The sequence below is a fragment of the Lagenorhynchus albirostris genome, chromosome 9 (genome assembly GCF_949774975.1).
Source record: "Lagenorhynchus albirostris chromosome 9, mLagAlb1.1, whole genome shotgun sequence".
NCBI lineage: Eukaryota > Metazoa > Chordata > Mammalia > Artiodactyla > Delphinidae > Lagenorhynchus > Lagenorhynchus albirostris.
In genome coordinates, this window is record NC_083103.1 from 6238505 (window position 1) to 6298297 (window position 59793).

Genomic DNA, 59793 nt, shown 5'->3' on the forward strand with positions numbered 1-59793 from the left:
ACGGACAGCGCTCCAAAGCCGACCGAGCGTTCAGCACCGCGGGCAGCGCTCCACCGGCTGCAGAAGAGCCCTTCCAGTATCGTGAACAGCATCTGTGCTTCCCCAGGCTTTGGCGGCTCCGTCCCTGTAACTTCCCGGGTTTCCCTTCGCTGGCTCCCCGGAGCGCCTCTACGCTGGTGGGGACTGGGGCCATTCCGTCCTGGCTCTCCCCCTCCCATAAGTCTGGCACCAGGGACACTATCCAGGCTCTCTAATCCTCATTCAGAACTAAGGTGAGGTTTGGACAGAACTCAGGAGGAAAAGTGGGAATTCCTGAGTTCTCCTAGTTCCTTCTCACCCCAGCTCGCCGACACGCTGCCCTAGACCTGCGGCAGTCCCAGTGGGTTCCCTCTGCTTCACTCTCCCCGGTGCGCGCCAGCTCGTGTCTCCGCCCCAGTTTGCTCACCTCCAGCGAAGAAGACGCCCTTGCGAGTGTAGATGCAGGCAAGACTCATAATGTGCAGGTAGGACAGCCGGACCTTGTCCGCTTCGGCCAGCGGCAGCAGCTCCTTGAGGTTCCGGATCTCAGCGTTGATCTGGTCGCGGCGCGCCTTGGAGGCGCCCTTGGTGGAGCGATACATGACTAGCGGCTGCGGAGCTCCAGCTCGGGCGCTCCGAACACCTGCGTTCCTGTCCCGACGCACCGGTGGCTTCCTCCTTGCTTCCCCGTCTCTCGCTCAGGCTCTTTCTCTCTCTGTCTCCTCTCCTGGGCTCCGCTCGGCTGCGCTGCCCCCCTTGCCTGCCTTGTTCCGCCTTATATAGCTCCTGTCAGGCGTGGGGGGCTCGCTTTAGAGAAAGGGGGGGCGGGAGGCTGGGCTAAGCAAGCTGCAGCGGGAGCTGCTGGCTGGGGTTGGGGGGGCGCGCTCCTCCTCCCTCCCAGGCTTCCGACGTCATCCCATGACGTAGAACGAGAGCGGGAGGGGTGCCGGGAGGAGGGGGAGAACGCAGGCTGCGGAGGGGGCCGCGGCTGGCGGCAGCTGCGCCGAGAGGCAGGCGCTGCTTTAGGAAGGCCTGAAAGGGGGTGCAGGGACCCAGGTATCCTAATGTATTCAGCTGAGGGAAGGGACAGGGCAAGGGTTGGGGCGGTCTGAAGCCCCTGGCAGGAGAGTCTGTAGAGGGGCTCGCTCTGACAATGATTTTTCTGAAGAGATAAGGGAAAGGGGAGGAGCAGGGTCGTACACAAATCCCCCCTCCCTATCTGCCAAAGGTCAAGTTCGTCTGGGGCGGGGCGATGGGGGTGGGGAGAAGGACCTTCCTTGGCCTCTGTGGGATAGGTCACAGCTGGGGTTTCTCTCTAGGGATTACTCAATCCGGGATTCCCTTAGTCACTTTCAAAGAACATATCTCCTCCTCCCCCCTTTCCAAAGCCGGGCCTTGCTGATTTAGCAGGGGGAGGCCGGTGGGGCTCTATGTCCCTAGGATGGGTGGGAAAAGGGTCCTGAGGGAGAGGAACCAGCTGAATCTGGCCTTGGTTCTACTTTCCCACAGCCAAGAATAGGAACACTTGCACCAACGCCGCAGTCGGCAGTGACTCTTCGTTTCTCTGTCAACTAATTAACCTCAGCCACTGACGGGGGAAACTGAGGCAGGGTCCCAGGGCCTGGTGAGGATCTGGGTCTACACCAAGGTATCCCTTCCCCCATTGCCAGCCCTCAGAGCCAGCGGCTCCCCCCGCCACCACCCCCATATCCCTCCACCCCCCCGCTCGAGTGCAAGCCTCGTCTCCCCGCGGGCCGGGGGCGGGGGCGGGGCCGGGGGAATCCCAGCTCCATATTAGGACAGGAATCCTCCGGCGGCTGCTGCGGCGGCGGCAGCGGCGGGCGGGGCCTGGCTGCCTCCGCCACGCTCCGGAGGGCTCCCCCCTGCCTCCAGCGGGGAGGATGGGGACGCAGCAGAGAAGCGAGGGGGCCGTGCTGGACCCTCTGCACGATCCAGGCACCTACCAGAGACCCCTTAACTCCGTCGGGCTGTCCACACTCCCCTCCAACCCCCTCCCCGTCATCAGCGGTAGGATTCCTCGCTGTCTCTCCATCTTCAACTCTCCACATACCCCCCACCGCCCCGCACCAGCTAGTTTCTTTATCTCATTGCCGGCTTGGTGGTCTATCTCAACTTTGTGCGCCCTCTGCGCCCCCCCCCCAACGTCCCCCTTCTGCTCTCTGTCGTCTCTCTTCTTTGTCAATTTTGTCTCCACATCATATCACTTTGCCCTATCATTTCCCTCTTTCTTCTTGCTCTTTTCTGCACGGATGGTCACTCTCTACTGGGGTTGAAGGGTGCCTTTGTTTCCCCCAAACAAAGGGGAAAGAAATGGGCTAGGGGACATTTTATCTGAAATCGAATTCTGTGGGGTAAGGGTGTGTGTGAAGTCACGTGAGGGGCTGGGGATGGGACCACTTAAAATTTAGGGGAAAGGGATTGGCCTGATTGTAGAAAGCCACGTAGGAGGGGTGGAGATAAACTTTGACACCAAGAAGCAAAATTTGGGGTCTTCACTCCTCGTGGAAAAGGGTGGAAGCAAGAGAGGTAGAGTGGGAGGAGGAGAGACAGCTGAGAAGAAGGCTGTCTAAGAAGGGGGTCTCTGAGGGCCCAATCCTGACCTCTTGTGTATTTTGGGAGAGGTTGGGTCCATCCACATCAACCTTCCCGTATTCAGTGGCACAGCTGAGATGGAGGGAAGGGGTATGTCTGTCTGCCACTATCTCTAACCCTATTTACCTAGGTGACAGAAAAATGGTTCCTTCAGAAAGCGTATCTCTGTTCCACTTTCATCTCTGTCTGACCCCCGACGTACTCACCCACCCCTCGCTCAAGCTTCTGTTTGGACAAGCCCTTAATCTTTGGACCCCTTTCCTGTAGGAAAATCCAGGGCAGTGTTCCTGTTTTATTCACTTATTGGTTCTTTATCCCTGACTGAGAGGCATTCTTAGTGTTCCTCTCCATGACCAGAGGTGCCTGTTGGTTTGGTCCCGCAACCTGAGCAGAGCCGCGGTGAAAGAATGGGGCACTCGCCGCTGTCCGTGGTCCTGAACTATCCCAAGGAATGTCATATGGAACATGGGACGTTAAAGTAGAGCTTGAATCCATACAGGTCTCACAGTGAGGCCCCAGCTGGCTGTGCCCTTGTCCTCTGAGAATGAATAAGGGGGTGGATTGTAGGGGGGCAGGATATCTGAACTCTAGGAGTGAAGTAAATGCGGAGGGGGGGGGAACTGGGCTCAAGGGAAGAGCCCTTGGATTTTTCCAGAATGGACTGGGGGGGAAGGCACTCTGGAAGAGAAGAAGGGTCTAGAAAGGGACAAGGGAGGGGGCACAGAAGAGCTCATCCTAGCTCGCCCACTCTGATTCAAGTTGAGAAGCGCTGTATGCCCCAATGTCTTCTCTCCCCAGGCCAACTCCCACACCCCTTGCATCCCACCTCCTTAAAGCTATTTTTAACTGTGGAGAACCAAAAATAGCTTGGCAGCAGCTTCAGTATGTGGGAGAGGAGCTATTTATATCACCAGTGATGGTTCCAAAATAGCAAGCAGGAGGAGGGGGGCGGCTGGCACGCTAGAGAGCTCCTGGCCGCTGCTAAAAATACTGGCAGTGTGAGTCATCCTGGCCTGGCTGAGTCACCCCACACACACCTCCCTCCCCCTCCCAAGCAGCAGGCGGCAGCAGCAGAACAGGCTAAGAATTGGAAGTCTGAGATGAGGGAGGTATTAGAGCCCATTGACTATAAGAAAGTGGGCAAGGGAATGAATTCAGAGGGGGGCCTTGGGGTGAGTTTGTAGAAGAAATGGGGGGAGCAGAAGCCACCCACCCAAACTCTCTGTGTGAGCCTGCAGCATTTCCAGCTATGCACTGCTGCTTGGGGATGCTTGGGCAATTGAAGGGAGGGGGCCAGACTCTGAGAATGTGCGTGTGTGTCTGTCTGTCCATCTGACCATGACTGTATTTGTAGGCCTCTGTATGTCTGTTCGCATGTGTCTTCATAGCTGTGTGTCTGTATCCCTTTATATCTATGCATTTCCTTATGCCTGCGTCTATGCCTGTCTTTATTAAGAATGTCTATGATTTCCTGTGTTGTGTGTAGTTCTATGTTTGTGCTGGTATGTATTTATATGTTTGCAGCTTTCTGTGTGCCTCCCTGTACATGTGTGTGTTTGTGTCCACGTCTGAGTTGGCTCTGTGCCTTTCTCTCCCAGCACCTGATGGTGTGTGCGGATTTGCTTGCATCCCTAGCCTCAATGCACCTTCTGTTGCTCTCTCAGATGTCACTTGTTGGGCTCTTGCACCATTTATGCCTTAATCATCTCTCTCCACCCAACATCTTCCCTTCTCTCCAGCTCTTGGACCCCAACGATTTGTGAAGGTCTCTCTGCATGCAATCTCTAGCTAAAAGATGGAGGAAAGGAGCCCCGTATGACCTCTTCCTTTTCTCTTGAACCATCCTGAATTGTCCCTGGCCTGCAGGAGTAAATGGTTTTCCATCACTCCATATTTGGGGAGCTGAGGAAAGAGAAGGGCTTTCTTTAGTTCTAAAAAAAAAAAAAAAAATTCCTGGTGTGGGCACAAGCATGCGCAGCGCACACACACACACGCACACACATACACAACTGAAAGAGAGAATGAGAGAGAGAAAAAATATCAAGGTCCCTTCTTTACCGAGACAAGCTCGCATCTGTTGCCATGGCAACCCCGCCCACTCCTTCCCCGAAAAATCACCAAGAAGAGGTGATGGCATCGAGGAGGGATTGGCTGATTTATTTCTTTATTATTTTTTCCGAAAAAGGGATTTTTATAGCAAGAACAGGCCGTGAGATCCCTTGCCCCTGTCTTACATGGCTTTACTGGGGACCTGGAGGGACATCACCCCTCAGCCTCTATCAGAGAAGAGAAGGTATATCTTTTCCAGAGATTTCAGGGAGGATGACCTGCTGGGAGGGAGCTGGAGGGTGAATGGGGAGTCTGTTTCTTTAAAACAGCATGGAGATTCCTGATTAAGGCTAATTTTCTGGAGACTTGGGGCAAGGATCTAGACAGAGAGCTGTCAAGGTGTATCCTGTATGGCTCTGGACAAATGTGTCTATGAGAAGGATAAAGAGGGAGGGAGGGAGGGAGAGAGAGAGAGAAAGAGAGAGAGAGGGAAAATATGAATGAATGAATGAATGAATCACTTGATGGGTCTTCGGAACAGATGACAAGATGCCAAAGGATGCAAAATCTCAGTGGTTGTCAGGTCAGACAGACAGACAAGATGGCTCAAGACAGGTCCATTAAGGCAACTGGTGGTGCTGCAAGTCACCACCAGGTCACAGGTGCAGCTGCTTGACTTGGACCCCAGGGAAATTGGGGTCATAGGTGAACAATCTAGAAGAGCATTGAAGCTTACCTTTCCAAACTCTAGTCCCAGCCTGAGTCTCAAATGCCTCCTCTGAAGCCTGGCCACCAGCCACTGCAGCCACATCACTTTCTCAAGTGAACTGTAGCCTCCTGCCAAATGACTGCATGGTGGAAATGAAGGGATTCCTCATTTCTTCCTGTGTTTGGCTTGCTGCATAAATGGGGTCACTTGGGGCTGGAGACTGGAAAGCCAGACCAAGAATCTGATTCTAGAGGGAAACACCTCCTCCCTTCCAGCAGGCTCCTGCCCAACCTCAGCAGGCAAGGGCATGGCCTGAGGAGGGGGTTAGCTCTACCTGAAGTGATGGAACAGAGGGATGAAAAGACTTCAGATCTGTTCTGACCTGTTAGACCTATTCTCATGCCAAATCAGGTTGATAGTATTATGCTCATTTGATAAACAGTGAAACTGAGGCTCAGACACAATGACTTACTCAAAGTCACACAGCAAGTTATTGGCGATGCTGAGCCTTAAGCCGAGCTCTTGCTCCCAAGTCCAGGCTTTCTCTTGTACCTTGGAGTAGAGTTGAAGTCTGCAAACTCTGACTTGCATGCCAAATATAACCCACAAAGTGCTTTTGCAAATAAAGTTTTATTGGCACACAACCACATCCATTTGTTTATATATTGTCTATGGCTGTTTTCACCCTACAATGGCAGAGTTGAGCAGCTGCAACAGAGACCATATGGCCTGAAAGCCTAAAATATTTACAAACTGACACTTTACAGAAAAAGATTGTTTTCTTTTGGAGTAGAGGATGAGTTCACGCTAGGAATATCTTTGCTCATCTCTCTCTTTCTCAACCAGAAGCTCTCTGGACCCAGGGCATACCAAAATGTCATTTCATCTCCCTTTACTCTTCCAAATGCCATGGAGCAGTAGTGTCCCTGTACTCCTTAAGGGTGAAGAGATTGGGAAGCCCTATGGGCTAGGCTCCTTACTAGCTTCTAGCCACTCTGTAGCTGTGTGGATGTAGCCTCCCCATGCAGAACTGATGTTCCGCATCCTGTCCCCATGGCAACATGAGTTGGAGTTAGCAATTAAGAGTCAGGATACTCCATTCCATCCTACCCCAACCCCAGTCTCAAGACTGCATTTTGGGTGGTGATTAAGGTATTAAACAAGAAGACAAAATGTCCTGTTGGGAGGAAAATGACAGTACTGTGGGGTCTCAGGCCTCCTAGAGCCTCCAGTCTAACCCAGGGGAAGAATCTCTATCCACTTTCTCAGAGAAGTTTAGTAACTTGTCCAGGGTCACACAGCTAGAATGAGATAAATCCAGAATTAGAACCCAGGTCTCCTGATTTCTACTTCTTGCTACTCTTAACTAGGTTGTTCTTTTGAATCCATGAGTTTGAAACCATGTAAACGTTTTCTAACAGATTCCCAAGAACCTCCCCCATCCTGGGGCTAGGGTCCACCAGTCTGCAGTGAAAAGATAATCCTCATGTTGGTTTGTACAAAGGCGCACCCTAGCAGGCTGTTTTCTTTCTCTTAAGGTCTTTTCATTATGTTATCACTCCCCCAATTCTACTTGCATAGGGAAGTATTCAGAACATTTCATCTATTTATGGTTATGAAATCAACAAATCTCATGTGAAGAAGGTACACGCTGGCGCCCACACATTGAGACGGTCAGAGCCAGGTGGGTGGGCTGAGCAGAGAAGGTGAGGGGCACGGAACCATGGAGAGGGTGTGAGGGGGAGAGTGTAGCTCAGGTGGGAAAAGATGCAGCTTTTCTAGGGCAGGGTCTGAAGGCAGGGCTGAGAGAAGATGTGGCACAAGCAACGCAGTGAGGAGCGTGTCAGACCAGCCATGTTCCAAGGAGGGAAGGAAAATCAATCAACTGAAACCACTCTTTAAATGCAGTTCAGGGACCCAACACTTCCCCAAGCACTGTAGGGGAGAAAGGAGTGCAGGATGCCTGCCTTGCCCTCAGGGAGCTGGAGGTCTGGGGGAGGAGACAGACCTTCCGCATATTCAGTCATTAGTTCAGTCCAGTTTCAGGATCCTCTCCATCACCGCTCTCCAGCTGGCTAACTCCTTGTCCTCTGGTCCTCCGGTTGGGTCCAGGGCCCCTCCTCAATGCCCCCCGCGGCCGCCTGTGCTTCCTCATCAGTGCAGTTCTCATCCTACATTGTCACCGCCTGTTTGCTTGTCTGTCTCCCCCACCAGCGTCTATGCCTGGTCTCGTATTCTCAGCATCCAGCATAGGGTCCGGCCCAGAGCAGGGCCTCAGGTATGTCACTCATTCATTCATTCACGCACACACATCTGAGGGCTGAGTTTGTGCCAGCTTCTGTGCTAAACCACTGGTGATGCAGTGGTTTAGAAACACAGCCTTGGTCTTAACCTCAGGGAGCATCCAGGCTGGTGAGAAAGTGAGAACCCGATCAAGCCATTTAAGTGGAATGACTGCTGGGAGGAAGGCATACAGGGTGTTTGGGGACAGCAAAATGAGGGATGACAGAGCCTGGGAGCCTGGGTTGGCTTCCCGGAGGAGGTGTGATTGGGCTGAGTTGCCAGGTGTCAAGTGACTGGCTGACCATGTTCAGCTGTGCTGAGTAGGTGGGGTGGGGTAGGCGGAGTGCAGTATCATAAATCAGACAACACAGGACATGTAGCCACAAAAGGAGCCACCAAAGCCCGTAGCTGTGTTTACAGATGTACGGTGTGAAGGTGCAGAGGGGCAGCCACTGGTAAGGGAGGCCAATCTCCACTTCGACCAGGTTTGGCGCCTGTGGCAGGACTGAGATGAAGTGGCTCAGCCTTGAGCAGAGGGGTCCATGGGCAGAAAGCCAATAAGTTCTTTGTGGGAAGGCAGGTAGGTGGGAGGGAGCCTGAGGCTTGGAGAAGCAGGAGCAGGAGAGGGTGGAGGCCAGGAAGGAGGCTCTGGGGTGAGATGCCCACTCGGAGTCCTGGCTCCTTCACATTGGGCAAGTGACTTAACCTCTTGTGCCTAAGTTTACCTGTCTGTCAAATAGGGATGTAAGGAGAATAGTAGCACCTACATCAAAGGACTGATGAGAGGGCTTCCCTGGTGGCGCAGTGGTTGAGGGTCCGCCTGCCGATGCAGGGGACACGGGTTCGTGCCCCAGTCCGGGAAGATCCCACATGCCGCGGAGCGGCTGGGCCCGTGAGCCATGGCCGTTGAGCCTGCGCGTCCGGGAGCCTGTGCTCCGCAACGGGAGAGGCCACAACAGTGAGAGGCCCGCGTACCGCAAAAAAAAAAAAAAAAAAAAAAAAAAGGATTGATGAGGAAATTGAGTTAAATCATTAAAGTACTTGGAACAATGCCTGGCACACAAAAGGAGTACAATCAATGTTGAATGAAGGAGTGTCAGTCATTGTTAACTTTATGAAAATATGATTTTGAACAAGGCTCTGAAGAGATAGCATGGGCTGGTTTGGGAGGTAGCACACGCTCTGTCACTGTAAGTGTGGGAACAGGGCCTGGACACCCACTGGCTTTTTGCAGCCTTGGCGCAGCTTGGTCTGAGAGCACCAGCTGGGGTGGGGCAGGCTGGGGGCTGCAGCAGTTCCAAAGAGAAGGACAGAGATGACAGCTGGGGGCCTGGGGAGGTTGAGGGATGCACACAAAGTCATACTAGGGGCTCTGGCCTGGGTCCCCATGCGCTCCTTCCCTGGGCATCGGCTGGCGGCCGCACTGCTCAACATGTCCGGGGATGGAGCCCCTAGCAGTGCTCAGCGACAAAGCTCCCCCTGTTATTTTCCTAGAAGCCAACCTGGCCGTGTTCTTCCCCAGCTTAAAACCCTCCTGGCTCCCGTCACTCCCTGTTACCAAAGGTCCTCCTGGCCCTTTCGCCCCTTCTCCCCCCAGGTGCCTAGGCCATCATAGGCTCCAGGTTCAAGGGACTCCTTGTTACCACCTAATGCACCTCATAACATGAGAGTTTATGGATACTTACCTGTGCCTTATACGCCTAATCATGCATTAACTCATTCACAACTCACAGCAACCCATGACGCCTGGGTTGTTATTGTTATTTCCACTGGAACCTGGGCCCAGCAGAGAGGAAGTCTGCAGGGAATGACCCATGAAGTCCCAGAGGAGACTGATGGGATGCAAGGCTGGGGTGACCATGGAAGAGCAGCAGGCCTGGGCCCAGGCCAGTGACAGAAGGGAAGCCCTAGGAGCAACAAATAGACCCCCCAAGAGCTGGGAGAATGATGACCCCCCACCCCTGGGAATGATGGAACTGCAGGGAGTTGGTCAAACCGTGGCAAGAAGGGGCGTTAGCCGCAGTTATCATCTGTTGACAGAGAAGCTTCTGGAACCAGGAAAAGATGAACCCTAGACAAATGGAAAGGGGACACCAGGAAGCTTTAGGAGAAAGGACCACCGGTTGAGGGGAAAGCTCCTGAATCACCCAGTGCAGACAGGGGAGGGCTGGAGAAGCCGTCTGTCAAGGATTCGAAGGTCTGGAAAGACTCGGAGGTGGGCTCAGTCTAGATGTCAGCAGATTATGTTCGATGTGGGGGAGGAAAGAGTCCTGGACAGGAGGATCTAAAGACATGGGTTCTGGTCCTAGCTCTGCCACCAGCCTGCTGGGGTGTTATGTAAGCGCCTTCCACTCTTTGGGCCTCAGTTTCCCTATTTGCAAAATGGCAGGTGAGTGGGTTGGACCCCTTGGCTTGGAACGGCCCTCCCATCTCCGGCACCCTGAGCATCTCTGGGCCCAGGTACCCCCTGGCCAGTGCCTCTCAGGCTTTAGAAGTCAAACGCTGCTGCCCTGAGACCCACTTTCAGGTGGGGATGAGCCCATGTGACCAGTGCTAGGGTCTCAGTGGGCCTGAAGTCTCCCAGAGGACCAAGTCCTCAGCCCATATTGGGCCCTGCAGACCTGGCCTTGAGGGCATGGGGGCACAGGGCTGGTATGGTTTTCCTTCTTCAAACCCAACCCATCAGGGGCCATTTTCACAGGTCTGTGCTAAGAGCACCAGGGGACTCACTGCTGGGGGAATCTGATAGGTTCCAAGGTGTATAAAACAGACCCCAGGTCATCCTCGGGTGGTCTGCACAGCCTGTGGTTGAAGCGACTACTACTTCCAGTATTGTTTAGCTTCGGTCTGGTGGGAGGAAGAAAACACCCCCAGAAGTGTCCCACAGACCACCACAGAGAGAGTCCACAGCCTGGCAAGACACCCCATTCAGAGGATCCCAGACTCACAGGTGAAGTGGGGGCCCCTCAGAGATCATCCACCTGGAGTGACTGAGGCCTCATGCAGAGAATGGAGTGCCCCAAGTGACACAGCCAACACTTAGTAGAGGGGGACCCTGAACCAAGGACCTGGCTCACAGCACAATGACCTTTTGAGCACCTCTCAAAGGCTGGTCTCTGAGATCAAGGTGTAGAGGGAGAGAGCCTGGGCCAGGAGGCAGGGTTCTAGGGTCTTAGTCTCAACAATGCACTGACTTGTTGTGTGACCCTGGCAAATAACGTCTCTTGGAGGGCTGCCTCAGTTTCCCCTTCTGTGCATTGAAGTCTTGGCCCTAACAATGGATGCCCCTGGGAAGAGCCATTCAAGTCCAGGGCTAACTTCTCCAGAACATGAACCTCTCTCCTTTGCCAGACTTGGTGCCCACAGTTGGGCTGGATCATATCCACCTTTGGGGCCCAAGCCCTGGTCCAGAGTAGGGGCCCAGAGATGTCTGGAAACCTATGTATCGATAGCTCCTCGGGCATGGTCAAGTACTTCACAGCTGTCTTCAGTGAGTCCTGGTCAAACACCCCTGCAGGTGCTGCGGAGAGAGTACAGGCATCATCAGGATTGGGGGGGGGGGGCAGAGTCCAAAGAGCTGGGTCCACAGGGCCCTGGCGAGCCCTGCCAGAGCCTGAAGGCCACATCTCCAACCAGAAGCCAACTGGCATCTGCAAGCAGTATGGAGAAGGTTTGGCTCCAGAAAGTTCCAGAGAGCTGGTGGGCTGCCATAAGCTTTTGACGGAAGCAGATGTTTGTAAGCAGCAATCTGGTTTGTTGGTCATGGAGTCCATGGGATCCAGAAGCTTGCCCAAAGTGATCATCGATCCAGAAAGCCTACCTAGGTCTGGACTCTGCTGGGGAAAAAGAAGCAGCCGGTGCCACTGCTGCAAAAGTTATCCAGCCCCTCTACTGGGTACAAGGCAGGAGCCGGAGGCTGGCACAGCGTGCCAGGTATTCTCAATGTTAAGCACCGGGGGAATGATCTTTGGCTAGGAAGTCAGCATCCCTGAGCTCTGGCCCATGTTGTCCAGGAACGTGCCATGTGACCTTGGTCAAGTCACTACTCTTCTCTGGGCCTCAGTTTCTCTTTCAGTTTAATGAGAGGGTTGGAGAAACTGGTGAGGGTCCTTCCAGCTAAGATCCTAACCTGACCTCAGGATGTGCCCAAGGAGAAAAAGCCTAAGGCAGGAGGCTGGAGGGGCATGGGTCACCAGAGACCCAGGGTAGCCCGGCCAGCAGAGAAGTCCTCACCTGGTGTTTTCACTCTGTGGCCTTGTCCAGAGAGGATCCCCAAACGCGCTAGGCCTGGCATCTTGTTTCCTTCCAAGGCTTCTATGGAAGAAGAGTCTCCCGGTTGGAGAGAGATGGGGGGATGTGGTGGGGAGGGGGCAAGGGCAGGACCTCCTTTCTCCGAGGTTGAAATTTCCCCAAAGTGAGTGGAGGACGCTAAGATTGGGAGGCGGGGGCATGGCACCGGAGTCTTCCCGGGCCCAGGCCCCGCGCGGGGCTCGGGGGCGGGGGCAGCTCTCGGGCTCTGGCTGAGCCGCCACTCCGCCGGTTGCCTTTAAAAGGCGCCAGCGCGCGCGCATCAGCAGAAGGGCTGCGGCTCTCTTCCAAAATAGGCAAGAACTGGGAGGCCGCGAGAGACCAGCTGCTAGCAGCGCAGACGTCACCCGGGGCCTCCCTCCCCATAGCCTGCATCAGGTCTCCATGGCAACGGCGTGCCGCGGCCGCAGATGAATGAGCTACCGCGAAGGAAGGAGGAGCGCGCTCCCTCTTTCAGGCGTCCAGGCTTAGAGGCTGCCCCAGGAAAGGGGATGCAGACCCGGCACTGGGAAGGAGCGGGTGCCCTCGTATTCAAAAGGGCTCCAAGACCCATTCATCTCTACTGACTCTATTATGTCCTGGGAACTCGGGAGCTACTCAATTCCGGCAGGGATCCCTGATCTTTTGGTTCAAGCATCCTCAGTTCCCAGGGTTCCCCTTTACCTTCATCTACTCTCCCACTCCGTCACCTCTCTCTGCTCCCCAAACTCTGCGGAAAATGACATAATGTGGCTTAGCGCCACCGCGTGGCGGGTAATGTCGCTGCGTCTGGCGTGCTGTGGCTGGGGTCTCGCCGTCTATGTCGTCCTCTAGCGTTTGTGAGAGGGAAGAGCATAAAGGATCTCGACGGTCCTCACATTAAGACCCTAATGAACAAAGACATCATTATAACATCAGTAGTTAACGTTTAATGACTGCTCCCGATGTGTCGATCGCTGCTAAGGGCTTCCCCCATATCATTTCATTCTCACAGCAACCTTGCAATGCAGATGGTGATGAAGATGATGACGATGACCACAGCTACTACCATTTTACAGGTGAGAAAAACAGGCTTAGAGAAGTTGGGCTTGCCTAAGATCCTACGGCTGTACCGGGCAGAACCACCACCTGAACTCATGACTGTGCGAAAGGCGTTTGTGACCCCTTCACTTCCAAACCCATGGTCTCTTTTGATCCAGCTCATAGCCTCTTGAGATAAGCAGGACAGCACTCATTAAAATTATTCCCATTTTACCAATAACGAGACTGAGACCCAGAGAAGTGAAATGTTTTGCCCAAAGTTTGAGCAGCCATGGATGGAGCCCAGGCCTCTAGGTCCCTGATCTAGGCATTTTAGGATGAGGTGGCTGGATAACAGGGAGTCCAGCACATTCCTCTGAGACTCTACCTCTTTGACAAGAGAGACTGAGGGACTAGCTCATCCCGGGCTATTCCTCCGTGGACAATGGAGCAAATGGAGTAGCCCAAGGTCAGGAGAGGGGCAGGAACTCTCCCTCACCTCCTGAGGTTTTGAGAGTTCATAGGTCCTAGATGTTCCAGTTTGTCTTATATATATATAATATAGTATAAAAATATATTATATATAATATAATATATAATATACATATTATATATATAATATATATTTTTATATATATATATATATATTTTCAAATTGTATTGGTATCTTCTAATGCAGTCTTCCTGCTTATGCTGGGTCCCTTGCTATTATCTACTATTGGGGTGAAAATAATGCCTCCTGGTTTCAGCTTGCTGCTTTAAAACTGACCTGTGAATTTTCCAGAGAGTAACTGTTCTCAGGTCTATGGTTTTCTTGTTTTCCTGCAGAGGTGCTGACTCCATGAAGGTCTCTGGGGGCTGTTGGTGGTTTATTCTTACCAACTTGTATTTTGGGTTGAAGGACACACTTTATCACCTAGTTTTGGTGTAAAAATCCCCCACAGGATTTGGTTATATTATCTAGTTGCTCTGTTTTCAACTGGGAATTCGTGGAGATTCAAACCCTGTACCTCAGCTGCAGCTCCTGTCTTACCCATTATTCTTTGCTAAGCCACTTGAGGATCCCAAAGGATTGAGTGTTAACCATTAAAGGGAATCCAAGGGGCTGCTGGTCACAATTTCTAAAGCTAAAGGCACTGCAACCAGCATGGTTTAGGTTTTTCAGGAATTTACAGTGAACCATCAACTACAAGGCTTGTTGTCCCCACGTGGGTGACAATAATTCCACTTACCAGATCGTGGACTTCCAAGGCCTGTCAATGGCCATCTTGTCCCATTCAAGGGATACCAACTAAGTCAACCCCTTTCCTTCATCCTGGATGGCTCTGCTGTTTTCCCGTGAGCTTGTAAACAGGATTTGCTGCCAATATGGCAATTCTGAAAGGGCTGGAGAAATCCATCCAGAAGTGACCTTTATCTAGACTTTCCCAGATGTGTCCCCAAGTAGCTTCTCCTAAATGTTTTCCTACTGTTTCCTCCAGCTGCTGACTGATATTAGGGTGTCCTCTCTTTCTGACCCCAAAGTTTCTCTTACAAGGTGTGCTTATAGTTGCCCATATAGACCCTTTCTGCCTCCTGACATCAATGGTCTCTGGAACAGTTAGTAGCTCCAGAAAGTCTCTAGGGGTAGGACAGTTTGAGACCAGTTGGTAAATTCCTTATCCATTCACTATTCCACCATTAGGTTATGATCATACATGTGTAATTTCCCACCAATTCCTTATCTGTCCCTGAGTGGCTCCCAGGGATGGCCACAAGGATGTGCCCCTCAGCTGTGGTTTCCCATAGCTGTTCAGTTCTAATTTCCACCAGGCAGAGCTGTGAACTGTCTCATGAGCATTTTCAATTGGAGCCATATCTAGTAAATTCTTATAAGCCAACCATAATCCACGTGTTGCAGGTAGGCCACTGGTTGAAGATAAAAATTTCCGGGACTTCCCTGGTGATCCAGTGGTTAAGACTCTGTGCTCCCAATACAGGGCACCCGGGTTCGATCCCTGGTCAAGGAACTAGATCCCTCCTGCATGCCACAACAAAGATCCCGAGTGCCTCAACTAAGACCTGGTGCAGCCAAATAAGTAAATAAATAAATAATTTTTTTAAAAAGAGATTAAAAATTCCACATTATTCCTACACTCAGTGGGGTCAACCTTTGTGCACTTTATGTGAATCTTTGTGCATCATATCTGTTCAGATTTGTTAATCCTTGAGATTCTGTATCAGTTAGTTATCGCTTTGTAACAAACAACCCCAAAGCATGGTAGCTTAAAACATTACACATTTATTATTGCACACAAGTCTATGGATTATCTGGGCAGTTCTTCTGGTGTTGGATGTGTTCAGTTAATGCTTTGTGGTCAGCTGTGAGTTGGGTAGGCAATTCTGCTGATGTTGGTTGGGATCTCCCACATGTTTGGGGATCAGCTGAATGTAGGCTGGTCCAGTATAGTCTTGAAAGGGACAGCTGGGCTCTCTTCCATGTGGTCTCTCATCCTCTAGCACCCAAGCCTGTGCTTGTCCACACGGAGGTGACAGGGTTCCTAGAGAGAAGTGGCATACAAAGCCTTCTGAGGCCAAGGCATGACATTGTGTTACTTTCTCCACGTTCTATATGGCCAAATCAGTCACAAATTCAACCCTGCATCAGAGTGTGAGGAGACCACAGAGTTCCAGGGCAAATGGTGTGGATGCAGAGAGGCCAGAAACTGGGGCCACGAATGCAGTTAACTTACCACAGCCTCCATGAGTTTCCCTACGACAGCCAGTTATGGTGACAGTGAATTATGCCTGCTCACACCTTGATTTATAAGAGGTTCATTATTCTATATTGCATTCCTAGAATTGATGTTTACCCGGTTCTGAATTTGTATTATTAGGCGGTCCAGTGGTTAGGACTTGGCACTTTCACTGCCCTGGCCCAGGTTCAATCCCTGGTCAGGGAACTAAGATCCTGCAAGCTGCACAGCACAGCCAAAAAAAAAGATTGTGCTATTAGGTTTCACAATCACCACCCATAAATAGAAAATTTGAATCCACAGAACTTTATTTATTAGTAGCTAGAAGCCACTCAAGGCAGCTCACTATCATCCATGTATCAAGCGTTCAGCTGCAAGTAAAAGAAAATCAACTCAAAGTGGTTTAAAAATAATTAAATGTAATATCTCACAGATGGGGAAATCCAGAGGAAGGGTGGTTGATTTAAACTTCTGAGAATATCGTCAAGGACTCAGGATCATCCCATGTCTCTGTTCTGCCAGACTCAGGATGAGGTTCATCGTTTGAATGGGAGAAGCTGACGTCAGTGGTTAATATCCAGAGGAGAAAGAGAGCAGGTCTTTCTATTCCTGGATCTCTTTCTCAGAAGAGAGGAAGCTTCCTCCCCACCAAATCTCTGGTACTGGTTATTTTCCATTTGCACCTCCAGACCCACTTGCCACCTTCTCTAGCTTGCTCCAAGCCCTGGGAGGGCGACCTCTACAATAGCATCAGTGGGCTCCTTTGCCCATTTGTTGCCAGGCAATGTGGCCAACAGGAGTCCTTGGCAAGAGAATAGAAGGCAGGAGGAGAGTGAGTTCGAGGTATTCAAACCTCCCAGCTCCATTTCTGCTGGGCCACCATGGACTGGTGGCAGTTTCTGTATCAAAGACTAGAGCCCTCTCTCCATACAGCTCCCACTTTCTAAATTCAGGCTGAGGTGTGGTGATGGCCCTCTGCTCTTGCTCTCCGACCCTTGTTTCTCTAAACCATAGCTTTGTAGATAATACTGTTGTCCCAGTTTGTGCTATCTGCTTCGGTCCCAGGATTCTGACAGACACCCTCCCCTACAGGTCTATCCCACTGGTTTCATTGGCTGGAATTGAGTAAGATTCCTATATCTGAACCAGAACATAGTGGGAGGGAGCAACAATGTAAAATGATTATAAAGAAGATGATAGAGATGGAAGATTCATAAGTGAAGTCAAACATAGGATAACTGGCATTCCCAGTGAAGAGATCAGAAGACAATGCACAGTAAAATTATTAAAAGATATAGTATCACACTTTTCCAAAACAAGGAATGGCCTTTATATATAAAGAGCTCATAGATGGAAAAAGCACACATGTCCTAGGGGAGAGGAGGAATCACATGAAAGGATAGAACAAAGCTGTATCCTGAAGGTACTAGATTCCACAGATACAGAAAGATTCCCATTAACATTCATGGAGGAAAAAAACTTGTTATATACAAGTAGGAAAGCATTATTCATTCATTCAACAAATATTCATGCTAGATCCTGCTCAAGACACTTGGGATACATCAGTGTACGAACCAGATGAATGTTTCTCCCCCTGTGAAGCTTACAGTCTAGTGAGGACAGACAGACCAAACAACGGACATTCTGTCTAAGAAAATTAGGAGAGGGAGTTCCCTGGTGGCCTAGTGGTTAGTATCCTGGGCTTTCACTGCTGTGGCAGGGGTTCAATCCCTGGTGGGAGAACTGAGGCCCTGCAAGCCATGTGGCGTGGCCAAAAAAGAAAAAAAAAATTAGGAGGTGTTAAGTTTATGGAAAAAGAAAATGTAGAGCAGGGTTGTGGGATGGGGAAATTGGTTTGGAATTTTAAATAGAGTAACAGGAAGAACTTCTTGACAAGTTAGAGCTGTAATGGTAGGCCATGTTATACTGTGGCAACAATAATCCCCAATTCTTCATGGCCCGTATCAGCAAAGAGATGTCAGGGAGGAAGATAGAAACGAGTGTGGGGACTTCCCTGGTGGCGCAGTGGTTAAGGATGTAGGGGACACGGGTTTGATCCCTGGTCCGGGAAGATCCCACATGCCGCGAAGCAACTAAGCCCGTGCGCCACAACTACGGAACCTATGCTCTAGAGCCCGCGAGCCACAACTACTGAAGCCCGCGTGCCTAGAGCCCGTGCTCCGCAACAAGAGAAGCCACCGCAATGAAAAGCACAAGCTCCGCAATGAAGAGTAGCCGCCGCTCACGGCAACTAGAGAAAGCGCGTGCGCATCAACAAAGACCCAACGCAGCCAAAAATAAATAAATAAATAAATTTTTAAAAAATAAAAATACGATACAAATGAACTTATTTACAAAACAGAAATAGAATGTTTGTAAATAGAAAACACACTTATGTTTAACTAAGGGGAAAGCAGGGGAGGGATAAATTAGGAGTTTGGGATTAACAGATATACACTACTACATATAAAAAAGATAAACAACAAGGACCTACTGTATAGCACAGGGAACTATATTCAATATTTTTTGATAATCTATAATGGAAAATATTTTGAAAAAGAATATATATATATTGCTGTACACCTGAAACTAACACAACATTGTAAATCAACTATACTTCAATTAAAAAAAAAAGAGGGTGTTGGGTCTGACAGAGCTGAGAACAAAGACTCCAGAACATCAGTTCTCAGCTAGGCGCAGTTTTGCCCCCAGGGCAAACTGGCAATGTGTGGAGACATTGATTATCACAACTGGGGGAAGGTGCTACTGGCATCTAGTGGGTGTGGTCTAGGACTCTGCTAAACATCCTCCAATGAACAGGACAGCTCCCACAACCAAGAATTATCCAGCCAAATGTCTGTAGTGCTGAGGTTGGGAAAAGACTATGTACTGTATGATTCTAACTATATGACATTTCAGAAAAGGCAAAACTATATTGACAGTAAAGAGATCAGTGGCTGCCAGGGGTTCAGGGGATGGAGGGAAGGTGTGAATAGGTAAAGCACAGGGGACTTTTAGGGCAGTGAAATTATTCTACATGAAACTGTAACAGTGGACACATGACATTATACATTTGTCAAAACCCATAGACTGTACAACACAAAGAGTGAATCTTAATGTAAACTACGGACTATAGTTAATAATAATATATTGGACTTCCCTGGTGGTGCAGTGGTTAAGAATCCGCCTGCCAATGCAGGGTACACGGGTTCGAGCCCTGGTCCGGGAAGATCCCACATGCCGCGGAGCAACTAAGCCCGTGAACCACAACTACTGAGCCTGCACTCTAGAGCCCGCGAGCCACAACTACTGAAGCCCGTGTGCCACAACTACTGAAGCCCGCGCGCCTAGAGCCTGTGCTCTGCAACAAGAGAAGCCACCACAATGAGAAGCCTGCGCCCCGCAACAAAGAGTAGCCTCCACTCATTGCAACTAGAGAAAGCCCGTGTGCAGCAGCGAAGACCCAATGTAGCCAAAAATTAAATAAATGAATAAATAAATTTATTTAAAAAAAAATAATAATATATTGATATTGGTTTAACAATTGTAACAAATGTACCACACTAACACAAGATGTTAGTAATAGGGGAAACTGGGCAATGGAGTGCAAGGGTGAGTATATGGATCTCTATGTATTATTTACTCAACTCTTCTGTAAATCTAAAACAGTACTAAAAATAAAATCTATTATTTATTTTTGAAAACCATGTTGATAATTTTCTCTTAGACTAATCACATTTCATGTATGGATAAAATGTATTATTTGTAAGGTTCGAGTATACACAGCATTTTTCAGTAACGCAGAGACTCTCTATGTAGAGGGACAGCTGCACTTTGTTTTGTTTGGAATTTTGCCAAGACTTGGTCACCCTTTCAGAAAATCACATCACCAATAGCAAACTAGTGGTCTTGGAGTGGCCGGTTCGCCTGTACTGTGTATGCATTCACAGCCATTGCATGAACAGTGGTTTTATAAAGAGGGGCCAGAATCAGACTGCTTCACTGTGCCTGAGCATTAACATATTCAAACCCACATTATTTTATCACTAGATACTTTTCTCTATCCTGGGTAGTACAATTAGGGTATTTTATTGACATTAACTTTTGCATATATAGATAGGTTTTATTACAGATGAATTTCACTGCAGGATAGTAACAAAATATTTTCTCTTAGAAGGATGACTGAGTCTGATTGAGTGGAGAGCCCCTCCTTTAAAATGAAATCCACACTTCTTACTCAGCCCTCAGGCCGGTCATAACTAGACCGGCTGTCGCAGAAGCTCTGTCCCCTCCTCCTGCCGTGCCTGCCAAAGGGATCTATTTGTATGTCCCAGAATGTGACGGCATTCTTATGTCCCTGACCGTGGTACGGGTTGTTCTCTCGGTGAAACGCCTTCATCGTCTTCGCTCACAGCCTCACAAATGCAATGTTCCTTAAACCTCAGTTCTTCATGTACTTCCATGGAAACTTGTGTCACAGCTGTGCCCCCCCCATTAAGTGTATAAATGAATTCATTTTCAAGGAAAAGTATATCTTATAATAAATAGGAAACCAGTATCCCTAAAATAAGTGGCCCTAAAAATAAAGTAACTATAAAAATAGATAGAATTAACATAAGTTATTAATCTCTATTTAGGTAAATTTGTCAGCAGAAGCCCTGAGGCCAGTTTGTGTGTGTGTGTGTGTGTGTGTGTGTGTGTGTGTGTGAGAGAGAGAGAGAGAGAGAGAGAGAGAGATTAACAGGTGTTAGAAACATGCTAGCACCGCAGTTGAGACTTTCCCCCTTGTTGTACTCCGAAAGCTTGAAAGCAAACTGAAGAGAGAATAACTTTCTCACTCACTGTAATTTAATGATGTCTCCGTTCTCCCTAAAATCATTTGTATATCACTGCAATCCATTTATTAACCAAACATTTATCAGGCACCTGCTATGTACTGGGCAGTGGCGCTAGATGTTTGCAATAAACAGTAAATCAGGTAAGTAGGGACTTTCCTGGTGGCACAGTGGTTAAGACTCCGCACTCCCAATGCAGTGGGCCCGGGTTCAATTCCTGGTCAGGGAACTAGATCCCACATGCATGCCACAACTAAGAGTTCACATGCCACAACTAAGGAGCCGGCGAGCCACAACTAAGGAGCCCGCCTGTCACGACTAAGACCCAGTGCAACCAAATAAATAAATATTAAAAAAAAAAAAGGTAAGTACAGTCTTTGCTTCACATACTCACAGTTGGCTAGAGAAAAACAAAACAAAACAAAACACAAGAACCTGGAAATGGCCAAAAAATGTCATTACTAATGAAAATAATTTGTGATTTAAAACCTCTTATTTCTCCAGCATCCCCAATACGCATGGCGATTGAAGAGAAGACAAACCCACTCGTAAACTATATGAGTTAGAGAGAATTAATTACAAAAGGGCAATGGTCTATCACCTTTCAAAGTTTTTAACGGAAAAAAGTGGGAAGTGGATGCATCTTAATGTTTGATAAGATGTGACGTGGGACCGCTGAAAGTTTTTTGTTTTTTTTTTTTTAAGCGGCGGTGGTAGGAGGGCACCAGGCGAGGCTAGGGAGCGGGTCTGTGCTCACCGCCGGCTCACTCATTCCTCCGGACCCTTTGCTTAGCCCCTCACTGCTCCGGAGCTCAGCCACACCGCCACCGGGAAACCCGCCTGGAGGCCCCGGTGGGACTCGCCCCTCCGTTGTGCGCCCCAAAGTCCCGGCGCTTCCCCAGGCACCCACTGGAGAAGAAGGGTCCATCTGTTCGTCTGTCTTCCAGACCGGCACCTGCACTTGGCCCTCCCCTCTGCCTCCCGGGGAACCCATCTAGGCGCAGCCCGCCAGGACCGCTGGCGTCAGACGGTCTCTCTGGCTTCCCCCAGCACCGGCCGCTCTCGGATTACACCCTCGGCCGGGGCTTGGCGAGCGCGCGGCGACCCGGCCCCTCGGCGGTCTCCCAAGTTAGCCGGCGCTAGCAGCGCCACGGCACCACCTCCGACTTGGCGGAGCCGGGAGAACACTGAGCCAGGTCAGCTCCACAGCACTCCGCTGCGGGGGTGGGGGGGCACCTTCCCCACTACCTCCCCCCACCCCGCCCGCACTGGTCTGGGCCAGGCGCCCGCAGAGAGGAGAGGCGGCGGGGGAATCTTCCCGGGCCACCGCCTCTTGGGCGGCACGGGGTGCGTTGGGGTCCGGGGACGGCACTGTCGGGCCGGGGTCAGACGCGGGAGTCTGGACTCCCCAGTCCTGAGGTCGGGAGGGGTGGTACGACCCTCTGTCCCCGCCCCGGGGGCGGAGCCGAGGTCGGAGCCTGCGGAGCCTGAGACTAGGCGAAATCGGCCCGAGGCTCCCTGCCCGGCTCCAGCCTCCCCCTACCCCGCTCCAGACTCGGGGAGACCCGACCCCCCCTTCCCCTGTCCACCACCTGCAAGACCTAGCCTCCTGGGTCCCCGGCTCGGCCCACGGGCCCCGGAGCAGGTGCAGGTGCGGCTTCCCCATCTCTCTCCCACCCGGGCGCATCCCGCTGGGCGGCCATGGCGCGAGGAGACGCCCCGCAGGACAGGCGAGTTGGGGACCGGATGGGATGCGTATGGGGATCCGGTGGCCGTGGGCAGCTCAGACCCGCTCCCTTTGGGCTCTCCAAAGCGCAAAGCAGACCAGCTGGAACTACAATTCCCGTCAGCCGCCTCCCTCGGGTGCCTGAGCCTGGGTGATGGGGGTTGTAGTCCGCTCTCTGGAGGAGCTGCCCTGGGAGGTGGGAGGGGCCGCCGAAGCGGGATGTCCTCCGGGTGACCTTCTCAATGATCCTCACAGCTACCACCTGGTCGGGATCAGCTTCTTCATCCTGGGGCTGGGCACCCTCCTTCCCTGGAACTTCTTCATCACAGCCATCCCGGTGAGACTCGTGGCTGGAGTGACAGCCCCACGGTCACAACCACCGTCCGTCCCTCCAGCTGCCTTTCCCCACCACGCCGCCTTTGATTCCACATTATGTCCGTTTGTCGGCTGAGGCAGGATCCTCAGAGAGGGAAGGTGCCTCTCTCATGGCTAGGACGAACAAGCTTTGAGGGATGCCCAGATCCTAGAGGGGCAAGGCCACCAGGTCAGGGGATCCTGTGGAACCAGCAAGGAGCTACCCACCTACTTCCCCTGTTTGTCATTATTCCTTGCTAGTCACTCAAAAATTGGGTTATCCAAGCCTTTGGTTTTCTTTGAAATAGCATGAATTACATTCATTCATCCAACAAATAGTTAATGTACACCTAGAATTTCTGGCACTGGGGGTACAGAAGGAAACATAGCAGAGGAAGGTTTCATCCTCACGGAGCTTACATTCTTTCAAGGGAAGGCAGGAATGTGGGGCTGGTGTTCTCTTTGGGACTGGGTTATTCTCATATATTAAATGCAACAACTTTCCAGATGCCTCTTTAGTGCCTGGCTCTGTGCTGGGCCCTGGAGACCCAGAGATGAATCAGCCCATGGTCTTGAGAGCAAGATGGGTGCATAAGAAGTATAAATAATGTAACATGACACGTGCCATCCCAGGCTTGGAGCAGAGCCCTGTGGGTCCCCAGGGGAGGGAGCAATTCCTTCTGCTTAACGGAAGAGGTGATTTGTAACTTGGGTAAAGCATTTGTGTTGGGGGAGGGGAGTGGTAGGAGGGGAGAGGGCACTCCAGGCAGAGACAGCAGCCTTGCAAAGACACCGAGAGGCAGGAGAGTACCAGCTTATTCAGAGAAAGGGCCAGAGCTTGGGGTGACTGGAGCTTAGCAGGACGGAACAGGAAATGGGGCCCAAAAGGGAGACGAGGGTCTGGTTCTGAAGGGGCCCAAATGCTGTTCCAAAACCTTGGGGCTTTGCCTTGCAGGCAACAGGGAGCCATGGACGGGGAGCGGGGGAGTTAAGCAGAGTCGTGGCAGGATGTGTGTTCCAGAGAGAAAGCAGTTGGTCAGCACCTGGGCCAGAGCCTGGCTTACAGTAGGAGCTCCATAAGTACTGGGGAACCTGGAAGCTGCTGCAGAAGTGGGGGTGGGGGCTGGAGCCAGGGCACAGGACAGGAGGGGTGATCCAGAGATGGAGCAAAGCCCAAGTTGGGGGTTCTTAGTGCTTGGGCTCGGTCCCAGACTTCAGCCGTTCAATTCAATGCACGTTCATCGAGCTCCAACTGTGTGCCAGGTGCTGGGGACGGTGCAAAGACAGAGAGTCAGTCCTGCAGAAGTTAACGGAGCAATCCCAAGCATGGGAGGAGGCAGAGGGAGAAGGCTGGGGGGTTCCTGAGGGTAGGTTGTAGGGTGACCCTGTACCCCACTCCCCTGGCATCCTGGCAGTACTTCCAGGGGCGTCTGGCAGGGGCCAATGGCACCACTGAGACCCTGGGCACCAACCACACGAGCCCTGCAGATACCTTCAACTTCAACAACTGGGTGACACTGCTGTCCCAGCTGCCTCTGCTGCTCTTCACACTCCTCAACTCCTTCCTGTACCAGTGGTGAGAAGCCCTGCCCCTTGGGCTCAATGCCAGGCCATCCCTCTGTTGTCCCTTCCCCGCCTTTGCTGAGGCAGCTCCATCTGGGCCCAGGGAAGACCTCCCATGCTTCCTCCCCTCCCCCCTGCATCTCTCCCCAGCCCCCACTGTCCAGCCCTGGGATGAGACTCTTGCCCCCTCCCCTCACCTGGCCTGGGCCCAGCGATGCCCACGCTGCCCTCCTCCGTTCTGAGCAGCATCTCTGAGACTGTGCGGATTCTGGGCAGCCTGCTGGTCATCCTGCTGCTCTTTACCCTGACGGCGGTGTTGGTCAAGGTGGACATGAGCCCCGAGCCCTTCTTCTCCATCACCATGGCCTCTGTCTGGTTCATCAACTGTGAGCACCACTGTCCTTCCCCATCTCCCCACCCAGCCTCCCAGGGCTTCAGCCCAGCCTCTTCTTTTTACTGAAAGGGCCCAAGGTATCCAAGAAGGGAAGACAGCAGTAGCATCACCCATATCCCTGATGAGAAACTGAGGCCCAGTGGGGAAGAAAAGTCACTCATCCAAGGCCCCACAGTGACCTAAGAGCAGGTCTCCTGGCCCCTAGCCCCTCACACCTAGGGCTGCACCTCGGAGGAGGGATGAATGTGGGGTGTTACCTCGGAACATGCCTACCCAACCTAGTCCGGAGTCCCCTAGGCACCCTGCCACCACCTCCTCCAGGGAGTCCCCAAGGCCTGCCTAGTTGAGCAGCGGCCCCCAATCCTGTCCCTCCACAGCCTTCTGTGCGGTTCTGCAGGGCAGCCTCTTCGGGCAACTGGGCACCATGCCTTCCACGTACAGCACCCTCTTCCTCAGCGGGCAGGGCCTGGCTGGGATCTTCGCTGCTCTTGCCATGCTCATGTCCATGGCCAGTGAGTAGACTTGGGTGGCTGGAGGGCAGGGGTGGCCTCTGGGAATCTGGGGAGCAGAGAGAATGTGCCAAGAGCAGGATGCCTTGGGCTTTGGTGGAGATGGAGGTGATGGGGTGATGGGGGAGCTGGGGATTGGGTTTGGGGCTCTTGAGTTATACAATGAGAGAATGACTAGGTGAGGATTGGGTTAACTTGGGGCCAGGGGCAGGATCCCTGAGGCCAGCCCTGGCATGTGGCAGTAGGCTGAGGTTGAGGGAAGGGGGCACAGGTTTGGGATTCAGATAGACTTGGGTTTGAATCCCGGTTCCGCTGCTCCCTAGCTGGGGGCATTGGCTGGCCCTTATCTGTGTCAGGTTCCCCACCTGAATGATTATTATAGCTCTATCCTCAGATTGTAAGGAGCATGCAGTAATAATGAGCACATAGTAGGTGCTCAACAAAAATGACACATGGGGAAGAGTGAGAGGAGTGAAGGGCTGGGCTGGGGCCCCCGGCACAAGGGTCCTGAGTCTGTTAGTGGGAGGAGTGGAAGATGCCGGGAGGTGAATCTGAGACATGCATAATGCGAAGCAGGAAAAGAGTTGCTAGCCCTGCGGGAGCTGGTGGACCAGCCACCTCCCTTCTGCAGCTGAAGTTTCTGCACAGGTGGCGTGGATGCCCAGACCTCGGCCCTGGGGTACTTCATCACGCCCTGCGTGGGCATCCTCATGTCCATCGTGTGTTACCTGAGCCTGCCCCACCTGGTGAGCCTGGTATTGGGCTCAAGGCCCACTTCAGAGCATCACAGATACAGCCCTGAGTCTGAGGCCCTGAGAGAGGCCAAAGGAGGCAGAGGGGACCTGGGCCCAGCCCTGATCCCCAAAGGAGTCAGCCACTGGGGGACCCCAGCCTCTAAGTCAACAGGGTGGGGAGGGATCCAGGCACTTCAGCCAAGCCAGGCAGGGACAACGCTTTCCTTCTGCAGAAGTTTGCCCGCTACTACCTGGCCAAGAAACCATCAAAGGCACAAGGTCAAGAGCTGGAGACCAAAGCTGAGCTCCTCAAGCCTGGTGAGCCCAGGACCCTGCCAGGGAGGTGGAGGTCCCAGCAGAGGCTAGAGCCACCACTACAGGGAAGCATTTCCCCTCCGTCCCCAACTAGAACCCTCATCCCTAGTAGCCTCGTGTAATCAGAGGCAGAAGATCTTGAAGGGAAGTCAATGGGCTTAAAGTCATCCCTTTGCCCTCTGGGCCTCAGTTTCCTCCTCTATAAAATGGGGAGGCAGTAGAGCTTCAGGCATACAAGTTCTAGATCCTAGTGTGTCTGAGTTTGAATGCTAGCTTCATAACACCCAAGCTGTGTGACCTTAGTCAAGTCATGTAACCCCTCTGAGCCTCAGTTTCTTTATTTGTAAAGCAATGGCAGTGAAATAATCCATTTAAGGTGCTTAACTCTGCCAGGCACAAGTATAGGCTTGTGCCCATAGTAGCTCGGCATCTTTCCATTGTTAATTCTCTTTGCCTGCACCCTGGGCTGGTGGAGGGTCACTTGTTTTAATTGCTTGGAATCTCCTTCCCTTGGGCCTGGTTGTCACAAGCGTGGGTCACAGGCATGACCCTGCCCTCCCCTCTTGCCCCAGATGAGAAGAACGGGATTCCCAACAGCCCCCAAAGGGCAGTGCTGACTCTGGATCTTGACCCTGAGAAGGAGACAGAGATGGAGCCAGAGGAACCCCAGAAGCCAGGGAAACCTTCAGTTTTCATTGTCTTCCAGAAGGTTTGGCTTGGATATAGCCCCCAACCACCACCCCTGGGGAAGAGAGGGCTGCTCTCTCCAGCCTTCCCCAGAGACTCTTAGAATGCGCTGAGGCCTGTACTCACCTGGTCCACCCAAGATGACAGGGTCATGGTGGGTCAGAGCAGGCTGGGCCAGGCCCCAGTGCCCTGTTCCTGGGCCAGGGCTTGAGCAGGAGGGTTTGGCTGCGTGTTGGGCTCTGGGTCTGCCTGCCTGCTCACACCCTTGCCTCCGACCCCCAGATCTGGCTGACGGCGCTGTGCCTTGTGTTGGTCTTCACAGTCACCCTGTCCGTCTTCCCAGCCATCACAGCCATGGTGACCAGCTCCACCAGCCCTGGGAAGTGGAGTGAGTGCTGGGAAGCGGAAGAGGACAGGGCAGTGGGAATGAAGGGCAGAGAGGGAAGAGGGCAGCCAGGACCAGGATAAGCCCTCTCTCCCTCCCAGGTCAGTTCTTCAACCCCATCTGCTGCTTCCTTCTCTTCAACGTCATGGACTGTCTGGGACGGAGCCTGACCTCTTACTTCCTGTGGGTGAGCACACCTAGGCTGGGGTGATCTGACGGTTTGGGGAAGCAGTCGGGGATCAGAGGGTGTGAAAGAGCATAGAAAGGTGATGTCCCAACAGTCCCACTGGTCTGGGTCTGGTAATGGAACAGCTGGCTGGTTTAGCAGTGAGCACCTGGCCCCTGGAGATATGCAAGCCAGGGCTTAGACTGTGAACTCTTTGAAAGCAGAAGCCTTGTCCAATTGACCTGTGTCTCCAGCATCCAGCCGAGGGCCCAGGCCCTGGTGCTTAGAGACTGTTATGTGGAGTTTCCTGCACCACGTGGGAGGTCAGACAAGATTCCTAGTATTTAGATTGCTTTTAGCCAAGATGCTGCTTCTTTAAATGAAAACTTCCAAGGACACACAACAAACAAAGTAGATCAAAGAGTAGCTGCTCTGGGAATTCCCCAGCGGTCCAGGGGTTAGGACTCCGAGCTCTCACTGCCAAGGGCCCATGTTCAATCCCTGGTCGGGGAACTAAGATCCCACAAGCTGTGCATCCAAGCCAGGACAGGGCCTGGATCCCCAGCTTCCAAATCCATCTTCCCCAGAGGGGTCTTCGGAACCCAGGGGTGCTCAGAGCCACTGACGTTGAAAACAGAAGATGCTTGTCTAGTTCTGCCGTGGAGAAAGCACGAACTGGAGCTCAGGAGAGGCAAAGTCTAGCCCCAGGCTGGTCCTTGATTGCTGGGTGGCCTTGGCCCAGCTGCTCGCTCTCCAGAGGCCCAAGTGCTGGGTCCTCACTGGCATACATGGAGTAGATCAGGGGAAGTGATAGTTGAGTCTATCTGGGGTGTCCCTGGAGCAGAGACCCTGCTCCCAGGGACAACCCTCACCCCAACCTTCTGCCGCAGCCAGACAAAGACAGCCGGCTGCTGCCCCTGCTGGTCTGCCTGCGCATCCTGTTTGTGCCACTCTTCATGCTGTGCCACGTGCCCAAGAGGTCCCGGCTGCCCATCCTCTTCCCACAGGACGCCTACTTCATCACTTTCATGCTGCTTTTTGCTGTTTCAAATGGTTACCTGGTGTCCCTCACCATGTGCCTGGCGCCCAGGTCTGGGGGATGGGAAGGTGGGGGGGAGGGCCTGGGAGCAGGGAGGTGGGCTAGCTCTTTGAGGGGCCTCACTGGTGCCACCTGTCAGGTCAGGCTTTAACTGCTGAGCCGGTCCCAGGCCAGGAGCTGGGGAGAGGAGGACTTGGCTTGGGAGGTTTCTGCGCAGTAAAGTAGCCCAGGCACTGATTTTGGGGCCTCCTCTCTGGTCCTCAGCTTCACCATCTGTGAAATAAATGGGTTGGACTGTCATTCCTTAGGGCCCAGCTACTCCCCCAAATTCTCAGTTGCAAGAGAGCTAAGGTTTTGATCACAAGCAGAGTTCCTGGGCTATTTACTCTAGGGAAAATGGAGTTGAGAATCCAGGGAGAGCAGAGGTGACCGGGAGGACCAGGTAGGGGACATTTTGCCAGGAAGGAAGGCAGTTGCATCTAGGTCCCAGGGGCGTGAGAGATGTCTATGTCCAGTGGCCCCATTTTACAGATCAGGAAACTGGAGTCCAGAGAGAAGGGCCTAATTATAGCGACCAGAGGTTGGGTCAGCCCAGACTAGAACTCAGGCGTCCTGTTGTTAGGAGGGCGGAGGGCACAGGGCTGGGTCCAGGTTGGGCCTGACATTTTCTAAGAGCTCCTACTCCTGTGTGTTCTAGGCAGGTGCTGCCACATGAGAGGGAGGTGGCCGGCACCCTCATGACCTTCTTCCTGGCTCTGGGGCTCTCCTGTGGAGCCTCGCTCTCCTTCCTCCTCAAGGCGCTGCTCTGAAGTGCTCCGTCCAGGTCTCTCCCAGCATCTTCTCTTCGGAGCTGAGACCCAGCACAGGGGGAATGGTGGGCCAGGCTCAAGCCTCTGCTGGGCTGGGGCCCCGCAGTCCGAGGGTCCCAGGAAGAGGCGGGTGCTGCTCTCTTTCCTGGGCTGGTGGCCACCTCGGGTGCTGCAAGGAAGAATTCACCACCTGCCATTCTAACCCTCCCCAGGAGTGGAGTTGACGCAGAGACAGACTATCTAGATGCACACAGACCTCACTGAAAGGATGATGATCAGGAAAAAGAGGGCCGAGGACAATGGCCCTTCCTCACCACCAGGAGTGCATTTGTTAATCGTGAGAAACTCACTGGCCAAGTGCTGGGGCTCAGAGGCCACAGGTGGGAACTTGCCAACTGTGTGGCTCGTGTGGCCGCAGCTTCAGATTCAGAGTGGGAGTGGGGGCCAGCCCTGGACAGGAGCTCCTCTTCTCTCCAGGCCTCAGTGACACCATGGTCAAGTCTCCTGGACTCCAGAACAGAGGATTCCAGGGAAGTTGAGGGGACAGGGAGAAGGAGTTCAGGATCTGAGGGTGCTCGAAGGACCCTCTGGGCCTCAAACAGGGTTTTCGTCGCCAGCATTTACTGTGTCCACTCCCCAGAGCCCAGCTGGGCCTGGGTCGCAGAACTGCAGTTAGCCTGCATATGTGCGCCACACTTTACAGTTTGCAAAGCTCTTCTGCACCCGCTGTCTCACTGAAGCCACACTGAGGCCCTTGGAGGGAGGCCAGCAGGGATTGTGCTCCCCTCTGTACAGGTGAGGAAACCGAGTCCCAGGGGGAAGTGACCAGTTCTTGGCAGAGCCAGGACCCAGCCCCCACCTCCCTGTAGGTGCTGTTCTTCCTGCCCACGGCCTGCTTCCCTTTTCCTTGAGGGGCTCAAGGCGAGAGCCCTAAGCACTTACTCCACCTTTTTGCTTGTTTTTTCTCTCTGACCCTGCTCCTGGGTCTAATAATAACCTTCTCCATTTGTACAATGAATTCACTTTCCAAAGTGCTTTCAGCTCTATTGGCTTTGATGAGCTGGGTGGGGTGGGGATGATTGTACCCACTTGACAGATGGGATGACCAAGGCCCTGAGAGTGGCAGGGATTTGTGGGCATCCCTGCGCTGGGCCCTCTTGACCACATCATGGCCCAGGGGTACTGGCCTGCAAGGAGCCCTGTGCTCCCGGGCAGAGTGCCTGGCCACATGGATGACTATCGCTCTCTCCCCCACCGGTGTCCTCTGCTTCCCCACAGTGAAGGAATTGTGACCCTCCTCCCAAGGCCATGGGAAATAGAATGTAACTTGTGATGGGGCTTGTGAGGACACTGCAGAATGTGTAATATGAAACTCTTAGAAGAGGGGGCCAGTGATCTCAACTGGGAAGTTGGGGCAAGCATCCCTGAGGAGGTGTCCCCTGAGCTGGGCCTTGAGGGATGAATATGAGCTTGCTGGGCTGAGGTAGGGGAGGGGCATCCCAGGAGAGGTACCAGAAAATGTGGAAGGCATGGACACGGAATATTCAGGGAACAGTGGGGACTTCTGGTGACAGGTCACGGGGGAGCGGAAACTCCTAGGGTGTGAGGAAAGGGATGGGAGAGGATGAGGCTGGGGCAGTGGGCTGGGGACAAACGCTGAAGGGCCTTAGGCCTGAGGCCTAACCAGGGGATTAGAGAGAGGAGAAGGCACACAGAAGAGAAGGCTGCTGCCTCTACAGAGGCCATTTAACTTGGTGGTTAAGTGCATGTGCCCTGACCCACAGTCCTGGGTTCGAAGCCAGGCCCTTTCCCAGCAGTGGGAACTGGGATTCCTGGAGACTGCAGTCCTGGAGAAAGCACTGGAGTACAGACTGACATTTACTAAATGGTAGTTGTAGTTCTGGGATTATTTTGTGCAGACCACTAGACCTAGCTGTACCCTTTGGCTGGGACTGGTGGGAGCAGGACCCCAGTATTTCCTAGGTCCCCTTCTCCTTCTCTACCTTCAGAGACCGTTGTCTGTTGTACCCAAAAGCTCCCTAGACCTGCCAGACCCAGCCACCCCGGGGAACCCAGTGGTACTGGTCCGCGTTCAGCCGGGTTGGGCTGAGCAGTGGACGATGGGCCCAGAAAGATATCCTTATGATGTCACAACATGGAACTCCTTCTTCCTGTCCTCCTTCCCCGTGTACCTAGCCCAACTTTCCCATCAGATCAGGATGCAGCTGGTTTTGATGTTAGAAAAATTCTTGGGCTGATGGGCTACACTTGGCTCATCCCTCTCCTGATGCCCAGCCCCCCTGGCCACCGCCACATCCCCAGCCTGACACAGCTCTGCCAACAGGCCCAGGTTCCCTCAGAAGCATCCAGTGTCCATGAGCAAACAGTTGGAGAGGGCTCTGTGTGGAGGGCACTGAGACAGGCTTGGTCGAGGGACACAAACATTGCAAGGTCAGTCCTTATCCTCCAGTTGCTCACCTTTTTATGAGGAGGACACCTGCTGGTTTGTAAATTGATTCAGCTCTCCAATTAAAAGTCAAAGATTGTCAGAATGGATTTGAAAATGATTCAACTATATGCTTGCTATCTACCAGAAACTCACTTTAGAGCCAAAACCACAAATAGGTTGAAAGTTAAAGAATGGAAAAAGATATTCTATGTAAACAGTAACCAAGACAGTTGGGGTGGATATACTAATATCAGAAAAAATAGGCTTTAATTAAAAAATCATTGAAGAGACAAAGAGGGATATTATATATTCGTAAAAGCGTAACTCCATCAAGAAGATATAATAATTATAAACATATACACACCTAACAACAAAGTCCTAAAAACTATGAAGCCAAAATTGACAAAACTGAAGGAGAAACAGACATCTCTACAATGATAGAGACTTCAGGATCCCACTTTCAATAAACGATAGAACAACTAGACAGAAGATCAACAAGGAAACAGGACTTGAACACACTCCAAACCAAACAGGCCAGACATACACAAAACACTCTACCTAAAAACAGCAGAATATACCTTCTTCCCAAGTGCACACGGAACATTCTCCAGGGAAGATCATATATTAGCTCACAAAACAAAGTTGCAATAATTTTTTAAAAATATTTATTTTAAAAAAATATATATTTATTTAGGGGCTTCCCTGGTGGCACAGTGGTTGAGAGTCCACCTGCCGATGCAGGGGACACAGGTTCGTGCCCCAGTCCGGGAAGATCCCACATGCCGCGGAGCAGCTGGGCCCATGAGCCATGGCCGCTGAACCTGCGCGTCCGGAGCCTGTGCTCCGCAACGGGAGAGGCCACAACAGTGAGAGGCCCGCATACCGCAAAAAAAAAAAAAAAAAAAAAATTATTTAGGCTGCACCAGGTCTAAGTTGCGGCATGCAGGATCTTTAGTTGCGGCACGCAGACTCCTTAGTTGCGGCATGCATGCAGGACCTAGTTCTCCGACCAGGGATTCAATCCGGGCCCCCCGGAATTGGGAGCGTGGAGTCTTACCCACTGGACCACCAGGAAAGTCCCTGCAATAATTTTTAAAAGAGTAAAATCACACAAGGTATCTTTTCCAATCACAGTGGAACGAAACTAGGAACCAATAATAGAAAAACTGGAAACCTCACAAATATGTGGAAATTAAACAACATGCCCCTAAATAACTAATGGGTTAAAAAAGAAATCAAAAGAGAAATCAGAAAATGCTTTGAGACAAATGGAAATGAAGGTAACATACTAAACTTTATGGGATGCAGCAAGAGCAGTGCTGAGAGGAAACTTGCAGCTGTAAATGCCTCATTAAAAAGGAGGATCTCAAGCAAATTAAACCCAAAACTAGCAGAAGGAAGGAGATGATAAAGATTAGAGTGGGCATGCCACGGAGCAACTAAGCCCGTGAGCCACAACTACTGAGCCCGTGTGTCTAGAGCCTGTGCTCCGCAATAAGAGAAGCCACCGCAATGAGAAGCCTGTGCACCGCAGCAGAGTAGCCCCCGCTCACCGCAGCTAGAGAAAGCCCGTGCGCAGCAACGAAGACCCAATGTGACCAAAAAAAAAAAAAAAAAAGATTACATTGGAGATAAACAAAATGGAATATGAAAAACAACACAGAAAATCAATGAAACCAAAAGTTGGTTCTTTGAAATGGTCAATAAAATTGACACACCTTTGAGTAGACTAAGAAAAAAAGTGAAGACCTGAAAATTACTAAAATCAGAAATCAAAGGGGGTCATTACTATTGATTATACAGAAATAAAAAGCATTATAAGAGAACACTATGAATAACTGTATGCTAACAAATGAGATACCTAGATGAAATGGAAAAATTCCTAGAAACACACAAACTACCAAAAGTAACTCAAGAAGAAATAGAAAATATGGACATATCTATAACAAGGAATGAGATTGAATCAGTAATCAAAAACCTCCCAGGAAACTCCAGGACCAGATGACTTCCCAGGCAAATTCTACCAATCATTTAAAGGATTAACACCAGTCCTCAAACTCTTCAAAAAAATACAAGAGGAGGGAACACTTCCTAAGTCATTCTATGTGACCAGCGTTACCCTGATGCCAAAGCTAGATAAAGACATCACAAGAAAAGAAAACTACAAACTAATATCCCTTAGGAATATAGATGTAAAATTCCTCAACAAAATACTAGCAGACTGAACCCAGCAACATATTAAAAGAATTATACACCATGACCAAGTGGGATTTACTCTAGAATGCAAGGTGTTTCAACCTGCAAAAATCAATCATTGTAATACACCAAATATGAAATGAAGGGGAAAAACCACATGATCATCTCAACTGAGGCAGAAAAAGCATCTGACAAAATCCAACATCCTCTCAAGATAAAAACACTCAACAAACAAGGAATAAATAAGAACTTCCTCAACCTGATAAAGAGTGTTTATGAAAAATCCACAACCAATTTCATGCTTAATGGTGAAAGACTGAAGTCTTCCCCCTAAGATCAGGAAAAAGACAAGGCTGCCTGCTTTCACCATTTCATCTATTCAACTTCGTACTGGACATTCTAGCCAGAACAACTGGGCAAGAAAGAGAAATAAGAGGCATCCAAATTGGAAAGGAAGAAGGAAAATTATCCATAATCACAAGTGATACACACACATACAGAAAATCCTAAAGAATACACACACCGACACATACAATTAGAGCTAATAAATGACTTCAGCAAAGTTGCAGGATTCAAGAATACACAAAATTCAGTTTTATTTCTATACAGACAATTTTGGCATCAATTCTGATGCGTGGTTTTTTCCCCCCCATACCAAGCAATTCTCTGACACCAGCTAAGTGCTCTACAACACAACTCAGTTCTGACACTGTCTACCTGGAGACAGCATCAGATTCCACAAGCTGGAGCCGCAGAATATAGGTCTCCTGATCACTCTTCAACTCAACAACCTTGGCTCCCTACTGTGTGTGGAGTAGCCGGCGAACACCTTATCCTGACGTTCCAGGTCCTCCCCCGACTGTCCTAAAGCACCTTTCCAAGATTCACAGCGCTCGAACAGTTACTACAATACATATCAAAGTACCTGCCATTCCCCACAGCCTCTCCTCTTTGAAAGAGTCCATGGAGCAATCATTCCACAAACACTTATCAAGCACCTTCTGTGTACGCTGACTGGTGTTAGATATTCGAGGCCTTCTGCTTAAGTGTGTGTGTGTGTGTGTGTGTGTGTGTGTGTGTGTGTGTGTTAGGGAGGGAGGTGTGTGGATACAAACAAGGTCTCTGCCCTGGGAGAAGTGCTGGGGGAGGGGAATCAGTGCGCTGAATAGATTAATAATTTAAATGATCAAGCATCACCGCCACTGCCACCATCAAGTTCCAGTACTTTAAGACAGAGCAGCTCCTCCAGGGTGGTTTTCTCTAGTTCCTGCGGAAAACATATTGGCCCCCAATTTAGCATTGGCCAGAATTCCGGTTCTGGTTTTTAGGTGCCACCAAACCCCGGGCCCTCTTTCTAGGGAGAAGGAAAAGCACACCTCCAACCTCCTCCCATAAGGTCCAGGTACCTGGAGTATGAAACGGCCAGGAATGCAGGTTGAACAAAGACAGAAGAGAGGCCCGGTCCGGACGGAACTGGGTCCCACCTCCTGTTCAGTTCTCTTCGACCCGCTGCTCCAGACATCGGGTTGTGAAAATTAAGAATCATCTCCACTGTAAAACACGACCGACGAGGATGGGATTCGAACCCACGCGTGCAAAGCACAATGGATTAGCAGTCCATCGCCTTAACCACTCGGCCACCTCGTCCCACGTGCAGCACTCTTTTCCACATTCCTTTATCTCTCATCTCCGCGCCTCCCGGCACCCTCGCAGGCATTCCTCAGTACAGACGTGATGAGACCTAGGGGAGGGAGAGACGGCGGACAGAAAGGGGCTTTTTGTGTTCCTTTCCGCCTGCCACAGGCGGGAACCCGCGCCATCCTTCACCACTCTGCAGCCAAGCTCTAACACAATTTCCCCTCCCTAAGTCGGGGACGAGCGCGCCGGGGTTTCAGGACGCGCTTGGTCCAGGAGGTCGCGCACTGACCCGGAGGAGGGGGGTGCCTGTTTCTGGGAACCCAGCAGGCGCGGCGGAGCGGTGGCGACCAGTTTCCAGCGTTTACAAAGCGCGCGGCGCGGGCAGAGAATGCAGTAGCTCCTCCCGGCGCACAGGGGGCGAGCTGGCGCGCCCGAGGCCGGCGCGGGCGGGCGGGCGCGGCTGCGCGAGGGGCTCGGCTCGCCTCGGCTCGCTTCGGCCGCGCTCGGCAGGCTGCGGTAAATCCGGGCTTGCGGCGGCAGGCAGAGGCTGCGGCCCGGTGGTCTCTGCTGCGCGCCGCGAGCCCCGAGAGCCATGCAGATGTCCTACGCCATACGGTGCGCCTTCTACCAGCTGCTGCTGGCCGCGCTAATGCTGGTGGCGATGCTGCAGCTGCTCTACCTGTCGCTGCTGTCCGGGCTGCACGGGCAGGAGGAGCAAGACCAATATTTTGAATTCTTTCCCCCGTCCCCGCGGTCGGTGGACCAAGTCAAGGCGCAGCTTCGCACCGCGCTGGCCTCCGGAGGCGTCCTGGACGCTAGCGGCGACTATCGCGTCTACAGGGGCCTACTGAAGACCACCATGGACCCCAACGATGTGATCCTGGCCACTCACGCCAGTGTGGACAACCTGCTGCACCTATCGGGCCTGTTGGAGCGCTGGGAGGGCCCGCTATCCGTGTCGGTGTTCGCCGCCACCAAGGAGGAGGCGCAGCTGGCCACGGTGCTGACCTACGCGCTGAGCAGCCACTGCCCCGATATGCGTGCCAGGGTTGCCATGCACCTTGTGTGCCCCTCACGCTATGAGGCCGCCGTGCCCGACCCCCGGGAGCCAGGGGAGTTTGCCCTGTTGCGGTCCTGCCAGGAGGTCTTTGACAAGCTAGCCAGGGTGGCCCAGCCCGGGATCAATTACGCGCTGGGCACCAATGTCTCCTACCCCAATAACCTGCTGAGGAATCTGGCTCGTGAGGGGGCCAACTATGCCCTGGTAATCGACGTGGACATGGTGCCCAGTGAGGGGCTGTGGAGAGGCCTGCGAGAAATGCTGGATCAGAGCAAGCAGTGGGCGGGCACAGCGCTGGTGGTGCCTGCCTTCGAGATCCGTCGAGCCCGCCGCATGCCCACGAACAAAAACGAGCTGCTGCAGCTCTACCAGGTGGGCGAGGTGCGGCCCTTCTATTATGGGCTGTGCACCCCCTGCCAGGCGCCCACCAACTACTCCCGCTGGGTCAACCTGCCAGAAGAGACCTTGCTGAGGCCTGCCTACGTGGTGCCCTGGCAAGACCCCTGGGAGCCATTCTACGTGGCCGGAGGCAAGGTGCCCAACTTCGACGAGCGCTTTCGGCAGTATGGCTTCAATCGTATCAGCCAGGTGCTCATAAGGGAGAGGGCAGGGGAAATGGGGCAGGATGGATGGTGGGGTCAGGGAGCTATGAGTGGCTCTGGATGGAAAAGAGGCAATGAGGCAGGAGGGATCATAGTTCAGGAGGTGGTTGGATGGTTGGAAGATCCAGGATGCCTCCAGAGGAATGGGAATGCTGGAGCGAGCAGGGATGTCAGTCTCTGCCCTAGGAATGTCATCAAATTTTGCTGACCTGTCTCTTCCCCCACAGGCCTGTGAGCTGCACGTGGCAGGATTCGATTTCGAGGTGTTGAACGAAGGTTTCCTGGTTCATAAGGGCTTCAAAGAAGCTCTGAAATTCCATCCCCAGAAAGAGGCCGAAAATCAGCACAATAAGATCCTTTACCGTCAGTTCAAACAGGAGTTGAAGGCCAAGTACCCTGACTCCCCGCGTCACTGCTGAGCCCTTCCCTCCCCTAGTCTGAGAAGTCTCAGCCTCCTCACTCCTTAGGCCGCGCCTCAGGCCTGACTGGGGTAAGAAATGTCACTCCACTTTACAGTGGTAGCTGTGGTGTTTGAACACTGGACTTGAGTATGGGATGCTGGGATCAAGTCCTAGCTTAACCACTAACTAGTTGTGTGGCCTTGAGCAAATCCCGTTCGCTCTCTGAGCCTCAGTTACCCCATCTGTTAAAGGGAGGTGAGAATACCTACCTCACAGAACTGTTGGGAGGTTCAGATGAGATGCTACATGTGAAAACATTCTGTAAGCTTCGTACAAATGTGAACTATTATTAATATTATTACAGTATTATTATTGTTGTTATTATTATTGTTATTAACACTCTTGGGTGGGTGGGCTATAGGAGAGCAAAAAGTATGAATGGGGCAGAGCTGAGAAGTCCGAGTACTTAACAAAATGGGCATTTTGGAAAGAAATCAGTTGAAGGCGTTGAATTTAGTTCTTAGCTTTTGGGCAACTTCCTGGTTGTCTTAGGCCTCCGTCTCGGGGGCCCTGGAGAAGGGATGGGTCTGCAGGCTCTGTGCGTGGGAGTCTGAGATCTGGACCTCTGAATAGGCTGGGCTGGGTAATTTGCCTACCGACTACAATGTGTAAATAAATGAGTGTTCACACCTAAAGCTGGCTCCATTACTCTCCTGAACCGGGCGGGGTGGGGGAGCAGGTCGCGGGCTCTCCCCTTTCAAGCCGTGGGTGGTGGCTGCGGACCGAGGCGCGCTGGCTGCAAAGCAAGAAACGCACGAGGGCCTTCCCTGCCTGTTGAAAGCCTGTGTGAATTTCAGTCGGTTGCTATGGAAACCGGCCCGCGGTATCCCGGCATGCCTAGCCCCGAGCTGTCCAATTGTGAGCACTCCGACGGGCGCCTGCTGATGACGCATGCGGAAGCGTGGACAGGCTCTCGCCTCAGGAAAAAAGGCTCGCTCGGTGCTTCTGGGGGCCCCGCGGCGGTGGACAGTACCGGCTGCCTCCGGCACCTCTCAGGGAGTCTCGGACGTGAGGCCGGAGGCCCCACTCCCCGCGGGTGCGTAACGCCAACCCTGGCGCCTGGTTCGCCCTCTCCGGCCAGTGGGTCGGAGCCGGCCCAATCTCCAGGGCCGAAGCGGAGACTTAACCGGCCGGATGCGTGCCGGGGGCCGCGGGACCGGTGCTGGCCGTGGAAGAGCCAGTGATTGTCCCGCCCGCGCCCGCGCGTACGCAGATGGAGCGGGACGGGGGGCTCTCGGCGCGCCGTAGAGGGGCTGTGTTGGCTTCTTCGAGGGTAGGGAAGAATCTTCCTTTCGAGGAGGCCTGCCCTCGACATGCTCACTTTCTGAGAGATAAACTGCCTGTACACAGTGCCTTATAATTTGCTTTTCCATTCCTTATCGCTTGCAATCTTTATTATTCTCTTTTTATACCCAAGGTAAGGAGGGGGAGGTTGTGATTTAATTCAGCTCACCCAGTAGACTCAGACTGCTGGAGAGACCTCCCCCAACCCCTCACCCTTTTTGGTCCGGAAAGGTAGGACTTACCTACCGCTGCATCTTCCAAAATTAATATATTTAACAGTGAAGAGGAATTGCGAAGTATGGGAAATGCAGGAACTGAGGCTTGAGAATGGGAAAGATGAGGCTGGTTTGGAGAACCGAAGTTTTCAGGTCAGGGTCAGATCATTTGTGAAATCATTGAGGAATGTTTCGAAACTGTCCTCTAGGCTAGGTCAGTTAATTTACTTGAATTGACGTTTGCTACCACTACAGAGGCCGGGGGCTACCAAGAAGTAAAAGCCAATCCCTGCCCTGCAAAAGTTTGTTTGGTTTAATTTGTATTTGCAAATCCTCCAGTCATCGAATGAGTTAGTACTGTGCTAGGCGAATAAAGCGCATGTGCAGCCCAGCCCTGGTGAGACTTACAGACTGGTTGGGGAGACAGACATGAGAATGGGCCAATAGACATGTAAATAAATAAGGAAGGGTGTCTACACGGAACTAAAGGACTACAAGAGAAGTGCCCAGACAAGCATATCACAGTGAACCAGAAGCACCCAGTAGACAAAGAGATGATCTGTTGAGAAGACTATTTATTCTTCCTCTTGAGTGATCTTTTGGCCGCACTTGGCACTGTCACGTCTCCTTCATTCTGAAGTTCTCTCCATGCTTTGAGTTTTCCCTCCTCCACCTCTTGCTACTTTCCTTCTGTTTTGCAGGGGTCGCATCATCTGCCCCTTTGGTGACCCTGGGAGTTCCATCACGAGCCCCTTCTCACTCCACACATTCTGCCTTGCTGGTTGCACCCTCTCCCAAGGCCTGAAGAACTCACTATATGTGATGACCAGATCTCTGCAGCCCAGATTTCTCTCTGAGGCTTAGACCCAGGTGCCCCCAACCCTGCCCCTTCTCTCCTTTCGGGGTCTTTGCTCACGCTACTTACTCTGGTTAAATGCTCCCTCCCTCAACCAGCTCAGCTCATCTGTCTGGCCCATCTTCCTCTGCCCTCAAAACTGCAGCAGGCTCCAGGTCCCAGTTTAGCTGTCTCTCCCATATGCCCCTCATCTTAACTCTTCTCACCCCACAGTAATAATCTGCTTCTTGGCCTCTCTCTCATCCAGGAACTTGTAAACTCCTTGAGGTCAGAGACTGTCTTTCTGTCACACTTGTGCCTGCTTCCTACCATGGTGTCTGATGGTACCTAGCATATATTAGATTTTCAGTAAAGATTAAATGAGTGAATAAATGAAGGAATGCTTAACAGTGTTCAGTGTTGCTGAGAAGTCAACCTGAGGTAAGCACCAAAAAATACTGGCATTAGGTACAAGGAGGTCATCTGTTAACTCTGCAGGATCAGTTTCAGCTGAGAGCGATGATACAGAAACAGACTGGAACAAGCGGGAGGTGAAAGTAGGAAGAGCAAGGCCTGGAAAAGGTGGAAAACGGGGGGCGATTGAGTGGAGTGGGGTGAAGTTTTGTGTTTCTGCTTTATCTATATGGTGGGAAATTCCTGAGTGCGTCTAAAGTTTATGGGACAGAGCTGTCAAGAGGGAGAGTGGAGGATGCAGAAGACGGGAGCACTGATGACGTGAGGTCTTAGAGGAAGCAGAGGGAGATAGGATTTGAGCACAGGGAGAAGATGAGCATTGTAGAGTGTTCTCAGGAAGAAAAGTGGTGGCATCATAGGCAGAAGGAGCAGCACGGCGGGCGGGGGGCGCTGGGTAGGAAGTGCATGGTATATTTGAGAACTAAGCATTAGAAGGTGGGGTGAAGGAGCTGGACCATCAGTTCAAGTCCAGTCTATGCAGGGCCTTGAAAGCCCCAGTCAGATGTTTGGGCCCAGTCCCACAGACAGTGGGGAGCCCACCTTGGCCTTTCCCATCTTATGGATCATCACCTTGGCCGCTCTTCCCGGGATTGGGATCACTGGCAGCGTCCAAGGGCATGGGCATTTCTGTGGTTCCCAGGCTTCGGGAGATGTGCAGGCAGGGCCACTTGCACCTGCCCCACCCAGTGTGTGCCCAGGGTGTGGCGAGTCCAGTCACCCCCCCGGTTGTCTCCGTCAGCAGTGAGGCTTGGTTTGACTTCCCAAGTGGCCACTTTCCCGCTCAGAGCTGTGGGCAGTGGCGAGTGATGGCTCCACTCCTACTCCCAGAGCCCAGATGCCCGTCCAGCCTCCAAGCAAAGACACAGAGGAGATGGAAGCAGAGGGCGACTCAACCGCCGAGATGAATGGGGAGGAGGAAGAGAGCGAGGAGGAACGGAGTGGCAGCCAGACCGAGTCCGAGGAGGAGAGCTCAGGTGAGCCCCACACGCCCGCGTGCCGCCCGCCCCCGCTCTGCCCGCCCTGACTGGCCTCTTGTCCCAGAGATGGACGATGAGGGCTACGAGCGCCGCCGCAGCGAGTGCGTCAGTGAAATGCTGGACCTGGAGAAGCAGTTCTCGGAGCTGAAGGAGAAGTGAGCAAGGGACCCTGGGGCCGGGCAGGGCTGGCTGGGGCCTGCTGTGGAGCGGGCGCTCCGCTCGTGTTTGACGGGCGAGCACACGGGTGCGCGGCTGCCTCTTACCTCCCAGGTTGTTCAGGGAACGGCTGAGTCAGCTGCGGGTGCGGCTGGAGGAGGTGGGAGCTGAGAGGGCGCCCGAATACACAGAGCCTCTCGGGGGGCTGCAGCGGAGCCTCAAGATCCGCATTCAGGTGGCAGGTGTGTGCCCTGTTCCCCTACCAGAAGCCATGGCTCTCTGGCCCCTTCCCCTCTCGTCCCTGCTCTGCCTCACCCGTGCCCCTGGCCCCCCTTTATGGGCCCCTGGGTCCCTGGCCAAGCAGGACCTCCCTCTCCCTCCCTCCACAGGGATTTACAAGGGCTTCTGTCTGGACGTGATCAGGAACAAGTACGAGTGTGAGCTGCAGGGAGCCAAGCAGCACCTGGAGGTGAATGTGCCGGGCGCTGGGCGCTAGGTGGGGACGGAAGTGGCCACCCCGGCCTGCCTGGCTGAGCCACTCCGCCTCTTCCAGAGTGAGAAGCTGCTGCTCTACGACACCCTGCAGGGGGAGCTGCAGGAGCGGATCCAGAGGCTGGAGGAGGACCGCCAGAGCCTGGACATCAGCTCTGGTGAGGCGAGCGGCTGGCTGGGCACCCCTGCCCCAGGCCCTGTGCTTTCAGTGCCTGCCCTCCATCTTGGCCTCAGCTTCCCTGCCTGCACAGGGGGGTTGTAAGAGGACCTGCTTCGTGGTCACTGTGGGGACTGAATGAAAGCAGCCAGGGAAGCGCCTAGCCCAGAGCCTGGCACACAGTGGGGACTCAGGAAGAGCGGGTCCCCCGCCCCCCTGCTCAGTTTCCAGAACGGAGGTGTCATTCTGACACACGCACATGCCATGGCCAAGTCCTCTCCATGTCCACAGGCCGACGTTCATACAGGGCACTGGGGAGGGAGGAATTATTATCGTACCCCTGTCCATGAAACAGATGAAGAAAGCGAGCCTCACAAAGTCACAGTGACCTCTTTCCCAGGGTTGAACTCAGCTTCCAACCCCAAGCCCAGGCTTCTCTGCACTGCCCTGGTTGGGGTAGGGGCACGAGTGATGGGGAAGGGCTGGCCTGGCCCGGGTGAGGGACACAGGCTACAGGGGTGGGGCGTCCTGGGATGGCCGGCACCCCAATCCTGACCCTGGTCTGGGGCACAGAGTGGTGGGATGACAAACTGCACGCCAGAGGCAGCTCGAAGACCTGGGGCTCCGTGCCGCCCAGCAAGAGGAAGAAGGCCCCTCTTGTTTCCGGTATCCTTTCCCCCACGGTGGCCCGAGCTGGGCGAGAGGTCAGGGCGGAGGAGGGTGGAGGGACACGCAAGACAGAGGCAGACCAGACTCATTTATGGTCATCTGGCATCCTGTGGCCATGTCCAGTCAAATCCAGCCGTCAGGGATTTTTTGCGGGGTCCTCCTAGGCTGTGTGGACCGTAAAAAAGTAGAAACATCCATCCAGAGATTTCCCCGTAATTTCCGGAGTGAGCTCTCCTTTGAGGCCCTTCTGGCTTTCCCATGACGTCCCAGGCTTTCCCACCCCCATGCCTTTGCTGACTTTCCGTTCTCCTATCGGCTGCCTTTGCCCGTGTGCCTGCTCAGTGCTCGTCTCGGTTGTTACTTCCTCCACGAAGCCTCTCCTGGTTTCCCCGCCGAAATGGCTATTTAGATATTACCCCTGTACCTAAACTGGGGCACCTGCCTCCCATCTGGGCATGGTCATCTCTGCCCCGCCCCAGGCGTGCGTCCCTTTGGTCCAGGGCCTGCTGTGCCTTCCTCCCTCCTGGCACAGCAGCACGGAGTTGAATTGAATTGAATTCTCTTGTGCACCCCACCCCACCCCTCATATTCCTGCAGCAACCAGATTCTCAGGGCACTGACCTCCTGGTGGTGGGAATCAGGTTCACGCAGGGAGGGAGGGAAGAATCTGGACTGCAGAGACTTGAAGGGTGAATGGGAGGTGAGGGTGTGGAGACATCAGGGGGACAGAGTGGCTGGTCCCCACAGGGGAGTGTGAGACCGAAGGAGGGTTGTTTTCAGGACAGAGGAGACTAGAGTCTCTTTGTAGATGGGGGAAGGGGCCAGATCCCTGAGTGGGTGGCATGGACCTTGGCCTTCTGACCTTGAGACCGGAGAATAGGTGAGGGGAGCTGAGGAGTGGTAGGGTTGAGACTGGAAGGCCCCCGTGGAGTGGGTGAAATAGGCCATAGCCATGCCACCTCTCCACCCTGCCGAGAACCCGGGGGCCAAGAGGTAGGAGGTGGAGCCTGAGCTCTTAACTAGGTCCTCGGCTCCCTGCCCCGATGTCCACAGCACCGCCTCTTCTGAGTGTTGGAGCTCCCGGGCCAAGGCCCGTCACCTGCCCCCTCCACCAGGCTTCCTGCTTCCTTGACCCCCATTGCAGGCCCTTACATCGTGTACATGCTGCAGGAGATCGACATCCTGGAGGACTGGACAGCCATCAAAAAGGTGGGTCCGGTGCTGCCTGTCTCAGGATGGGGGCTGGCAGTGCAGCGCCCCCTCCCCAACCAGATGCCAGCTTTGGGCTTTGCAGGCGCTCCACGTGTGGACTTCCTGAGGGCTTGGGAAGCTCTCTGCTCAGCCCTCGGCACCCTCTGCCTTCAGCCCAGGTTCCCTGGCATTGCTTGAGCTCACAAGCCTCGTTTGGCCTGAGGCTGTTCTGGAGGAGGGAGTTGCTAGTCTACATCAGCCCCTTGTTGCAGGGCAGGTTTTGATGGGGGTGGGGGTAAAGGGAGGGCAGGAAGGCGGGAAAGCAGCTGGGCTGCCTGAGTCTCTGACAGGAGAGCACATCAAACCTTTGCCTAGAAGGGGTCTTATACCCCGGCAACCCCTCTAGTGCAGCCCGGACCCAGCAGCACCTCCACCTCAGAAAGGCTGATGGTGGAAGGGGGATTTGCCAAGCTGGAGGCAGGCTCTCAGGGGGTTTTCTTCTTACCCACCCAGGCAAGAGCAGCTGTGTCCCCTCAGAAGAGAAAATCAGATGGTAAGAACCGGCAGGGTCGGGACTTCCCTGACGGTCCAGTGGTTAAGACTCCACGCTTCCACTGCAGGGGGCGCGGGTTCGATCCCTGGTCAAAAAAACCCACAAACTACTGGGGTTGTTCTTCCTCCCCCAGCCCAGCCTCCAGGAAAGGAGCCCAGAGGGAGGCAGGGACTGTGTCAGATCAGTGACCTGAGAGAGTCAGGACGGTCTGGGTGTGAGGGCATTGTGGGAGCTACGGTGGGGGTGAGTAATGGGGCTAGGTGATGGACCCGCCCTGCCAGCTCTGGTTAGGGAGGGTGGAGTGCTGAGCCCTAGCAGCCGGCCTGGCGGGCCCAGAGTACCAGAGAGGCCCAGGAATCAGCGGTGTGGAGCTGACCTGTGCCCTCCTGGCCTTGCCTGCTCTGGGCCAGACTGAGGCCACTCCTCTCAGTGCCGCACATGAAGTGCCTGCTTCCCTCTTGGTTCGGCGTCCTCTCACCTGCAGTGGTTTTTCCCTTCCTGTGTACCCCCAGGACCTTGACCCTGCTGTTCACAATCAGGGGGCCCTTGGAGCAGCTGGCAGCAAACCCAGCATTTGAACTTACCTGCTGCAGAAAGGCAGACTGACAGGCCCCTCAGCGTCTGCCCAGCCAGCCCTGCAGTGCTGCTGTGGCCCTCCCCTCCAGCCGCCACTGGTCTGGACTCCTCCTCTGCCCCTCCTCGGGGCCCTGTTCAACTGTGGCCTGGAGCTGCCTTAGCCAGGCAACACTGTCTCCTCCATCCCCGGCCAGCCCACCACCTGCCCCCACCGAAGGTCAGCCTTCGCGGTACCCTCCCTGATGAAGATGTGTCTCATCTTAAGCCAAAGCAACATCCTTTCTGCTGACCTTGGACCCGGCTCCCTAGTCACCGAGCCAGTGAGCTGGGTCCCACTTCACGGGAACTCTGGGCCAGAAATGATATTTGGGGGACCTTTGTGTCCTGGCTGTTGTTGGAGGTGAGGAGGCAGGCTCCCCAGGTCTTCCTTCTCAAGGCGGTTCCTGGTGTCCGCCTCCCAGATTTCAGGGACTGGAATTAAAACCTTTTCTGGGACTCTGGCGTGACCGGCGTGTGTCTAATTTACCTTGCAAGGGAATCAGGGCTCTCATGGAGAGTGCTTGTGACAGGCAGTCTCTTCTGGGGTCCCTGGTACCTCTTCTCACTGCCTAGCGGGAGCCTACCCGCTCGAACTTGGAGTATAGGCTGGGGAAGGGGGGTTCTCCCACTTGCCTGCTCCCCAGAGGTTGGGGGCTGGGCCCTGGACTGCCTGGTGCTGGTGAGCAACGTCTGAAGCAACATGTGGCACAGGCAGAGCACGTGGCCTTGGGTGGGGACGGGGACTGGGTACTCGGTGCTTGGAGACTGGATCATGTCTGCACCTGCCCCAGTCACTTGGCAGATTGGCAAGGCAGGCTGGCAGAGCCTGTGTGCGTGGGAGGCAGCTGGCAGCAGCGCCATGTTCTGACGACCTCACAGCCAGACTCCCCCCTGTTTAGCGCTGACTGTTAGAACCGCCCCCAGAACCTCAGTTAAGCAAAGAGGTTAGTTTCCATGGAGACACAGCATCCTTTCTCCACGGCAACCTGAAATCCCAAAATGCAAGTTAAGCTCAGGAATGCGTCATCGGTGACCTGTAGGGGGCGCTCTCCCACAAGGCTGAGCTCAAGACCGTGGACAGATGAGCAGTTGACCACAGACCTAAAGATGCCCCAAAGGCGAGGCCTGTGGGGACCTAGATAGGCCCTGCTTAACCCCTTTCTGCCCACCTGTATGATTCGAGGAGGCTGGCAAGGCTTTAGGACGCACTGTGTGGAGGTGGTAGCCCCACAGCTGGGGCCCTCGGAGGGCCACTTGCATGGAGACGATCCCTGCCCCCAGAGGCTGGGCCCAGAACAGAGGAAGCAGGCACTGCCCGGGCTGAGTGGACACACAAGAGTTAACTGGCGGCTGTGACAGGGCGAACCGCCCTCAGGAAGTGTTACTCACCACTGGGAATGTGAGTGCTCTTGCCTTGGGGGCTGGATTCTCTTCCTGAGTCCCCGGAGGTACCGAAGGAGCTCCCAGCCATGGAAGCCCCTGGAGAGTCTGGAGCAGGCCTTCTTGGAGCCCCCAGCCCAACCAGCTTCGCACCTGGGCACCTGGAGAGAGAAAAGTTAGTGAAGTTGGAAGGGCAACCCGGTGGGGCAGGGGCGGGGGGACCACAGAACTGGGTCTGTCCTGGGCAAGGAGGGGGAGAGGGTTGGGCAAGGTTCCCAGCCCCTGGCCCCCTGCTCAGGTCTGGCGCCTGCCCCCAGGCCAGCGCAGGACCCGCTGTACGATGTGCCTGATGCCGGCGGGGCACGAGCAGGTGGGCCTCAGCAGCCCGGGCGCACCGTGAGCCTGCGGGAGCGCCTGCTGCTTACCCGGCCCGTGTGGCTGCAGCTGCGGGCCAACGCCGCGGCCGCGCTGCACGTGCTGAGGACCGAGCCCCCCGGGGTGAGTCTTCCCCCACCCCTGGGGCTGGTGGCCCCCCGGGGTGAGTCTTCCCCCACCCCTGGGGCTGGTGGCCGAGGGTGGGAGGGAGTGGGGCTGGACGCGGAGGTCCTGAGCCTCCGACCCCTGTCGACTCGCAGACATTCCTGGTACGGAAATCTAACACTCGCCAGTGCCAAGCCTTGTGCATGCGGCTGCCCGAGGCCAGCGGCCCCTCCTTCGTCTCCAGCCACTACATCCAGGAGAGCCCTGGGGGTGAGAGGGACCGGCCTGGAGGGAGGGGCTGGAAGCCATCAAGGCAGGGCACCGGGGTTCCCCAGAGAACAACCTCACTTCCCGTCTCTCAGGCGTCTCCTTGGAGGGCTCAGAGCTTGTGTTCCTGGACCTGGTCCAGCTCATCTGTGCCTACTGCCACACCCGGTGAGCCTGCCTGCAGGGCGCCTGCTGTCCATGGGGCCCTGCTCCCTGGGATACCCTGTCCTCCTCCCACACAGACGCTCTCAGTGCCCACAGCCCGGAGCTTTCCTCACTCCTGACTTTTTGCTCCCCTCTCCGGCCTCAGGGACATTCTTCTCCTCCCGCTTCAGCTCCCCAGAGCCATCTGCCAGGCAGCCACCCGCAAGGAGCTGGAAGCCATCTCCCATCTGGGCATTGGTAAGGGCTCCCCTGCTACCCGTTGCTCAGATGGACAAGCTGAGGCCAAGAGGGAAAGGGAAGGCATGGGCACACAGCCTGAAGCCTGTGCCTTTCCCTCGGTTGGGCCCCCTCCCTGAACCACCTGAGGCCCCAACCTGTTTCTCTTCCCTAGAGTTCTGGAGCTCCTCCCTCAACACCAAGGCTCAGCCAGGCCCATCTGAAGGCCCACTGCTGCCCAGGCTGAAGCCCCGGTCCCCACAAGAGCTGGACCAGGGCACTGGAGCTGCCTTGTGTTTCTTCAACCCCTTGTTCCCAGGGGACCTGGGCCCCACCAAGCGGGAGAAATTCAAGAGGAGCTTCAAAGTGCGTGTGTCCACAGAGACCTCCAGCCCCCTGTCTCCACCAGCTGTGCCGCCTCCCCCAGTCCCAGTGCTGCCAGGGACAGCCCCCAACCAGACAGAAAGGTTGCCCTCTCGCCAGCTGCTGCGGAGGGAGAGCTCAGTGGGGTACCGTGTGCCAGGGGGCACCGGCCCCAGCCTCCCGCCACTGCCTTCCCTCCAGGAGGTGGATTGCGGCTCCCCCAGCAGCTCAGAGGAGGAGGGGGTGCCAGGGTCCCAGGGGAGCCCAGCAACCTCACCCCGCCTGGGCCGCCGGCGGCCGCTGCTTCGGTCCATGAGCGCTGCCTTCTGCTCCCTGCTGGCGCCCGAGCGGCAGGTGGGCCGGGCAGCCGCAGCGCTGATGCAGGACCGACACACAGCCGTGGGCCAGCTGGTGCAGGACCTACTGACCCAGGTGCGGGCCGGCCCTGAGACCCAGGAGCTGCAGGGTATCCGCGAGGCGCTGAGCCGGGCCCGAGCCATGCTGAGCGCGGAGCTGGGCCCGGAGAAGCTGCTGCCACCAGAAAGGCTGGGTGAGACTCCAGCCCGGGGCTCTGCCGGTTCAGCACTATCTCCCCATTCCACTCTCTCTGCCTCCCCACACTGCCAGCCTGTCTCTCAGTCTGTTCTGTGGCTTTACAAACCCACCTTGTCTCACCACCATTCAAGCAAATTCTGTCCACCGCCTGCCTCCCTGTCACCAAGTTTCCAAATCTTTTTTTAATTTATTATTTATTTTATTTATGGCCGCGTTGGGTCTTCGTTGCTGCATGCAGGCTTTCTGTAGCTGCGGCGAGCAGGGGCTTCTCTTTGTTGTGGTGAGCAGGCTTCTCATTGTGGTGGCTTCTCTTGTTGTGGAGCACGGGCTCTAGGCTTACGGGCTTCAGTAGTTGTGGCGCACAGGGTCAGTAGTTGTGGCACACGGGCTTAGTTGCTCCGCGGCACGTGGGATCTTCCCGGACCAGGGATCGAACCTGTGTCCCCTGCACTGGCAGGTGGATTCTTAACCACTGCGCCACCAGGGAAGTCCCAAGGTTCCTCCTCTTTTTCATCCCTCTCCTCTCCTGATCATGCCCTTCCTCCCAGGGACTCTGCCCCCCTGGTTCCCCTGACCCCAGCCTACCTCTCCCCCGCAGAATGCGTCCTGGAGAAGTCGCTGCATCGCTCCGTGCTCAAGCCTCTCCGGCCCATCCTGGTGGCCCGCCTGTGGCGCCGTCTTTCCACCAACGGCTCCCTGGGCCGCCTGGCTGAAGGCCTCTGCCTGGCCCGGGCCCAGGGCCCCAGAGCCTTCGGGTCCCACTTAAGCCTGCCCTCCCCAGTAGAGATGGAACAGGTGCGCCAGAAGCTACTGCAGCTACTTCGTGCCTACTCACCCAGCGCCCAGGTCAAGCGGCTCCTGCAGGCCTGCAAGCTGCTCTACACAGCCTTGAGGACCCAGGCAGGTATGCCCCCTCCCACCACCTCCCACTGGCTCCTGCCAAGTCAGAGGCAGGCCACCAGACAGAGGCTCCAGGAATGGCACAGCAGGGAGGGGGAAAAAAAGAAAAAGGGTCCAACCCTCCCATTTCACAGATGGTAAAACTGTGGCCCAGAAAGCAGAGTATCCACTCCCCAGGCCTTGCCCCCTGGTTGCCATAGAGACCACAGTGCCCAAGGCCTGGCAGGCGGAGGGGAGGGTCCTTGTCTAAGATAAGTAGTGGATTCTGACCCTGGGGTCCCAGAGGAGCCTGAAGCTTCCTCCTCCACCACCACAGGGGAGGGTGCAGGGGCCGATGAATTCCTCCCACTGCTGAGCCTCGTCCTGGCCCAGTGCGACCTTCCTGAGCTGCTGCTGGAGGCCGAGTACATGTCAGAGCTGCTGGAGCCTGCCTTGCTCACTGGAGAGGGTGAGGAACCCCACACACGCCCCTTCTGTCTGGGTGGGGCTGGGGCGCCCTGACTGAGCAGAGGAGGCGGAAGGAGCAGGTCACTCACGCCCAGCCTGAGCCTCATTCCTCTTCTTGTGTCCCAGGCGGCTACTACCTGACCAGCCTCTCGGCCAGCCTGGTCCTGCTGAGTGGCCTGAACGAGGCCCACACCCTCCCGCTGAGCCCCTCGCAGGAGCTGCAGTCCTCCCTCAGCCTCTGGGAGCAGCGCCGCCTGCCCGCCACCCACAGCTTCCAGGTAACAGGACTGGCCACCCCCGGGGGGAGTCTGGCATTGTCTGGCACAGTCCTCTCCTTTGCCCAATGAGACCCAGGAAAGGAGGGGGAAGGGGAAAGGCCAGTCCTGCATTAGCCCACGACAGAAACAGCGCCCCGTGCGTAACACACGTCCGAGCCAGGCTTTCTAGAGGCTGCGTTCCACGAGCCGGCACTGTGCTCAGTGCTCTGGCGGCTCAGCCTTGAATCTTCACAGAAACTCTGAAGTGGGATCATTATTATCCCCATTTTACAGATGAGGAAACTGAGACATGACATGGGGAGGGAAAGGGACACAGGCAGATCCTGGCTTCTGGCCCCCAACTGGACTCAGGCTTCCAGCCCGTGACCCCCATACCCTCCCATCTGGGCTCAGGCGTGGTGTCCTCAGAGCCAAACAGCATCTCTGCCCTTCACCCTCCTTCCATGCAGTCAAGAGACCCTTTCTAGCCTTGGCTAAGAGTCCAGATTTGATAGCCAGATCCTGGATCCAAATGCTGGCTCTGCTGCTTTTTGGCTCTGGGAGCTTGGGCAAGTTATATAACCTCTTTGTGCCTCAATTTTCTTGTCTATAAAATGGGGTAATAGTATCTACCTCCTGGGGTTGATATTTGGATGAAATGGGTTAATTCACGACAAGTACTGAGGGCGCAGAGTAAGCTCTACCTGAGTAGGATTGTTAGGCTGTAGAGGCCTGCTGGGGCGTCCTTCCAGCCTGCAGCTGTGACCCGCTAGCCCAAGCACATCCCTCCCTTCCTCAGAGCCCCTGCTCAGAGCTCACCTTATTCACAAAGCTTTTGCCACTGGTTCTACCACTGGATATGTACCATCCCAGCCCTGTTCCTGCAGAGCTTCTACTGAGACCTCAAGCTTTGCAGCCAGATTCGCACCAGGCAGGACTGAGTTCTTGATTTTGCTTCTCCTGCACAGCACCTCCTCCGCGTAGCCTATCAGGACCCCAGCAGTGGCTGTACCTCCAAGACGCTAGCCGTGCCCCCAGGGGCCTCGATTGCCATGCTGAATAAGCTCTGTGCCACCAAGTTCCGGGTGACCCAGCCTGATACTTTCAGCCTCTTCCTATACAAGGAGGAGGACTACCACCGCCTGCCCCCCGGAGCCCTGGCCCACCAGCTCCCCACCACCGGCTACCTCATCTATCGCCGGACAGAGTGGCGCGAGACCCAGGGCACCTCCCCGGGGGCTGCCCCAGAGGAGGGCAGTGGGAGGCCAGAGGCAGAGGGCAGGGAGCAGGAGAAAGGGGGCCGGGGAGATGGGGACACCAAGGTCAAAGCCAGTCCCAGGGACAGCAGGGGAGAGTCTGAGACGATGGCCGAGGGGGGCGAGGACCAGGCCAGGGGAGGCCCTGCCCAGCCAAGGGGGCCAGAGGCTGAGGGAAGCCAGGCAGCAGAGGAGTAGCTGGGAGTGGGCAGAAGGGCCATTTGGGGCAGAAAACTCTGAGCCTGGGGGGAAGGCCTTTCAGAGCCATCCACCCCACTGGCCAAGGCACAGCCCCCTAGTCTTCCCCACCCCGGGCCGCTCCGTGTCTGCCACCTCCTCTGACTGTCTAGCCCTCTGATCACACCTGCTGGGAGGTGCCGGGACTGGCCACATCTGGGCACTGGAGTAAAGCCCAGGGGGTTTTGGGGGGGGCCCCAGACGAAGGGCCCAAGGCCCCTTGGCCTCTCATCCTTCTCCCCCAGCTGGAGGCCAGCCGTCCCGCAGTGGTGAGTGTGCCCAACAGGGGACAAATCAAACAGGGGCCCGACCTCTGGCAGTGGAGGGTGGGGCTTCAAGGCCCTGAAAGGCCCCACCCACTCCTGGGTGTCAGGAGGATTTGGGGAGGCAGCAAGATGTTGGGGCCCAGTGCTGCCCAGACCACCTGGAGGCCAAGCACCTCCAAACCTCAGTGTCCTCATCTGTGAAGTCGGGGTGCTACTGCTGCCCTACCTTCTCCCAGAAGTCTTCCATGGGTCAGAATGGATGGTTTTGTGGCAAAGCAGAGCTCAGACTAGGGGAAAGGGGAGGGAAGGAGGTTGGATGCTAGCAACACACATACACACACCTCTCCAAGGGTCTGTTCTTCACTCTCACAGAAGGGAGAGGCTCTCCAGGCAGCCCTGGGGACTGGGTCGGGTCCAGCTGAGAGAACACCCACATTCTGGTCTTTCCCCAAGATGGGAAGTCCTCCCAGGCACTGTGATGTCCCAAGGGAATGGGACAGAGGAGACAGGCTTCTGAAGTGAGGTGAGGATTCGGAAATCATCTTCTCTGCACTTGACTCTCTTGGACCTCACAAGAGCTTTACGGGACACAGGGCCTGGCTTTTTACCCACTGAGGCTTGGGAAAGTGACTCCTAAGACACCACACAGGAGGCCATTGGGATCCCCACACCCAAACCAGGGGTCAGGTTCCAGCTACTCCTTGTGTTCTAAACCACCAGTAAATTAACCCTCAAGGTCCGGTAGACCCCAAAGGGAGGCCCGGATCAGGCAACAAATGAGCAAAGAAAATACCAGCAACAACCACAAGGGGGTGCACATGGCTCAGGAAGCTGCCAAGAGGGTGACCTGATGGACGAACGCAGCTCCAGGGCAGCGGCAGTGTAGGTGGTCACGGGGTTTGCAGTCTGGCAGCTGCCAGGCAACTTGGGGACAGTGCCAGGGCCAAGACCTCTGGCCCTCAGCTGTCTTGGGAGTCAGGGGTCTGAATGAGGCCAGCCTCAGGGGACCACTCCCTGGGAAGGAACTAGCCCCTGGTGGACGGAGGACCCTACCCAGTCTCTGAGGTGCTCCCTCAGACACTGAGCGCAAAGGGACATCGGCTCATATATCAGACATGACAGCTGGAAGGTAGAAATCCTGGACATTGGGATTTCAGACCCTCCAGATACAGCCCAAGTTGCAGGGCTCCCAAATTTCTCACTAGGCCATCAGCAGCTCTAACTTCCCCCACTTCTACCTGCCCCCCACAAGCTTCTCGCTGGTGGGGAGTCTCCCTTCACTCTTTTGTATGTCCCCCCCAGTCCCGCACCCACCCGAGTGCCCTGTACAGTGCTGGGCACTCCACAGGCGCACAATAAATGTTGTCCACTAATTGGAGTTTGATAACTAAGAGGGAAGGGCAGCGGGCTGGGAGGTTAAGGGAGGGCTGGGTTCTGGGAACCAAACACAGGATGTCTCAAGTTCAGTCTCAGAGGAAGGACCTGGAATGGTTGCAGGGGGTGTTCAGAGAACCCCAGGGCCGGATGAAGAGCTGGTCTCATGGGAACTAGGGCTGGCTGAGGCTTCTGGGCCCCTGCGAGGGGGCCTCTGCAAGCCCTTCCCACCTCCTTCCCATGCTCAGTCCTAATTCCTGGCTCTGAGAATTCAGCATGCCCCCAGCAGTGGCTCATTGGAGCACTGCCAGGCCCTGCCTGCTCCCTGAATCTTCTGGTTTACCTTCTGAAGAAATTCTGATGGGTTAGGGGTCCCGGCCAGATAAATCAGCATGACCAAGGGTCATGAGACAGGGGTTGGGGCTCCAGGCAGGGCAGGCAATGACAGGCTGGTCTAGAACTGATCTTATTGTCCCCATTTTATAGATGAGGAAACTGAGGCTTGCTCAGGCAAAGTGGCTTGTTACAGGGCAGAGGACTCAGACACCAGGTTCCGTGGAGCTTCGGATTCTGCAATCCTCCAAAACAGAAGGAGTTGTTTACTCATCCACTCAGCAATCTGTTGTGTCCGTATGGACCAAGCATCCGCAGCCCCAGCCAGAGGGAGACAGCTGTGATCTGGGCAGTAACGGCCTACTGTGCGCTCGGACTCTGTACTGCCCCCCCCCCACTCCCACTACTGCCTTCCACCTTTGGCCTTCTGGAAGAGGAAGTCAGGGCTCTGAGAGGTGCCGTGCCATTTCCAGCATCCACTGCTGCAGGGCAGGGCTGGAACCCTGACGCTTGGATCTCTGGAGGAGCAGCAGAGTCATTTCCTCACTTGGAAATGTTGCACTTATCACCTCACAGTAGTTCCCTGTGTGAGTTTGTTTATTGTCTGTCTTCCTCACCAGAAGGCCAGAGCCAAGTCGACCTTGTTCCCTGCTGAATCTTGGGGGCCTAGAACAATGCCTGGCCCGGAACTGGCATGTAGTAAATATATGTGGAGTGATTGAAGACTCAGCCTAACTGTTCATCCCATGGCTTGGGACATGGGGCGGCACATCCTCCATTGCTGCCACCAGGGGGCGGGCGTGCCCCACTCCCAGTCACATGCCAGGTTCCCTTCTCTCCTGAGGCCTCCCCCCCCCCCCCCCCCCCCCCGGGGAACCAAGGGCATTCAGAGGACCTGTGCAGGGCCTGGTGCCAGGAAGGGCCCTGGGACCGTCCTGCGAATGGGGATCCTGCTAATGGAGGTTGGGAAGGGAATGAGAGAGCGGCCTCTTCCCCCCAGGGCTCTCTGGCCAGGCAGGCTCAGGAGCCAGGCCTGTGGGGTGGCCTGAGAGAGGACCCTGCCAGGGTGGTGAGGAAAGCGGTCATTGAGACCCACAACACCCTGACTCAATTTCAACACCAAGCAGTTAACTCCCCGCCATGGCCTTGTGACCGCCTTCATGCCCACAACTTAACACGCAAACGCCCTGACTCAACTTCAACACCAAGCAGTTAACTCCCCGCCATGGCCTTGTGACCGCCTTCATGTCCACAGCTTAACACGCAAACACCCTGACTCACATTTGCACACAGGCTGTGTGACACCCTACCCTGCCAGGGTCACCTACAGTGAAGCCTGAGCACCGCCACCCTTAACAGGAACACCCAGAGTGTTAGGACACCCTGACACTGTTAGCCATTCATGCCCTGCAGGATGGGACACAGTGACACACATTGGCCCCTCCTCTGAGCCACACCCTGACGCAGACATCCCTAGATCTGCAAACTCAGAGATATTCCCTCACACTCTCCCTCTCGGGTTCAGAATGTGACACCCTGACGCACATACATGGAGACAGGCCAACACAGAGACATGTGGTGACCTGCTCCACAAGGACCCTCATGGCACGCTTACACCTACCCTTGCAGGACTGCCGCTGACATACCCAAGGCCCCCTCTCGGACATGCCTGCTGCTTCCCACGCTGCACAGGCGTGGAAGTGCAGACACACACACAAACTCAGAGACAAGTGCAGACACACACAGAGATACACATACAACATAACGACACACATACATTTTTGATGATGCAAAAGAGGTCCAAGTCCTTCTCCTGACTAATCTCACCCCCAGCCGTGGCCTATCCCTGCCACCACTCAGCTACCCCACCCCATTGTGGACCCTGCTGGGGGCTGGGAGTTGCTGAGAAGACCCTCTTGGGGGCGTGGTGACCCCACTGGCCAGGCAGAAGGCAGAGGCCGGCAGCACTGGGTGGGGAGGCCTGAGCTCATCAGATTCCAGCCTGAGTGATTCACGGGAAGTGCCTGGGGAAGGGGGGGGGAGACTGGTCCAGGGGCAGGGGCTTTGGAGGCCTGGGTGGGCTTCAGATCAGAGGGTCTCGGGTCCAGAGCAAGCCTCTGGTCTGGGAGGGGGGCTTCCCGAGGGGGTGGCCCAGGCTGAAGGGGTGTCTGCTGGGTCTGGCTCCTGGGAGGGGCTTAGGACACAGATCTGAGTCGCAGGATGAGACAATCAGTCCCTCCTGCCCACCCCGCCCATGGCCTGGGCCCCTGACCCCGTGCCTTCCCGGCCCCAGCAGCTGGGTGTCTTTAGCAGGGGTTAGGCCAAGGGTGGGGGGGCAGGGGTGGGGTGACCTTCACGGCCATCTTGGCCCCTTGGGCCCTGGGGCAGGCAGCCCGAGTGGCCCCCAGAGGCCTCGAGGGGCTGAACCAGCCTGGCCCAGTCGGGGCCGACAGGGTTACAGACCCTCGCTGCCCTGCCAGGCAAGACCTCTGCCAGAGAGCTGAGAACGCGCTCCTGTCCCAGCGCCAGGGATGTTTTCCTGCTGAGATGCAGCCCTCTGCTCCTGCTGCCCCCGGAGCCCCTGCCTCCCAGGCCGGGCTGATGCTCAGAGGACGCAGCTGCTCCTGCAGGGTGACAGAAAGAAAGAAAGGAGGGGACAGGGCGGGGGTGCAGGAAGTGCCTTTCTTGGAACTCTGCACCAAAATAGCCCACTCTGTTCCTACTCTGGGTCTCAGTGTCCCCACGGGGGAGGTGTGTGTCACCAAGGAGACCCTCACCAGGGAGGGGCCTGAGCTGACCTCAGTCTGGCTTCTGCCCGCCATCTTCCCACCCCTCCCACCCCTGACAGCCCTCACCACCCCCGCCTCGGGCTCTGCTCCACTTTGAAGTCCTAACATAAATACCATGTCTGCTTGGGTTCCCCTTCCCAGCCCGGTCACAGCCCCCAGACCTGGCTCCCACCCCAGCCAGCACTGGGGGTGCGAGCTGGGGGAGAGGAGCGAGGGAGGCCTGGACCACCCAGGGAAGGTGGCAAGCCAGAGACCCGGGGACAGGACCAGGGAGACAGAGCGGGTGAGACACCAGAGATGGAGAGGGGGGAAACAGAAGAGGGCAGAGAACAGAGAGACCCCAGAAACCAACAAGGTGACAATGCTGGGGACAGGAGAGGAGAAAGAGGGACCCCAGAGACAGACAGGGGAGCTAGAGACCCCGACAGAGAGGGAAGAGAGGAACAGGGAGGAAGAGACCCTGCAGTCAGAGGGAGGGACAGTGAGACACAAAGGTCCCCGGGGAATGTGAACGGGCAGGAAGAGAAGGGGAAAGTTCCAGGTGCCAGTGGAGATGGCAGGGGCGGAGACCAGGGTAGCAATGGAAAGAATGTGGTGGAAAGAGAAATGTCCCTGGAGACAGGATGACCAACCATCTTTGTTTGCCCGGGGCTGAGGGGGCTCCAGGGACACAGCACTTGCAGTGCTGAGACCAGGCAAGTCCTCAGCAAACGGGGAAGAGTGGGTCACCCTGGGTGGCAGGCCTTTGCCAGATGCCACAGGGATCAGAGTCCACTCGCATAGGTACCCTTCACACAGATGAGGAAGCTGTGGCCCGAGAAGGGCCATCCGGGACGTCCCTGGAGCACACGGCAGGGCCAAGGCAGGACCAGCTTCAGGGATGCTCCATGGAGCTGCACGGGCAAAGGGTTCCAGAGGGAGGACAAGAACAGTGAGGGCCGGGAGAGCACCTGTCCTGGGATCCCCAGGCTCAGGTACAGTCCCCGCTCTGCCTCCGCCTGTGTGACCTAGGGCAAGCCACGTCCCTCTCTGGGCCGTGTGAACACTGAGTGGAAGGGCCGGGCCCCTCTAGCTCTGATGGGAGCTCCAGGACTCATGGCCCCCTGGGCAGATGTGGCCAGATGTTCAGGTCAGGCATCTGCCAGGAGAGAGACTGGGGCTCCAGCTGGGCCCAGGTTGGGCAATCCAGGGGCAGCCATATGCTTCTCCCCTCACAGCTGTGGGCACACGTGCGGGCCCTCGAGGACAACACGTCACCCAGCTGTGCACACCCACAGCAGTGCCAGGCTTTCACAAGCGTGCGCGCATGCTCACACACACACACACACGGTCATGCACAGACACCAAGGTACATCCACAAACACACAGTCTCTCTGTATGACAAAGACACCTCTGCCCCACCTCAGCCCCCTCCAGCTGTCAGAATCCTTTACCCCAGGGGCCAGGCCTGGAAGACAACCCTTCATCCTGGGTCCCACCTTCTCCAAGCCTCTCTCTCCCACCCTGTCTGGTCCAGCAACACACCCCTCCTGTGGGTCTCTCCCATCCAGAAGCACACAGGGTGTGGCACAGCACGTGGGGCAGGGGAGGGGGCCGCAATCAACCCCCTCCTTCCCAGATTCCCCTCCCTCCCCACTCCTGCCCTGGGACCTCTCCCACCCAAGACCGGGCGCCTCCCGCCCACCCGTTGGCCCTTCCTCCTGAAGCCTGAAGGCTGGGGTGGTTTGGGAAGAATTTAGAAATGGAGAGAGGTGGGGGGATGGGGACAAAAGAGAAAGGAGGAAAGGAGGTGATTTGTACACAAAGCAATGTGCTGGCTCAGCGGCCCTCATGCCAATGCTCTCTAGGACTCCTGCCCGGGGGGGGCGCCCCCCAATCACACTCGGCTCCCCCATGCTGGCCTCTCCACTGGGCCCTCTGAGGGCCAGTCCCTCTGCAAGCCGCCTTCACCCCAACACCAACAGGCCCACATACTGCATCCAGAATCACCGTCTGGCTTGTCCCAGTAGCTGGAAGACAACGTTCCTTCTGGGGAAGTGGGCTTCTGTTTCCATGGCCCTCCTGAGGTGAGCTCTCCCCAAAAGGGCCATGATCAGAGCAGGGAACCCCAGCCTCCTGACTCCCAATGTGAGTCAGCCACACCTGGTGTCCTGAGCTGTCCCCACCCCAGCCAGGGAGACACATTGGCCTCAGGCCCCAACGGAGAAAACAGGCTGTGTGGTAACCGGGAAGCGTCACGCATGCTGCCTGCTGATGGTGACCCAAGCTGTCCCGTCCTCCTGGGCTGCACTCCTACAGACCCATAGGGTTACATTCTGAGTGTGCCATCCATCACGGTGGCAGCTAATTATAAATTAGCATTTCTGCCTGATTCCCTGTACCCAACCACGCATCTAAACATTTTCTCATCCACACACCCATCTACTTAGCCATCTATCCATCCATCCACTTACTCATTCCTAAATCCATCCATCTATCCATCCGTCCACCCATCCATCTATCCATCCATCCCCCCATCCTCCAAGCATTTATTGCATCAGTTAGCATCTTCTCTGTGCTATGGGGGAATCAAGATGAGTCCGGCTGAACGGGACTGGCATGAAGACCACAACAAGCCCCCCTCTATCCCCTCACCCCCAAATCCATGATGCTGTGCCCACTAAATACCTTCTCCTGACGAGGGTAGGAAATTCTTTTTTTTTTTAATTAATTCATTCATTCATTTGTTTATTTTTGGCTGGGTTAGGTCTTCATTGCTTTGCATGGGCTTTCTCTAGTTGCGGTGAGCGGGGGCTACTCTTTGTTGTGGTGCGCGGGCTTCTCATTGAAGTGGCTTCTCTTGTTGCAGAGCACGGGCTCTAGGCGCCCAGGCTTCAGTAGTTGTGGCACGTGGGCTCAGCAGTTGTGGCTCGCGGGCTCTAGAGCTCAGGCTCAGTAGTTGTGGTGCACGGGCTTAGCTGCTCCGCGACATGTGGGATTTTCCTGGACCAGGGTTCGAACCTGTGTCCCCTGCATTGGCAGGTGGATTCTTAACCACTGCGCCACCAAGGAAACCTTAGGTAGCCTCCACCTCACCTCTCCCAACATGGATGGCCCTGGGGGTGGGGGGTAAGTGAGTGCTAGATGCCCACCCAAACTGGGCACCCAGGTGCATCTCCAAGTCTCATTCTCTACCTACCAAACCCTTAGTCTTGTTGGGGTCAGGGTGTCCCACTCCTCCCCACTACCGCCCGCCTCCTGGCTCAGGCTTCCCT

General features: G+C 54.7%; 5 protein-coding genes and 1 non-coding gene across 21 annotated transcripts in view; 4 read left to right on the plus strand and 2 right to left on the minus strand.

Moving 5' to 3' along the window:
* Positions 1-620, minus strand: part of NPAS4 (neuronal PAS domain protein 4) — a 4723-nt gene extending 4103 nt beyond the window's left edge. Inside the window, exon 1 of the mRNA XM_060157591.1 lies at positions 446-620. Within this exon, the coding sequence (XP_060013574.1) occupies positions 446-620 (175 nt within the window). The remainder of the gene's footprint in view (positions 1-445) is intronic.
* A 21052-nt stretch (positions 621-21672) lies between these two features.
* On the plus strand, positions 21673-30248 carry SLC29A2 (solute carrier family 29 member 2). 5 transcript variants are annotated; one of them, XM_060158538.1, is made up of 13 exons: positions 21673-21745; positions 22103-22279; positions 22531-22612; positions 24045-24205; positions 24439-24578; positions 24964-25098; positions 25744-25841; positions 26063-26147; positions 26717-26853; positions 27114-27219; positions 27318-27403; positions 28273-28472; positions 29119-30248. In XM_060158538.1, exons 2-13 carry the CDS (start codon positions 22251-22253, stop codon positions 29228-29230), a joined length of 1371 nt encoding a protein of 456 aa, XP_060014521.1. In that variant the 5' UTR covers positions 21673-21745; positions 22103-22250; the 3' UTR covers positions 29231-30248. The 5 variants fall into 5 exon arrangements, with proteins under 5 accessions (XP_060014521.1, XP_060014520.1, XP_060014523.1 ...); XM_060158540.1 differs by lacking the exon at positions 21673-21745 and adding an exon at positions 23585-23694 and having other exon boundaries at positions 21974-22279; XM_060158537.1 differs by having other exon boundaries at positions 21682-22279.
* A 5192-nt stretch (positions 30249-35440) lies between these two features.
* On the minus strand, positions 35441-35522 carry TRNAS-GCU (transfer RNA serine (anticodon GCU)). Its single transcript has one exon. It is a non-coding gene; the product is annotated as a tRNA-Ser (tRNA).
* Positions 35523-35998: 476 nt separating this feature from the next.
* On the plus strand, positions 35999-38271 carry B4GAT1 (beta-1,4-glucuronyltransferase 1). The gene is made up of 2 exons (XM_060157592.1): positions 35999-37161; positions 37403-38271. Exons 1-2 carry the CDS (start codon positions 36106-36108, stop codon positions 37592-37594), a joined length of 1248 nt encoding a protein of 415 aa, XP_060013575.1. The 5' UTR covers positions 35999-36105; the 3' UTR covers positions 37595-38271.
* A 249-nt stretch (positions 38272-38520) lies between these two features.
* On the plus strand, positions 38521-45711 carry BRMS1 (BRMS1 transcriptional repressor and anoikis regulator). Of its 6 annotated transcripts, none has more exons than XM_060158546.1 (11): positions 38521-38672; positions 41273-41418; positions 41486-41576; positions 41692-41819; positions 41967-42046; positions 42131-42227; positions 42800-42892; positions 44040-44104; positions 44600-44639; positions 44773-44882; positions 45152-45711. In XM_060158546.1, exons 1-11 carry the CDS (start codon positions 38521-38523, stop codon positions 45215-45217), a joined length of 1068 nt encoding a protein of 355 aa, XP_060014529.1. In that variant the 3' UTR covers positions 45218-45711. The 6 variants fall into 6 exon arrangements, with proteins under 6 accessions (XP_060014529.1, XP_060014531.1, XP_060014530.1 ...); XM_060158548.1 differs by lacking the exon at positions 38521-38672 and adding an exon at positions 38691-40705 and having other exon boundaries at positions 41701-41819; XM_060158547.1 differs by lacking the exon at positions 38521-38672 and adding an exon at positions 38693-40705.
* A 136-nt stretch (positions 45712-45847) lies between these two features.
* RIN1 (Ras and Rab interactor 1) lies at positions 45848-54456 on the plus strand. 7 transcript variants are annotated; one of them, XR_009542305.1, is made up of 11 exons: positions 45848-46809; positions 46952-47132; positions 47270-47384; positions 47477-47549; positions 47692-47783; positions 47938-48675; positions 49279-49584; positions 49897-50028; positions 50154-50305; positions 51253-52566; positions 53904-54456. XR_009542305.1 is itself a non-coding variant. In XM_060158541.1 (10 exons), exons 1-10 carry the CDS (start codon positions 46724-46726, stop codon positions 51736-51738), a joined length of 2361 nt encoding a protein of 786 aa, XP_060014524.1. In that variant the 5' UTR covers positions 45848-46723; the 3' UTR covers positions 51739-53416. The 7 variants fall into 7 exon arrangements, 4 of the variants coding, with proteins under 4 accessions (XP_060014524.1, XP_060014527.1, XP_060014525.1 ...); XR_009542307.1 differs by having other exon boundaries at positions 51253-52046; XR_009542306.1 differs by lacking the exon at positions 53904-54456 and having other exon boundaries at positions 51253-52046; positions 52419-53416.
* Positions 54457-59793: the final 5337 nt, after the last annotated feature.

What these genes read in the sequence shown, in the direction of transcription:
- SLC29A2 (XM_060158536.1), top strand. Translation starts at nt 22,430, where the DNA reads ATGGGGGTTGTAGTCCGCTCTCTGGAGGAGCTGCCCTGGGAGGTGGGA. An exon ending in ACCTGAGCCTGCCCCACCTG is followed by an intron (nt 25,842 to 26,062) that starts GTGAGCCTGGTA and finishes TTCCTTCTGCAG; the next exon opens with AAGTTTGCCCGCTACTACCT. An exon ending in AGCTGAGCTCCTCAAGCCTG is followed by an intron (nt 26,148 to 26,716) that starts GTGAGCCCAGGA and finishes CTCTTGCCCCAG; the next exon opens with ATGAGAAGAACGGGATTCCC.
- RIN1 (XM_060158541.1), top strand. Translation starts at nt 46,724, where the DNA reads ATGGAAGCCCCTGGAGAGTCTGGAGCAGGCCTTCTTGGAGCCCCCAGC. An exon ending in GCTGCCACCAGAAAGGCTGG is followed by an intron (nt 48,676 to 49,278) that starts GTGAGACTCCAG and finishes TCTCCCCCGCAG; the next exon opens with AATGCGTCCTGGAGAAGTCG. An exon ending in TGCCTTGCTCACTGGAGAGG is followed by an intron (nt 50,029 to 50,153) that starts GTGAGGAACCCC and finishes CTTGTGTCCCAG; the next exon opens with GCGGCTACTACCTGACCAGC.
- B4GAT1 (XM_060157592.1), top strand. Translation starts at nt 36,106, where the DNA reads ATGCAGATGTCCTACGCCATACGGTGCGCCTTCTACCAGCTGCTGCTG. An exon ending in GCTTCAATCGTATCAGCCAG is followed by an intron (nt 37,162 to 37,402) that starts GTGCTCATAAGG and finishes CTTCCCCCACAG; the next exon opens with GCCTGTGAGCTGCACGTGGC.
- BRMS1 (XM_060158546.1), top strand. Translation starts at nt 38,521, where the DNA reads ATGACGCATGCGGAAGCGTGGACAGGCTCTCGCCTCAGGAAAAAAGGC. An exon ending in GTCCGAGGAGGAGAGCTCAG is followed by an intron (nt 41,419 to 41,485) that starts GTGAGCCCCACA and finishes CTCTTGTCCCAG; the next exon opens with AGATGGACGATGAGGGCTAC. An exon ending in GAGCCTGGACATCAGCTCTG is followed by an intron (nt 42,228 to 42,799) that starts GTGAGGCGAGCG and finishes TCTGGGGCACAG; the next exon opens with AGTGGTGGGATGACAAACTG.